At 40.8% G+C, this 60948-nt stretch overlaps 1 protein-coding gene across 4 annotated transcripts; it reads left to right on the top strand.

Annotated features, from left to right (window-relative positions):
- Positions 1 to 1707: 1707 nt before the first annotated feature.
- On the top strand, positions 1708 to 56380 carry ENPP2 (ectonucleotide pyrophosphatase/phosphodiesterase 2). 4 transcript variants are annotated; one of them, XM_065668857.1, is made up of 27 exons: positions 2005 to 2140; positions 2239 to 2341; positions 8089 to 8244; positions 10354 to 10479; positions 12408 to 12468; positions 13659 to 13756; positions 14586 to 14665; positions 15830 to 15949; positions 25074 to 25129; positions 27333 to 27398; positions 28129 to 28201; positions 31083 to 31092; positions 32820 to 32980; positions 36548 to 36659; positions 37800 to 37925; positions 39898 to 39929; positions 40735 to 40862; positions 42883 to 42970; positions 43096 to 43183; positions 44067 to 44239; positions 44541 to 44592; positions 45075 to 45211; positions 45705 to 45840; positions 47026 to 47103; positions 49609 to 49741; positions 50376 to 50532; positions 55770 to 56380. In XM_065668857.1, the coding sequence occupies exons 1-27, from the start codon at positions 2090 to 2092 to the stop codon at positions 55938 to 55940; spliced, it is 2772 nt and encodes a 923-aa protein (XP_065524929.1). In that variant the 5' UTR covers positions 2005 to 2089; the 3' UTR covers positions 55941 to 56380. The 4 variants fall into 4 exon arrangements, with proteins under 4 accessions (XP_065524927.1, XP_065524926.1, XP_065524929.1 ...); XM_065668855.1 differs by lacking the exons at positions 2005 to 2140; positions 31083 to 31092; positions 32820 to 32980 and adding an exon at positions 1708 to 1800; XM_065668854.1 differs by lacking the exons at positions 2005 to 2140; positions 31083 to 31092; positions 32820 to 32980 and adding an exon at positions 1735 to 1941 and having other exon boundaries at positions 44544 to 44592.
- The last annotated feature ends 4568 nt before the right edge of the window (positions 56381 to 60948 follow it).

The raw sequence follows: 60948 nt of genomic DNA, 5'->3' as shown, positions 1-60948 counted from the left end.
GTGTTTTGCCTGGGTCACTCAGTGACCTGAGCGTCCCAGGACAGAGAAGAGCCCGGGGTTGCTGATTCCCATGTTTTGCCTGTGGAATCAGGAATTTCATTAGCTATGTAGGCAACACCATTGAGTGATTCTATTTGTGACACCTTTGGTTTCCCTTCTGCTGCTCTTGCACACTGCTGTACTTACCTAGTGTTTAGGTGTGAAGTTGTTTTACCATAGGATATATGAGAGGCTAACAACAAAGAGTTTTATCAGAACAGCTAGTAAAAACTTTAGTGATTACTTTTCACTAGACCTCTATGCACATATTTTTTTACTAGAAAAATATTGCCTATTGCAACCTATTTAATTCCCAACCCAGCTAGTGATGAAGTGACCATTAGAAGATGGGTCTTGACTTCACAGCCCTGGTTTGTGCAAGGGAGAGGAGCATGATGTTCTTGTGTAGCTAAGATGTAGGTCTTTTCAGGCTAATTACATTTACCTGAGCCTTGCAGTGCAAAGATGCAGCTGCACAATGGAGCCACTTGAGTTAGAAACTGCATGAAAAAGGGTTAGCTCTCAGCAAGGGCTGGTGGGCTGGTAAGATGTTGGTAGGGCGATGGGGGTTTTTTAGCCTCTGCTCTGTAAAGCTATGCAGTGGGGAAGGAGGGATATTGCAGCAGGTAAAATGTGCCTCTAAACAAAGCTCACAGTTATATGTGTTTAATATTGCAAGATAGTTTAAAGAGGACAAAACTGTGTTTCTTCATGCGAGTATAGAATATGGAACAGGTCCCAAGGGAAGCTCAGACCACAGAATCATAAGATCATAGAGTCATAGAAAGGTTTGGGTTGAAAGGGACCTTAAAGGTCATCTGGTTCCAACCCCCGTACCATGGGGGGGATACCTTCTACTAGACCTTCTGAGGGCTTACGAATCTAAACTCTGTCCCTTTAAATGTGATTGTTAGTAAACACTTAAATGAAAGAAGCTTTCATCAGAGAAAAAAGTGGCAAACTACACTGGGAAGTAATTTGCCTTGTCAAATTATACATAAGTCGCTGATTCGAACCGCAGTTCTGCTCAGCGTTATCATTTGCTTTGCAAATAGAAGTGTTTATCCAAACAGCCGAGCTTTCTGTTGTTGTTGATGAAAATGGGAAAATGTGGAGCAGAAGGAACATGTCACTTCCCTTCCTTTCTGGAAGTCTGTGGTTTCCAGCTATTCAGATAAAGTTGCTTGTGCTTCCATCAGTCCAAGTCTTGCACTGCCACAGACGCGCGGGAGAACAGCATTGAAAAATACCCCCCTGCTCTGAAGGTGTCCCCTGTTTGGGGGAAACTTTGCTCTGCAACACAGTTGGAAACTTCAGGAGCACCCATGGAGAATGAAACGGGTGCCCAAGCTCCCCAAACCCACAGGGAGCACCGATCCCACCACCCTGCAACACCGGGTGACATTTGAGGGTGGCACCAGGGTATTTTAAGTTCTCAGCTCCGAGTGAGCTTCTCCCCCTCCACTTTTTCTTCTCTGAGCCAGATGGAGATGCATTTGGTTTCTCTTTTAGCCATGTTACTTTTGCGAGGAGAATAAAATGAGCAGGAACAGCTCTTGGCCGCAGCAACACAAGACAGCCCTGCTTTGCCAGAGGAAACCACATAAAAGCGTGTGTGTGTGTGTGCGTGCGTGTGTGTTTGGGGGAGGGCGCAGTGAGGGATGATGCCTGGAGCTTCTCGCACTCGGGGCTGCGATTTGTGAGTGAAACATGATGAAATCACCCCCTGGACAAATCACACGAGCCTGTCAACCTCACCAGGTGGGATTACTTGTAGCTAATAGCCCCAACTCCCCGAGCAAACAGAGCTCTGCGCTCCCCGTAACGAAAAGGCGAGGGTGCGCGCAGGCTCTTCAAGCAGGCTCTGGCATGGCTGGGGAGGGCTGCGTCCGCCCGCGCCAGGTAGGGAGGAGAGCAGCGTGTTTGCTTTCAGAGGAGGAGTAGCCCTGCTCTCCTGAATAAGTTCCTACAAAAAGGAGCGTTTCAGCCTCAGCAAGAGATGTTTTATTCATAAAGCCCTCCTGGTTCGTGTTACTCTCCAAGGGTGACGATGTCAGCTGCTGCTCCAGTGATGGGAACTGCAGTGCTGGGGAGCTCCAATGTACAGAGGACCATCTCTGCCCCTTTAACCGTAGTGCTCTTAGCGCGCAAGCACCGCGCTTTGCACTGTTTGCTTACGTTGCTGTTTTACTTTTGCAGGTTATATCTTTATTTGCTTTTGCCTTTGGAGTAAATGTCTGCATGGGATTTACAGCAAATCGTTTTAGGAGATCTGAAGAATGGGATGAGGGCCCGATCTCAGGTACAGTAACGGACATAAATTGTACATCGCAATACCCTTATGTTGTATAGTGTACTTAGAAACCACTCCTACTCCGAAACAGTAGTTTGCTTGTTCCTTTTCCCTCTAGGATATAGAGGAGAAGAAATAACTCGCCGAGCCTGAGTCAGTTGACCTTTGGGACTCACCTATAGGTCTCCTATTTACTTAAACTTTTGCTCTGTGTGCATGTGACTATGGAAAAGCTGCCTTATTTTAGGACTGAGTGCTGTCAGTCTCTCAGAGACTGCTCTCAGAGCATGTCCATAGCATTTGTCGTGTTTTGAGCTCCACACACTTTCCCTCAAGAGCTCGGAGAAGCTCCCCGGTGGGTTTAAGAGCCCTGGTTTTATTTTGGTAGCTATTGAAGCGGTTTCTAGAAACTTGATGAATGCTTTCGAGAGGCGCTGCTGAGAAACGCTGCTGGGATTTCTGCGGCTCCTGAGGTCATGCTGGTTTGCGAACAGCAGACGGCAGACATCTGACGGCGGGGAGGGCCGGGCAGAGGAGAGCAGGTGTTCACCCAGATGTGCTGTCACCCAGTCCTCTGGATTTGCTCTGCAGCCTCCTTTTTGATTTGGAGGAGAGCAAGAGCATGCCACAGGGGAGACTGTTGTTTGTGTTCTGGGGCAGAATAGGGGGTTGTGAGCTCGGGCAGAGTCCGAATGGAAAAATACATTAAATGGAAAACTAGTAATCTTTTTCTTTAAAGAAAAAGTGGGCTTGACTTGTGTGTCTGTTCCCTTTGGCAGGAAAAATGAAACCTGTTGTCGTTGACTTAGAGCTGGTTAATAGAACTGAAGTGAAAGGGTTTCATGTGCAATGCCTGTCTGTAAGGATAGCTTGTGAATTTTAATTACAAAATTGTTTACTGTGGTCAAAGTTTGTTGTGTTCCTGGTAATGTACCTGTGTCCTCTTTCACGGGAATTGGTGTTTAATGACAACCACAATCAGGGCTGCTGATCACTGAGCAAAGGCATTTTAGATAATCAGAAAGATAGCATCCGTTGCTTTTGATCTTTATGTAACAATAAAAAAAATGCTTGAAAACCAAATATATTTCTATTTTTATCTTCTGGTGTAGTTTCAGAGTGTGTGTAATAGTGATGTGAAAGATCTATATTTCATGTCTTCAATACCTGACTGCCAGTTGCTTTCTTTCACTGGTGACCATCTAGGCTTTAGTGCAGGGCTGCTCAGCTGATCTGTACTGAACTCCCAAAGGTCTGATATTGGGATCCCATCGCAGCTGGTCAGTGCCAACTCTGCTTAAGCCAACCAGCACCGTTCAGTGGTGTTCCTGCCCATGGCAGGGGGTTGGAACTAGATGATCTTAAAGGTAAGGTCCCTTCCAACCCAAACCATTCTGATTCTGTACCACCACCACTTCTGGGATCAGTAGCTGTGTGCTGTTTCCAATAGCAGGAGTTTTAGCTCAGAATTCCAGAAAAATAGGAAGCAATACAGAATCTCTTGCAAGAGGGCAGGAGATGGGGTACATTTGGTACTTTGTGGAGAATTTGCTGATAAGTGGGACTGGACCAGTACCTGGCACTGAAGCAGTGCAGTTGAGGGTGCAGAAGTGAGACGTGGAAAAGTGATGGAGGATTTTGTCCCTTCTGTGTTTATGCAACTTGATTACTTTTATTGCAGTAAAAAACCAGGATGTGATAGCAAAGAATAAAGTGTTACAGTGACATCCGGCTAAAGGAGAAAGTAAAAAGTAGCACTGGAGAGTTGGTTTTCTAACAAATGAAAAGCACAGTGATCAAAGAAGCTATTTAGGCTCTCCCAATTGTGTGACTTCCAGTTATATTTTCAGAAGTCCAGTGCAATGAAATATCCAGAAGAAAATATTGGTATCAGTTCTTTTGCAATATCACCCTGCCTTGGCTTATTTGTTCCAAGTTTCTTGGTGTTTGGAGTTAATTATTAGATTGACCAAACTCTCTTTACCAACCATTACTGTGTAGACCAGTTATTTCTCCAGGGGTATGCCCTGACTGTAAGCAAATTTCAGTTTTCATCTAGCATAGACCTCCTCTATGAGTCAAAACCAACACAGTTTTTTTCTTAGTGCCATGTCAAAGAAGTACCATGGTTCCTGAACACCCCTTCTTGTTCTGTTTTTGCTGTGTAGAGGTATATAAACCTTTATATGTTTTGAGATATTTAATATTTGTACCCAGCAAATCATGCCATTGAAATGGCTTTTTGACTTAAATTTTCTAAAAGACATTAAAGAACCAAAGCTCCCACTTTTTCATAACTTAGTTATTTGCTTTATGAGATTTCTAGGTATCTCTGTAAGAGCTTGCAGTGAAAATGGCCTTAGTGTCCTAAGACATGTTCCTTGTTCATGAGAGGATGATGGCTTAAAATTTGGAAGGAGAAACATTGAAGTTTTTTCTGCCCTTTCTCCCTGGACTTTTAAACATGCCATTGGAAACTGAGTTCTATCTTTCTTGAATTACAACAGTTAGGACTTTTGTTTTTTACTTTATGGGCCTTTCACTGAAATTTTACTCATTACAATGGTATTCTCAAAAGGAGAATTCGTAATATGAATATTATCAGGTAGTCTCCTTCCTGTAATGACTATGTAAGCATGTCTATGTTGTGTGGTTCTATGACCAAAATGCTACTGAAAGTAAATGGATTTGATTTTTTGGGGTTTTTTTAATATTGTAATTGGATAGAATCAGAGCAAGTAGTCGGGTATGGCACTTTACAATGGAAATGTAATAACCTCCATGGACTGAATCAGGAAGGCACTATGGCCCCAGGTAATGTCTCTTTCGAACCTATGACATGAGGCAACCCTTAGATGGTTGTTTTGACCTCAGCTGGCTGAAAAAAAACCCAACAAAAACAAAGAATGCATAGGAAAGGACATAAAGAGTTTTATGTACTAAATAAGGAGGGGAGGATCTTCATGTTGAGGTTGTGCTGCATGGTTTGATGGCAGGAGCTGTGGAGGGATGCTGGCATTTTGCAAAGGACTTTGAAATTGTGCAGGACTGTTCTGTACAGGGGTTTCTGTTAATTTGAAAATGCTCACCAGGGTTGGAACTCCTGATGATGTATTTTCAAACTATTCTGCCATAGCATTGTGCATGACCTGAAAACCATGGTCTGGCTGCAAAGGCAAGGTCAAGCACTATAAACAAAGGAATGATCTTAACGTGTTCAGAGATCACAGGAATTAAAACAAGTCCTTTTTCCTGTTGCTGTATGGAAAGTGTCCTACATTGGCTCAGGAGGTGTGACCTGAAATTGTTAAGCAATTTGGGATAATTTGTCACGTCAGTAATAATGTGATTGTAAAGGGATGTGAAAAAATAATACACAAGGTAGTTGGGCTAAACCATTCTTATGTGAAATGGAAACTCTACCTGCAGTTATAGAAAAATGGATCTAGAGGGGACCCTGAACAGATATGTAGACTGTCTCTATATCCCAAGATATGGTCAGTTATTACTGAAGTGCTCCTGACAGATCTTGGTTTAACCTGTTCTTCAAAATCTCCAAGATCAGAGATTGCACAGCCTTGGTGGGCAATTTGTTCCAGCTCCAGATAAATCAGCTGCTCTTTACAACAGCTAGGTATTCCTTGAGCTGCAGGTGACTCTGTCCCTTATGTAATCTGCAATCAGATTTAAACCTTCTCTTTCCTAAACGCATGTTGATGTGTTTTTAACCTTCTGAAATGATCTCTCTCATTCCTTTGAAACAAAGAGAGCAATGCCAGTATGCGTGATATATAGTGTGAGCTAGTATGTAATACCTTTGAGTCCCTAATATCTTTGATTTGCAGCTTACTGAATGTGTGATTGTATATTACCTAGCTTCCAAAAAGGAAAGTAATAGAAGAGGTTAAATAACGTGGAAATATTATTTAGTAACAGATTTTTGGAAGCATTTGTCAGGAAGCAGCCATCATTAAGAATAAGGAACAAGAGTTCGTATCTCTGAAAATATCCAAGTTTTGGCATGCTTTGAAACAATTCTTGCGTGATTGCTTTCTAATGTAGCTTTGTGGCCTATTTATGTGAGCGAAGAAAATACTGATCTGTGTGTTGCCAGCATAGATACACAACATTTAGCTTCTTGGAACTCCAGATGACCAAAATACTGATGGCTCAATAAGAACATGTTTGCATGGTATGTACCATAGAGTGAAACTTCACTCTGTGTGTGATGGTACTTGCTCTTGGCTTTACTGACTTTACTGAAAATCAAAACCCAACCCAAACCCAACAACAGAGAGACACAGTTGTCTACTACTACCTTTTCCAGCACTCATACAAATATACCTTGCGAGTGCCATGGTCCATGAATGCAACCGTGGTAGGTTTGAGTTTCTTACCCGTTATCCTGCTGTAGGGTTGATTTGTTTCCAGGTTTGCTCCCTGAAGTGGTTTGTGCTGGTGTCCAATTAGTGCCAGTGCCTCTCCGAGGAAAGTGGTGGAGCAATAGTGCTGGGGATGGGAGCTGATGGAACATCAGCCACTACAAGGTCACCTCAAACTCCCCTTTCATCATCTTTTCCATCCATTCTCATGGTATTGGGATAATGACATATTGTTTGGGAAGAGGTTTCCTCTCAGTTGATGTGGAGACTGAACTTTTAGCTATGTAAAAGAGTAGGAAAATACATAAGAAAAGATCAGAGCAGCTGTTTCCCAAAAGTGCCATTGCATCAGTCCTTTTAAAATCATACTGCTAATCATGGTGAGGTTTGCCAAAACCAAAACCAAACTGTGGTCTAAAAGACAGCAAATCCCAAGAAAATTTCAAAGACTTAATAGGTCTCTGAAGGAGCAAAAGGCATTGTGACATTTTCCTTGGAACACCTCTGTTTCTAAGGAATAACATAACATTTTTTTATTTTATTTCATAAAAAACGATTAACACTAAAAGTAGCACACAACCTGCCTGCTTCATGTAAGCTGCTATGTAGAATTCTCTCATAGGAAAAAAAGTATAAAATACATCAAGTGTATAAAATACTAAGTTCTGAGAAGAGAGCAGAGAAGTACATATCAGCTTTGACAGTAAAGGCCCTTACTAATAAACAGGTTATTGAAGTCTAATACATTATTCATGGTTTTCGGACTGGCAGTCCTTCATTTAGTTATACACATTAAATGCATTGGTTTTTTTACATAGTTCTGTATTTTGTTGAGGTTTTATGACTTAATGCTCTGCAGAAGCCTACCAAAAGATAGAGCATCTTAGTTTTCTTTCACACTTGACATTGATTTGGCACCTTCCAGTGTAGCAAACCAAGTCCTGCGGACTGCGTGTAGATTAATTGCAGTCCTTTCCTATGCAAACTGCCCAACCAGCCATGAAAATGTCACTAGGCTTCTGAAAACAAAGGCCTGCTTCTGAGGAATAGCTTCAGCTCCTGGAATAGGGCCTTGGAGACTTCAATACGTTTCTGCTAATGATCTCTTGATTGTTGCAGAGGTAAAGCCTGCTTCTTTGCAGGACGTTATCCCAGCATGCTGCTTCCTTCCTCTTTCTTTCCTCCCCAAAAAAGAGCAACCTTTTTGGAGTTTGTTCCTTTTTTTTTCCCCTTTCAAGCAATCCTTCTCCTCTCCCTGCTCCCTTCCCCAGAGCAGGCAGCCAAGGTTTTGCTCATCTGAGTGGCTCAGGGCTGAGCCACCCATAACACTGCTGCCAGCCTGACAGATGTTGCCCTGTTTCTTGTTCCACACAGTCCTGTCAGATTCCCCCTGGATCAGTACCTCTGGCTCCTGCAAAAACAGATGCTTTGAACTTCAAGAGGCAGAGCCTCCTGGCTGCCGCTGTGACAACCTCTGCAAGAGCTACAACAGCTGCTGCTTCGACTTTGATGAGCTGTGCTTAAAGACAGGTACGATGGGTCTCCTGTCCCGCACTACCAGGCGCTGCTGATATCTGGTTTCTGCCAGCAGTTGGGACCTGCCTGCTGAACCAGCATTCCCTGACATAACCTGCATCTCCTCCTTACCTCACCTTGCCTTGCTGGGCAGGCTCAGCTCAGCCCAAATTGAAGCCCATGTTTCCTTGCAAGAAGCAGTAGGGATGCGCACCTATTATTCCTCACTGTTGGGCTTCGGCCATGGTTTCCAGGGCAGAAAAAGCAGGGTACTGTTCACACTACTTGAAAAATAGATCTGGTATTCAATTAAAAGCAATACTCAGTGATCAGGCACCAGTCTGACCTCCAGGTTGCAATGAAAAGAGCCATGATAAACACTGGAGGTTGGTCATTCTGTGTCAGCCATCCTTTTTTTCTCCCAAGTGATAACTTCATATTGGAGCAATTCATGCCTGTGGGCCAACAGTTGCTTGTGAAGCAGCCTCAGAAGCTGGAAGCACTGAAGCAGCATGAGTTCTTTGGGAATAAGCTGCAGGTGACAGGCTGGGCTTGTTACCCTTGCTCCAGTCTCCGATTTCCAGATGTCAGGATGCATATAACACACTGGTAAAAATGTTTGACTTCAATTCATTGGACCCCGGAGGATAGAAATACAGCACTGGGTTCATTTTCATTTTGCTTTTTTCATGAGTCATAGGCAAGAAAATCTTCAAAGAGCACCAAAGAGTGCCGTGTTTCACTTCTTAGTATAGTTCGTTTAAATTATTAGCTGTACCCATCTCCTTGGGTGTTTGCACAGTGGTCAGAGTTGACACAGGTGCCTGATACTTCTGCCATTAAAATTTTGGTTGCTTTATCAAAGGATTACACTTATTAAACAGACAGAAGTCTAATGGTTTAAAATATCATTGCCCATGGATGCGCAATGCTTGAAAGTCCTGACTTCCTCAGTTCTGTTTGTAATGGTATCTTTTTAATAACTTGGTACCAAAAAAATGGTGAGCTAATCTGGTATGAAAAGACTTCTGATTTTTAGGCTGATGCTGTTTTGCTCTTGGTGTAAATGTCTGCAGAAAGAGAGTGTCTATTTGAAGACTTCCAGTGCAATATAAGGTGTTTGTTACCAAAGGACAGATATTAAGTTTCTCAGTCACCTGTCCACAGTGCCCCATGTCCACATGTGTATGGATACCTGCATGGGCCTTGGGACTGGTGTGTGAATTGTCATACACTCCCGTAGGCATTTATTAAGGCAATTATCACATGTAAATCTGTAAATACTACATAATTATAGAAAAAGGCCCCAGATGAAGGAGAAAAGGGGGTAAAAGACATTGCTCTTATGTGGTGTGTTTGTTGCTGGCTGCATGTTGTCTAAAGTGATTTCTAAAGTTTCTTCTTGGTTGAGCTAGGATGTGAAAAACAAGATGCTTACATCCTTAGGCCCTGTTCCAAAATGTATCAACGTACTGTCATTGAGAGATCACCCACATTTAGACAAATACTTAGATCCTAACTTCATTTACAAGATGAGAAGGTCTGGGGTGTTTTACAGGAGCTGTGCCATGCTTTTCCTTGAAGAACAGCTCTTGTACTCATACCTTTTTGTGGCTGATACTGAATCTCACCCTATGGGTGAGGAAATGATGGGAGGAAAGCATCAATTTGCACCCACATAGTCTCTCCTTTCAGTCTTCTCTTATTTCCTATAGATTGAATCAAGGACAGCAGTAGCTGGGAGAAAAAAATGGATTACCCAAGAAACATCAGAATCCTTAGCTTGTGGTTCAGGCCTCATCGCTTTTCTGTTGAGATCCTTTCTTTTCTTCTGCTTTCCACACTTTTTCTGGCATTCAGGTTGTATAAAGCATGGAGTACAAAACCTGAGGGCAGCAAAAGCACTTGTGGGTGAGTGGAGGAGCCCTCCTGCACTTGCAGGACACAAGGGTCCTTTTTGTTTCTGGTTGACATGCCAACTTCAGAGGTCTTGAAATCACTAAATTGGGGCCGTAAACTTTACCTCCCACTTTAACGACTAGAGTGTTGTCATTATGGATACAGTGAGTACTTTTTTATTTTCATTATAATCTCTCATTCTTTCTTACTTTATGAATATTTTAGCTCGGGGCTGGGAATGTACCAAAGATCGCTGTGGAGAAACCAGGAATGATGACAATGCTTGTCACTGCTCTGAAGACTGCTTAAGTAGAGGAGATTGTTGTACTAATTACCAAGTCGTTTGCAAAGGTACATCTTTGGTCTTTCTACTTCTTATCTTTCCAAACTCGATAGAAGGCAGCCCTGTGGGTAAAGAGTTTTCTTTTAAAGGAGGAATCTTCTGTTCTGATTTTTCGGAGGATGGGGTGAATAATGGAGAATTGCATGGGAATTAGCAGAGGTTAATGCTTCTAATTTATTGATGGTAGAAGGACATTGTCTTTACCTGTAGACAGAATTATAGAAAAAGGAGTAGGTGGATGAACAAGAATTTAAAGCAAAACACACAAGTGTTCATAGGCATTTGCCTGCATCACAGGGAAAGCAGGGATATCTGATGGTCTCAGAAGGAATGGAGCATTCCTAGATATGTTATCTCTGTTTCAAAGACCTCTCCCCACCCCCACCACAAAACCTCCTTCTTAAACTACTTGGCCTAACACCTGTAGGCTTTGTTTCTTGTGGGAGTGCAGGTGTGAGAATACAGAATGGCAGTAATTTGCAGCTCGTGGCGTGGGCTTTAGGTAAGTGCCACCTTTAGACACACCGTGCACTGGTAGGTGGGTAGGCTTTGAAGGCTTAATTTTGATCCTCTACCCTGACTTTTTGGAGCATGTCCTGCCTTGTGTAATGTGTCTCCCATTCAGAGCAGATCTTTATATCCTCAGTAATGTGCTCTACATGTTCTTATTTTTTTGCCTCAGCTGGTTCTTAGAATTTTACTCATTAACTTTACCGGTGGAAGGGTTACAGTTTGAAAGTCTTCCTTCCACACAATTTTGTCCAGCTGCATATGTTGAGAAAAGTATAATAATCCCGATCCAGACACTGAAAACTGCTGGGTTTTTTTTCTCTTGAGTTTAGAATCCGAATGAAACATGTACTTCCCAGCAAGCGCTGTAAATTATGTTCTTTACCTTCTCAAAGAAACCCAAGGCTGAGACCACTTAAACACTGGTATAGCTTTCAGTTCCTGCCCGTTTTGTGAGCTCCCTCTTACAAGGGTCAGGACAGAAGAATTTACATGTCTCCAGCTTTAATGTACATAATCTTTGTTGAACTGGCTAATAACAAATGATCTCAATGACCCTGGCACTCTAACAGGAGCAAGCCTTATGTGAGAACAGTGTTTCCTCTTTCTTGCCTTTGCCTATCTGAGGATAGTGTGTTTGGGGTTTTTTTGTTTGTTTTGTTTTTTTTCCTTCTTGGAAATAGTCCCTCCACCTCCTGTCATGGTCAGTTGGAATTGCTGCAGGACATATTTCCTGCAAGTCTTTTCTATGGTGCTTTTTGTTTTGTTCTGCTAATTGAACTGCAGTTCCTTTAATAGTGCCAGATTCAGGAAGCTAGGCTCATTAGCTAATAATTTGGTTTCCAATTGACCTGTGAAAGCGCAAGTCATGAGCCACTCTGTAGACAGCATTCAGTAGTGAAAATAAAGAAAATAGTTGATTACATAAGGTAATTTTAACTAATCTAGCTCTGAAAGAGTATTAATTTTTTTTTTAGCTGTGTCTGAGTCTCACCTGATCCATGAGCTGATCAGCTGGAAAGTATTTAGAGTTGTTTTTCTTCCCCAGAATGAATTTTGTTTTGTGTCTTTAGACAGCTGCATCAGCTCATGGAGACAGGGCAGGAGGGTGGGAATTCACAGCCGGAAGCAGCACTACATGATTTTGACAGATTGAATATAAAAAAATGAAATAGATGACCACTGAGCCTGAAGTGTAACCTCTGTTTCCTGCAGTCAAAAGGACACTCTCAGCTCCAGTTTTAAGAACTACTTCTAGGAGTGCTAGTTGGGATATTCTTGTTGAATAGAATGAAAACAGATAATTCATTCAGCTTTGTGAAGAAACCGGCTCGTCATTCATGGGAACTATGACAAGGGAGCCCGTTACCTGGAGTTAGACTTTATTTTCTGTGTTTTTCAAACTTCAATGTGACTTTTCTGGTAGGAGAAACCCACTGGGTGGATGATGACTGTGAAGAGATGAGGGCTCCTGAATGTCCAGCAGGGTAAGTATTTCCTATGCAGCTTCAAAACCCGGTGCAGCAAGGCCAGTGGTCCCCAGCTCTGCCCCAGACCTCCGAGTGCTGCATTTCTTCACTGCCCCGTCTCACAGGTTGAATGCCTGTGGTCTGGATGCTTTCCTGTGCTTCACCATTTGGACAATTAGGCGGATAATCTTGTAACACATATGCTTTGAGCTGCTAGATGAGGAATGGTGTGATATGTGGGCTTGAACTCTTGGTCTTTGATCACCTGCTGATGGATTTGCCTACTTCATTTCCCACATAAGGAAGGTAGCCAAACTCTGTTTGTTTTCTTCTAACCTAACCAAAAGGTTTGGGGTTTTTTGATTGAAATAAAATGCAGGTTGGTCCTTATGTGAACATAGTTCAGGCCATTTTTTAAATTGAATTTTGTATTAGTGTTCCTAAATGAAAGGATTTCTAAATTGCAATGAAGTACAGGCTTGACTGAGTGAGGTATTTGAGCACATGGCCAACACTGTGAAAGTAAGCACTTTAGGGACCAGTTGGCTCACTGTTAGACATAGAGGTAAGCATCTGGTCAGGTCCTGCAAAGTCTGTGCTATTAAGAAGATAGTTTGGAGGAGATGGGAGTGCCTGCTTCTCCTGGTGACAGTGATGACTGCTTACCCCAACAGCAGGTGTCCAGGACCCATTGCTGCCCTCTTAGGGTCAACTCCCAGTAGCAGTACTAAATAAAAATGTAATTAAATAACATGAAATACTGTTATCTTCATTATGTGAGAATGAGCTCTGCCTCAAGAGCTCAGTCAAAATGCCACATAGGCTTTTGTCTGTGAAGAGAGACCAGCTGTCACAAGCCATGTGGTTTTTAACTACAGATTGTATGCCTGGGTGGGTACTCATGCATACTATTTTTCTTTGTTCTCCTTGTCCTTCTATAAACACTTGCCTTTTTGGGCTAAATGCTTTTAGCTGCTCAGGGAAGTTGTCTTTTATGTTGGAGTTCAGCCCTTTCACTGACTGTCAGTGAACACTGGATGTTAGTAAGTGTGAAGATTACCAATTTGTGCTGGTCTGTTAAGTAAGCAAAATAATTATAGACATATATCATACGTAGTAGCTGTAGATTCTCTGGAGTCTCAGTGAGCAAGTGGAAATAAAAATCACTTTGTAATGCTGCCTTACACTCCTGCTGCTTTTGCTTTTAGCTTTGTTCGTCCCCCTTTGATCATCTTCTCTGTTGATGGTTTCCGTGCATCGTATATGAAGAAAGGGAACAAGGTCATGCCCAATATTGAAAAACTCAGTGAGTACATCTGTTTTCTTGCAATAACTGAAAGACAATCTCCTGCAGCCCAGTTGTTTCCATTGCTTATTGAGCAACATAAGTAAGTGTGAGCTGGTGGGTAGAAGGGCTGCGGCAAACGCAGGGCTCCTCTGACTGAAAGGTCTGACAAAGATTAAGTCTTTTCTTTTTTTTCATGAAACGGCAGAAGTCTGCTTTGGTTTAGATGGCATCAAGTGGTGACTTGAAAAGCACCCTGGCTAAAGGAGCACCCAGCAATCAGAGTGGGGAGAGAGCTGCTGCTTTCAGGAATGCTGGTCAGAATTGGTGGCTTTCACATGGTTTTGTCAGTGAACAAAGCAATCTTCAGTATGTTATATGTACTGTGCACTTCTAAGCTAGCTGGGAGGTACCAAAGGTATTTTCCACTTGATTCAGAAATATTGAAGATAGCCCATTGGGAAACTGCAGCTTTAGTGTATTTATCATTCAAAATTAGCCTGCATTTTCTCATGTTGTTTTACTTAGCCAGATACTCCCAATGACTCCGGATTCTGGAAGGAGGTAGCTCAGAAAGTAAAACAGTGTATGGAAATGCAGCTGGTTCTGTAGTCCTCTGTCTGCTTCATTTCAGTTGCTTATTGTGAAGTACAAAGTGTGCATGAGTGGATTTACTACTGTCCCATGGGGAGATCTGCCAAAGTTAAGCAGCCGAGTGTGCATTTAAATGGGTTATAATTTAACCAGTTTGTGCAGCATTTTGAGTCCTAGCAAATGACAATTTCTGTTCTTGTTTTCCAAGTCTGAGAGCTCCACATCCTAATGTTTGTATTTGCTATTGATTTTTCAGGATCTTGTGGAACACATTCTCCTTACATGAGACCTGTCTACCCTACAAAAACCTTCCCCAACTTGTACACCCTTGCTACTGTAAGTCCCTGTGAAAGACTTTTTGATGATCAAATGTTGCACTGCAACAGAAATGTAGATTGTGGGAAGCAAGGTTTTGTTTTATTTAATAAAACTGCTTCACTGTCCATCCTTTTCAGTCCTCAGTTAAGTATTTTCTTCATCATTTTGCTGTTCTGAGATAATGTATCTCACCATTACACACTGTGTTACAGCTTTTGTGTGCTTTCTAACGCCTGCTTTTGCAGTTATTTGTACTGCTGTGTAATTACAGGTTGAAGTTTTTCTAGGGGGGGTGGAAAAACCACCCTGAAACCCTACCCAGAATACAACCAGCAGTTGTTCCTTCACTGGGGTAGCTGAAGTCAGTGGGGCTGATTTAGCAGCTGACTTACAGTTTACAGTTGCTGAGTGTGTTGGATGCTGTGCTGGCCCTGCAGTGCAACAAACCATCACTTCTGCACTCTGGTGCCAGCCTGTCCCCATGCTGGCACGCAAACGCTCCCATGTGACAGGACTCCTAAAACTGGGATAAGGGACTCCCTACCTGCAGCTGCATTTTTTTCTCCTTCCTTTCTTTCCTGCAGCCTTTGCACAAATGTTAAATAGGAAAAGAGGAGATGGAGAAACAAATAGCTGGGAATGGGAGAGGGCCAGGAGAAAGGGAAAAGAGCAGAAATTTCTTACATTGCCTTTACTGATGGACAAATTGCATTGTGGCCTTGGTTGACTTGCCTCCTTTGCTTTTCTTTTTTCTTGGAAATAACTTATCTCACAGAGGCTCTGGTGAAGATAAAACATTATAAGATGGAAATGCAAACTGTTACTCTTGCAACCAGAGAATGAATTACTGTTTCCAGAGAGGGAACTGAAAGTCCAAATCAATCTTTTCATAAATTTTTGCTTACTTTAGATGGCCTCAAACTAACTTTTAACCAGTGTGAAAATACTTTAAAGTATCAAGTAACAGGAGTTTTTATGCTTTTTAGCACCATTCAATCATGTCCTACTGCTTTCGTTACTATAGCCAGTTTTAAATGTGCTTATCTTAAAGTTAAAACTTTTTCTGGTATACAGTTACAAGGATACCTATTTTACAATAATCCAGTGGTATGTGTGGATAGCTATGGAGAACTGGATTTGTGTGCATTAGGGTTTTGCTAATTAATGTACTTCTGCACAAAGGGACTCTATCCTGAATCACATGGAATCGTTGGCAATTCGATGTATGACCCAGTGTTTGATGCCAGCTTCAGTCTTCGAGGGCGAGAGAAATTCAATCACAGATGGTGGGGAGGTCAACCAGTAAGTGTCAGATTCCCCTCTCCTCCTTTCCTCCTCCCTCTCCTCCCCTCCCCCTGTGCCGTGGAACACAGCCAATAATAATAATTAAAAAAATACATCTGTGAACAATTTGTACCTAATCTCCCCCCCTGGCTGGCCCTGTGTCTGTTAATTTAACCTAATGTTTTGAGTTGGCTTTTGCTTTTCAGAATAATAAAGCCATTGATTATGGAAAGGTGCTTGCATTGATACGTATAAATTAGATGTGGCTAGGAAAAAAACCCTCACTTTGGGCAGGAGTTTAACACTGTATTTTCGTCACAGTGGCATAATGTTTCCTTTTCATTATGGGTTTCTCGGGTTTTCATCCTTGTAATGTCCTTGTGGCAGTTTTAGTATTAATGCTCTGTCAGCACAGCGTGGCACAACTTCATAATTAAGTCCACAAGCGATTGCTGTTACCTGACTTGCTGCAGAGGCTGTAGAACTTTGAATTAATTTCTGCCTTGAGCACAGCAGCAGTGGCTGAACCAGGTCCTCTTGGTGTTGGATCTGGTGTTTTCTCTAGCTCTGATTCCTTATTCTGGACATAGAAACATCCTCCTTCAAAATATTCCTTATTACTACAGCTAAGAGAGTCCCCTTGCTTCAGCTGCTCTTTTCCTCTATTAGTGCATGCTGTGGTGGTTTTGTTTTGCCAACAAAAGTGGGTTTAAATTAAACTAACAAGTTTTACTTGCAAGCAGCCGTGGTGCATGCACACATCATTGCACTGATTGCTTACCAAACTGTAGTTTAGCAGCTCCTTGGTCAGCTAACCCCACAAAAGAGTGAGGTGATAGAGGTGAGGAAATTGGAAGGGGTTTAGGAACACCATAATCTGTCATTGCTGTTTGCTGATGTGATCGGTGTCATCCCCCAAATCTCTTAAAACAGAAATATCCCAGGAGACTAAAGGAAGTTACTCAGATGGTTTTAGGCTTAACAAGTGTGTGTTATTTGTCTGCATGTGGTTTTAGTCCGCAACAAACATGAGGCAAGGCAATTTCAAGCTGCAGGCAGATGTGACAGGCAGATGTGCCTGGTTGTAGCTGAGCCAAAATGAGGTGTTTTTTTCTCTCATAAAATTTGTCAGCCTAACACTGAGCATAGGCACTCCCTTGCCCAGCTATGACCTGGGTTTGCTTTTAGCATTGCTTCTGTCAAGAGGAGTGGTCAAGGAACCTTACTAGCTATTATTCTCCTAGATGTGAGCAAAGAAACAGGATCAAAACTAGCAGCAGTGAAAAGACAGCAGTGGGTTGCCTCTTCCTTCACCTCAGCTGCAGCCGGAGCTGCAGAGCTAACAGATCATTCCTGCTGCATTCAGGCAGCAAGTTCACAGACAATCTTGTGGTTCAACTGCTGTGTGACAACTTGTTAAACAGCTCTAATTTAATTATACATCACATGTTTAATTGTGCATCTTAATCACAATTAGGTAAGAGCTCTAAGGGAAGTAACTGTTTGGGACTGTACAAATGTCTCTATTTTTAAACTGTGATATTTATACCAATCAAAGTCTATAAATACTTCACACCTGCTGTGTTGAGTGGGGAATATGGGTAATTCCCACACATGTCCATTAAAAAACTTATGCTGCTCCAGCAGAAAGAAATTTTTCTGGACTGTAAGCAAGGGTCATGAAAAATGACAGCTGGGAAGTGTTCAAGAAAGTTACACAACAGTGGATGACCATATGCTGGATGAAATCCTCAGAGGACAGGGAGTGTGTTGCTTAAACAAGTATGGACAATAAAATCAACCACCTGATCTGAGGAAGTGTTAAATATGAAAAATACGCAAGGAATAAACTGAAAATGCCTTTGGAAAACTGGAAATATGCATAGGGGAAGAGCTATGATTTAATCCTAAGCATTTAATATGAGGGAAACCAGTAAGTATGGCAAACCTGACTGAGTGGCCGCAGTGGTTAGGTGAGGAGCTGGTAGATCTCTTTGAGAAATCTGATACATATGGATCCTGCACATGGAAGAATTGCACATATGATGAGTGATTTCAGATTTTTAAAAGAGGAAAAAATTATCTCCATCTATACATGGATTAGATACAGTCTGTTCTAGCTAGCTATAATTTTCTCTAAATATCACATTGACATAGACTGCCAAAAATAGCTAGGTATTGAAAGGCAAGACAGTAAAACTAAGGGGAGAGGAAGGAAAACCTTGTCTGCATATCACAGAACTCTTAGAATCATAGAATAGTTAGGGTTAGAAAGGACCTTAAGGTCATCTAGTTCCAACCCCCTGCCATGGGCAGGGACACCTCACACTAAACCATGCCACACAAGGCTCTGCCTAACCTGGCCTTGAACACTGTCAGGGATGCAGCATTCACAGCTTCCCTGTGGGCAACCCATTCCAGTGCCTCACCACCCTAACAGGAAAGAATTTCCTCCTTATATCCAATCTAAACTTCCCCTGTTTAAGTTTTAACCCGTTACCCCTTGTCCTGTCACTACAGTCCCTAATGAAGAGTCCCTCCCCAGCATCCCTATAGGCCCCCTTCAGATACTGGAAGGCTGCTATGAGGTCTCCATGCCGCCTTCTCTTCTCCAGGCTGAACAGCCCCAACTTCCTCAGCCTGTCTTCATACGGGAGGTGCTCCAGTCCGCTGATCATCCTCGTGGCCCTCCTCTGGACTTGTTCCAGCAGTTCCATGTCCTTTTTATGTTGAGGACACCAGAACTGCACACAATTCTGAAATACTTCCTTGCTCCTGGAAACTGGTCTATTGTATCTGGCTTTACTAAAATGTGGAGGGTTCAGTGGGATTTGGAGGATGAGTAGCTGAATGTTTGTACACCAGGAATTATGTGAAATTAATTTTGAGAGCATTAGGAAAAGAAGGGGGAAGAAGGTAGTTTGGAAGTGTTTCAAGGTGCTGTAGCTGGCTGTGGGACTTCATGAAATCCAGTCTTTCTGATTCAGCGTACAACCTTGATTTATTATACAAGCTTAAAACCACCTTGTTTTCAAAACAAAAATGTTTGACAAGAAACAGCCGCAAAACCACTCCTTTCGCAGCATCTCACAGAAATGGTCAGCATCAGGGCCCATGCTCCCAAGGGGGAAACTAAGTTTACTTCTCATTTTTTATGACACTGAGGCTCTCTTTTTTCATCCCAAGTAAGTTCATGCACTAAATTAGGCCTCAGCTGCCTTTGGCTTCTGTTAAGCAGTACTTTTCCGTATCTTGGTTTGATGTTGCAAGCTTAAGCTTATACTACAGACAATATATTGATTTTCTTTAGTGATTTTTCATAATCCTTAGAAATCCATTGGCCTCCCCAAGGTCAGAAGATCACAGAATCATAGAACTGCAGGTCTGTGGTTAATGGGGACAGACTTTCATTCAGAAAGTAATCCAGCTTGGACCTGAGTTTGGCTCTGATGATGCCATTCTCTTCAGTAATATCTTAATTATAAACATATTGAAGCTTGTTTATGGCACCTTGTAGAAGGCTTTGTTTTCACTATGAACCTTTTAAAGAGAACACAACCTTCATCATTGTTACACAGCTTAACTGAGTATTCCTGATTTTATCTAAATTTCACATTCAACATATATCAGTTGTTGGGATAAAACCATTTTTCTCTCTTGTTGGTTTGAATTCTGCTGGTTTTTAACTATCAAAAGATTACAGAAAGAACTTCTTATTTTAATTTTCTTACTTATTCAGCCTGAGCATTGGCAGGATAGTTGCATCTGAGGAGACCAGATTTTGGGCTCAGCTTTGCAGAAAGCTGTCAGCTGTCTTTTTGTCTGGAACACATTTTGCAATCACTGGTGGAGACATAAAAAGAGGCATGTCTATAATTGTCTTTTTAGAAGTATTTCATTTTATACAGCTTGATCCATAAACAAGTGACAGGCTTCTCTGAGCCTGTCTGATTATTTTTGAATCACAAAATGGTCAGGGTTGGAAGTTCTAGTTCCAATTCTAATTTCATCTAGTTCTAATTCCATTTAGTTTCAACAATCATTTGTGTCTTGTTAAAGAGTAAAGAGTATTGAAGTTGCTACTCCATGTTTTACCTTGTTGGGAAGACAAATTGCAAATGGTGCAGGAGTGGGACAGTGGTGGCACCACCCTGGTATTAATTCTGTGTGTTTGCACCAGTGTTATAGATGTTTTTCTCCTGGAAAATGCTGTGATTTCCCCTGGATGTGGAAAGGATTTCCCGTTCATGGATTACTAACTCTTGTATGTGTTTCCCCTGCTTCTGACATGAGCCTCCTTCCCTGGTTGGCCAGCAGATTTATGTAACTTGGCCCAAGGGCCAGACTTCAGAGCTGTCCCTCCCATCAGCCTTGACCTGAGATGTGCTGCTGCCAGTCCTATCATAATGCAACAAATACAGGGCAGCCTTTGCAAAGTTATGGTCTCATTTATTCATGGAGGATTAAAAGTAGGGAGGTGCCCTACTTCCTATGCAGGCTTTCAAAGACAATTCATCAGCTATCTCAAATAATTTTGTATGTAGCATCTGTGAAAATGTGTCTAGCAGTCAGAAGAAGGGAAAACTTGGGGCTTCCATGTTCCATATGGCATTGCCTCTTAAACTATTGCTTAGCCTGTCTATTTTTATTCACAAATGAGGGAGAAAAACTGTAGTCATTCAACACATAGGATATAAAAATGACTAATTCAATGTATAGGATGTTTCATAGACATCTAGAAAAACATGCATATTATTTCTTGTAACATTTGCCAGTGTACTAGGTTTGAATCTGTAGTTCCATAATTTAACGGGTCTGTATTATAAAAGTTAGATATTCTCTAATTCCTATGGCAGGGGATGAAGACAGAATGGTTAATCTTTAAATATTTAGTCCCCTCCTCTCTGCTTAAGCAAATTAATTCAGAAATATGGCCTTTATATAGTTTGTAATACAATAAGGTTTGTCCCATATACAAACCAGGGGTGCACATCTGACATAGTTAAACAGCTGACTCTAAGATTCTAACATATGAACAGTTAAAACCAAGGTATTTACATACAGCAAATAAATTACATAAGCTCACAAATGGTACTGACCTCGCAACACCTAAGACAGCAAACTTTATAAGTGACCTGAACTGATGTGACCAGCCACATAGCATATGTAATGCATTGCAGTTACATGCTGAGTACTGGAACATCTAGAATTAATCAACTTTAAGACTGTGACTAACCAACAGAGAGGAAATGGAACAAGAACTCCTATTCACATCTTAATTTCAATTGGTTTGGATGGGCAAGGTTGAGTAAGCATTGGATAACTTCATTTTCTATACTACGTTGACTGACAGCATAGAGTCATTTTAGCCTGTGAGAGGCATAACTTGACTTGAAAGATAATGAATTTAATTTAAAGACAGTGAGAGATGTTCACTGGTGATTAGGCTGCAGTAATAGTTTTCCAGGCTCTTCTGGTGGAGTCACTATCCTATAGCTGAGGGTAATAAAGAAACTTATGTCCTCCTATGAGCTGCTCCAGTCTGTTGTCTAATTTTACCTAGCCAGTAAAGGGCCTGGCTGATCAAGGACACTTCTGGGAGATTGCTACCATTAGATTCATCAGCAGTAACTGTCACAACTATAAAACACACCCAAAACTTGATTTAAAGCTTGTTCAATGCTGATAGAAATTCTTCCATCTACAAGACTGCTGCTACTCTGTATGCTCAAAGACATCTCTGCAAATGTATTGCTATAAGTAAGAGCTTTAGGTAAGATGTTGAATACTGGTGAATTTTCTTACTTCAATTTCAAATAAATCAAAGGCTTCTCCCCTTTAAAAAAAAAAAGGAAGAGGGAGGTCCAGTAGTATTTTGTTATAACCTTGAGCTGATTCAGGCTCTGCCTGGCAGAGTCAGGATGGAGTCATTCAGACTCACTTCTCAGATGTTATGGTCAGGTAGTAGCCTTTTGATTTGCTGGCCTTTGACTTCAACAGATCATTGTCTTTGCTGTTGAGTTTTTTTCAAGTGCAACAAACATGTGTCCCTATCCAAATAGCTAATGCCAATGTAAATGCCTGCATTCCTGAAGTGAAATACTTCGGAGTAGGGAGGGTGCAGTTTTTCCTGTCTGAAGCCATCCCTGGATGCCTTTGGACTGTCCTTACTGCTTACTTAAGCTTGCACAACTAGGAATGATCTCCATTTACTTGTATTGCTCCTGCTTCAGAAAAGTATTCAGTGCTGTTTCCACATGGCATTCATAAAGCATGCTGTATGCTCAAAAGGAACAAAACCTACCTAATACCTTCTTGCGTGCATGCTGGGTACACCTTGCCAAGGTAGGCTGGGCCTAATTATTCATCTGTCAAGATGACTGGTGTTTTACTTGCTTGGCCAGAAGGAGGGTGTCTTTTGGTACATGTTTAAAATTGTTGCCTGAAATAGACAGAATCACATGTAATTTGAGCAGTGCTAACAGTGAGGAGCAGCACGGGACAGCTTCAGCTGCAAAGGGTGGAACTTGGCTGGTGTGATTTGGCCAAAGAGGCAGCCTGAACCACTTGGACCTGTGCAGACCAAAACAACAGAAAGTCAAACTAGAGTTAACAGATGGTAAAATCTAAATGCCGAATTCCCTGGACTCAGTTTGTTGGTACCTTCCCAAAGATATCTGCAAAATGATTCAAACTTTGCAAGAACACAAACACTTTCAAAGAAAAAGAAATCTGCTGCAGCTCAGTAGTAACAATGGTTTTCCAAGTAATGCAAGACCAAAGAGCATAACAGCAGTGGAGCTGACACTCCTCATGCTGAATTTGTATTTGACCTCTTTTCTCTGCTATGGTGGGGTTATGCTCTAGGAATAAATCAGCAATGCAAAGGAAAATGTAATTGATTAAAGTATAGGCCCTTTTTCACCTGGAAAGTCCATGAACTACTAAGTAATATGGAGTAACTCCTGCCCTAGTTAGACACAGGGTGCAGGCTGAAGGTATATAACCTGTGTTGATTTATATGACACAAATGAGCTTGTGGATGCAGTGTGCAGGCTCAGTGACATGATAAGTGGATTGTAGGCACACTTCCTCATCTCTCCTGTTCACCTGCTTCCTTCTGCCCTATCCTGTAAGGACTAATATTATGTGAGCACTTGAGGACAATATCCCTGTTATTCAACAATTCAAAACCAAATTCCAGTATAAATGCAAAGCCATCTTAAATTTTTTTACAGTAGATACTTTGCAGTCACATCATCTTGTTGTCATTGTCACCATGAAACCCCAGTGCTGGTAGAAAGCTGAGGCTGAAAAGGCTGGGGGAGGTACATGGGGGACTCCCCATTTAGTGGCAGATTGAGCATAGGTTAATATGAACCAACCTTGAAATCAGACTCTTGAGGAGAAGCACCTGAAAACAGAAGGATGGACTGCATATCTGTGGCCATTTTGCTCCTGTTGCATTTGGTAAACCAACATTTCTGTAGAGCTAACATGGATGTATTTTTCTCTGAAAAAAAGGGATATGTTACTAAAAAGTTAGAATACAATGAAAACAAAAGATCTTTTATAGCTGTGAATTTAATTTAACTGAATTGAGTCCAGTAAGAGTAAGAAGAGTTTGGAAGAGTAGAAGATGAGAGATCAGTTAAAGGGTGTGACCAGGGCACTGGAAAAGCCAAGATTACCAATTTTCCCATAAATAACATAATATCCAGTTTTAATTGCTGTTAACTATAGCTTCAGAGTGCAAATGATCTTTCATTAGACTGTGCCAAATTTATTTCAATTAAGACTGATGCATGAATAATTCAGGCATGACATTTGAGCAGTCCATGCCCAGATGACGGTTTATAAGTGTCTCTTTGAGCAAGGTAGAGGAATCTATTTTCAGAAAGTTGATGTAAAGTAAACCAAAGATTTTGCAGTTATGAAGTAAGGGAACTACATTTAGTTTAAATGCTCATGAAATGGATAAGTATGCATAAATAGTGGGAAGAAATAATCTAGTTGTACACATGATGCTGGCCTTTAAGCCATTATCACTTTTGAGATAATTTGGATAGTTCCTTGCAAGAGAAATTTAGTTCTGTAGGGTTATAAACTCATATTGTTTGCTTTCCTTAATGGTGAGTCTTTCTGACGTTTGGTCATTCTCATTCTCCTGCCTTGTATAGATATTCAAAGAATAGAAAAGAGAAAGTGGGTGAAGGACAGAGAGATAGAAAAGGATAATGAGGATAACAAATTATATGGTACAGCTTTTATTATGGAAAGATCAAACAAACTAAGGTTACTCGTGCTTGAAAAGTAATAAATAGAGGAGAGTATCATGACTGTTGTAGAGAAGTGGGAAGAGAAAGGATTAATAACCTGTTTTCAAAGTATGAGAACAGTACCCTAATCCCAGAGATACTGGCATGTTGAAAGCAAACAAAACCAAAAATGCACTGATGCAGTGTGTGACTACATTGTGGAACTTTCTGCTCCAAACTGACTTGTAGGCAGAAAAATACCTGGGATTTGAAGGACTGAAAAAAGGATTTGAAAAATTAGTGGAGACTGTTTCCGTCATTTCCATCAAGCACTTGGGATGAGCTCAAAATTAAACATCTATGGAGGAAGGTGTCCTTCATTGCTTTCTTTATAGCCTTGCTCACTCATCTGTTCCCTTTTTTTGTGTTCTCTTTTCTAGCACATTTTCTGTTGATGGCTGCTGGTGTTAGAATATTGGGAAAGAGGCACATTTATGCAAGCACTGCTCAGTGTTAAGCCGTATTCCTTCCTGCAGAGTATCCTCCAACACCTGAGCATTAAAAAGCTCAGGGGAGTAATGATTTACTTTTGAAAATCAAATAGAATACTGGAGAAATTCCTGGCCACAGATCTTAATGCTTTGTATTAAAAGCAACACAGAGTTTTAGGGGTGAAAGTCCACAGCACTGTAGCTGATCCACCAATACAGAACTTGCATAGGTTTGTCACTCCACGTGTTTGAACTGGGGACACAGGCTGAAAACTGCAATTTTCACTTCTAGGCTCAGGGTAGAAGAATGTGTGTTGAAAACATTTCCTTTTGATTTCAGAGGGTAATTAAAGATCTGAACGCATTCTAATCCTCTTATATTTTCCTCATTAGATTTGGATTACTGCAGCCAAGCAAGGGGTGAAAGCTGGCACGTTCTTCTGGTCTGTGTAAGTGCACCCTGTTTTCTGGAGATTTGTAACTAATAATTCAGAATTAATTTGGTGCAAGAGTTTATTAAGTCATTTTTCTTAATCTAAGCATTTGGCAGCTTGGAGACCATACCTGTAAGCTTCCCTTGTTTCATTTGTGCAACGTTTCTGGTGCTACAGTTTGCTGCTTGAAGTTCATCCACTGATTTTTAGCAGTTGTTTGAAGAAAAGATGTGTGAATATGTAATAAGTTACTTTCATTACATGGTGTGTTATTTCACATCCTTAGCATTGCTAGTAATGTTTCCTAGTCCTTTCAGTGTTTGTGGAAGGCTCTTTTATTGTCCTCTTATGTCATCTGACATCAACAGCCTAATTGACTCAAAGCCTGACTCATTCAGTTTACAATGCAGTCTGACCTTTGAGTAAGATATCCAAGTTTCCCTTTCCTAAAAGACAGCCTTGAGGATTTTTGCTGTCTATTCTTTTGTTTAATGGTTCCAAATTATTTTCCCTTGTCCCAGCTAACATATCTTTCCAACCAAAAAATTAATAAATTTTGATAATTTCTGAGTTCTGAGGAATTTGTGTGGGTCAATCTCTCTATTTCATTTTAATGGCAGGATTGCAGGAGCAATGAAAATGGGCAGACCGTCAAGGCTGAAGTACTAAAGGGGTTTGCCTGTTTTTTTGCGATTTCATTAGGAATAATACTCTTTGCTACTCTAAATATCATTTGGCATATGGAAGGAATAGAATAAAATATATTGTGTATGAACTTAATGATAGGTTTAGGCCTGCAGGATGGTTATCTGTCAGAGCTCCAGTCTGGTGCTCTACAAAACAAAGACATTAATGTGATTCCTAAGCTCTAGAACTACATAGTCACCATAAACACCCTGGCCAACGAATGCTTTGGGATACAAAATGTTACAGAAGGCAACCAAGGATATGTCATGTGAATGGCAATAATAAGAGAGCAAGACAGCCACTTCAGCTACAAATGAGATAGATAAATGTATACGTCTTAAAACTTTATTTTTTAATCTGGGACAGAGGATGATTTTTTGGAGAGTTTCAGGCAAACTGTTTTTGGAAAAGAAAAGCGTTAAAACCATCTTAGTACTAAATTAGTTAGTTGAAACAATGGCTTATTTCTTAGTACACAATTAATACAAATTTTAAAGCTGGGCAATACCCAAGATGATTGTTCTGCTTTATGATATTGCCTTGTTTGCAAATTTTAGCACAAATTCTCATTTTTATAGTGGTTTTACAACCAAAAGTTTTCTCTGTAGTTAGAGACTGAGGACCACTGCTGTTCTACATGGCATTAAAAATGAACTCATTTTAAAATGGCTGTTGGCATTTTTATTTCTCTGTCAGATGTTCCCAAAGAGTGCTGAATTCAATTCAGCATGGTGAATCCAAGACAGTTGTATTTGATTCCTGCCCTGGGATTCTGTAATTAATCTGATGGAATCTGGACTGACTATGCTATTGTATTAAAATAGCTGCATGGTTACTGACTAGCAGAGCTTTCCTAGGATGAGCTATTTAACTTTAACAGCTGTTTATAAGGTTAGTCCTTTGCATAGCATAAACTTGGACTCTGCAGCCAAGCGAGAAGTCTCGGGACACAAACAGTGAAATAGGATGAGCCTGTTCTGCAGAGTGAGAAGCTGTCAAAGTTGTGCCAGTCACCATGCTGATGGCCTGGTGTGTCAGATGGCTCTGTTTTCATTTACACCGGACTAGCCCTCAGTCTGATTACCATTAAATCTATGGGAACAGCCTTCAGGACTGCCAGAGCAGGATGATCGTTAAACCTGTACTGATGTGAGCAAATCAATGGTTTTTACTCATGCCAGCTGTCCAATGGTAGCACCATCGTACATAAAAAAGGTCCATCTGGGTTAAAGCTACCAGAATGTTACTCATTTCTATTTAGAACAGTTAGATTTACTGCCTTGAGTTCTGACTCCAGTCACAACCTTTGGTCATCTTTCTTTTGGCATATGTGGACATCCAGGAGATCTGAGGTAATTCTATTTGCAAAACAAGAATCAGGATCAAACAAGAAGCAAAACACAGCATACTAGAAGCAAATAATATTGTTATAATTGTTTTTAATCATGTTAGAATCAGTTCATAGCAAGACTGTGTTGATAGTTTTTGTATTCTATGATAACAAGGTATATTTTTGTATTTTGTGGTCCAGTGTCATCCCCCATGAGCGCAGAATATTAACAATACTGCAGTGGCTGACCCTTCCAGACAATGAAAGGTAATTCACTTATTGGCATCTGCTGTTGGATAACTGCTAGCTTGTCTTCTTCTTAAAGTAGCTGGAAGAGCAAGGGGAAATTTAGTTCTAAAAATAATTTTTGTCTGTTAAATGATATCCCTGATTTAAGGATTTGTTTGGGATTTGTGTTTAGTTTTAACCTTGTATTTTAGTCTCAGCTTCTAACCATCAGCATTTTCATTCTTGTCAATAAATGCGTAGCATGGTTTGGATTTATTTCTTACCAAGAAGCATGTAGTTACATGGATTAACTTGGATTGTCCTTATCCTACTGAGCCTAATATGGTTTAACAACCTTACAGGCAGTGGCAGTTGCAAGACTGGACCCTGAGCAGTGGGAAAATGTTAAGATTTTAATTATGAGTATTTTTTAGTGTGCAAGTTCCCACATGCTACTGGTTGCAAAGCTCAGGCAAGCTGCTGTTGTGATCTCTTCTACAAGACTTAGAAAGATCATGTGTCCTCAGATGGTACCCCATGTGCCTCCCTGCATGTGTTCCTGGATTTAATAAAACTGTAGAACAACTAATTGCTTAATCGTACCATGGGAACATATGACTGCTAAATGATTCTATGATTTTATGATTGAGAAACTGTTCTTTTTCCGTAAAGCCAGCTCTCATTGGAAGGTTGACTTGACCTAACAGATCTGTGGTTTTGTTGTTGAAGGAAAGCTATCCTGAACAAGACCTTTCTTTCTTTCTTTCAGGCCTTATGTTTATGCTTTCTATTCTGAGCAACCAGATGCTGCTGGTCATAGATACGGTCCTTTCAACTCGGAGGTTAGTACAGATTTTCTTCTGCAGATAAACCATGTATCTGAAATGCACTTACTTTTTTCCCCCAATAATTGCCACTGCTCAGAAGTAACATTTCTAGCAACCTTTTTTCACCCATTTCTGCAATATGCTTCCCCTCTGCCAGAGAGCAAAGTTATTATCTAAAGGATTTATCATGTGATATTCCCTACTGAGAGAAGGAACTGCCCATGCCTTTCAGAAGGCTGTTGCTCTGTGTGATACGATAATGCAAATGGAAATATTTACTTGGCAAAGACAAGAGTATATTTAGGTACAACAGCATAATTTAACTCTCCCCTAAGAATTTATCCTTCTTGAAAGTAATAAAAATATAATACAGAAAATATTAAGGAAAAATGCAGAGGAGAAAAAGCTTTCTTTGAAGCTGACAGCCTGCAGTAGCCAAAGTAATAATTCCAGTCTGTCATGAACTGTAAAAAGCTGCTATTTCCAGTTTCATATAGGCCTTACAGGGGTTCAGAAAGCTTTGCCAGTACTGTTCCCTCAGGACCATACTGTTGAGTTTGGAAAAAGTTTTGAAGCACTGTAAGGTATTTTAATGAGAAATGATGTGCAAAGCACTACAGTAGTTTAACCCCTTGGTTGAACTTTGGGTAGCTGGCTGGGACTGACGAGTACTGCTTCCTTGCCAACACTGTCCAGGTGACAAGATCATGCACTTGTTTGGGTTTTGTAGGGAGGGAAAGTAAATTCTGCATGTGAATATCTGCTACTTTGTGTGGCTGGGATCTGGCATCTCCGATGATCTCTGACACCTGGCAAAGGTCCTCTGCAAAGTTCTGGTGCAAATGTAGGCCTGCAGATTGCCATCACAAGACTTTAGGAGGTTTTATACATGCTTTTTAAAGGGTAAACAAATGTTTGCAAATCATGAAAAACAGAAGAGTGTGTCAGTTACCTACCCTTTGTAAGGTGATACAAATCTCCCTGAGCAGTCAGGTACACAGCAGTAGTTTCTTACTTATTTGGTATACATCTGAGAGCTGTTCTCTACTGGAGAAGAGGCAGGAATAGTATTTTTTATTTGCCAGAGTTAATTGGGCTCTTTAAATAAGTTTACAGTGGTTATGAACTTGCTGTGGGTAGCATTCCTGTTGGAGAACTTTGAGCCATGGTCCCAGAGCTGTGAGTGTGAGGAATTATTCCAAACCAGCATTGAAACACCTCACTGGATAGAAAGTAGTCCCTTCTCTGGATAAGTAACAGTCAAAATCTGCCAACACTCTTGCTAAATTGACAGGCATTGATTTGTCTTCATGATGTCATTTTGCTTAAACCAGGAGTGATGTCTGATTTGGTTAAGTGAGGTACTGGTAATGAGAGCTCTCTAAGTCAAGGATTTATTGTTCAGTGATGCTTTATAGTTCCTCTCATTGAAGTGCTACAAATATGTGTGACTTATGACTGACAACTCTAATTTTATGTAGCTGTAGACAGTCACTTCCTTCTGAATGGAGTTTTGGGACTCTTTCCAGGGACTTTGAGGAGAATAGGAACATGATGACATTGAATTTGTTCTTTAAATTGTTGTCTTTAACTAGTTTAGCATCCAATGTGGTAATCTAGTCTCAGGTTAATTATAAGTGTCTAAAAGTGAAGTGTAATGGTATCTTCATAGAAAAAGTCACTATAAAAGCAAAAACACCCCAAAGGATTTTAATATTTGGTGGCTCTTCTGGATGGTTATCTGAAGGTTGCCTCTAATTGCAAGGCAAAGCATAGGCTCTTAATAAGCATGAATTAATAGCTTATGAAAATTTTACAAATAGACTGATTTATGCCATTTGTGTTAAACACAAGAGCATGAAACTGATTGTTAGCAAATTGAGAACAGACAAGTTAGCAGATGAGCATGCATGGGTTTGCAGTTCTGACAGTGGACATGACTTTGTGAATGGAAATTTAAATAAATGAATACAGCTGTGTAAGTACACAGATGCTGAAATTTGCTGGGGGCCTGGTTTCAGGACAGATATTTTATATTGTTTTTCTTGACACTGTTTTCAATATAATTTTTAGGAGCTATGAATTTAAATAAATCAGCTGGAAAGAAAGTCCTCAAAGGGATCCCGTTCAGCTGCTTCCTTGATACCAACAGCACAACCTCTCTATGTAATCATTCTTTTCTTGTATGCAGCTGGCAGCAGTTAGACAGTTGGAGTAATACTTACTGACCACTTCATTTTCCCCAGGCAAAGGCAGACCAGCCAAACAATAATGTTTGAAAACAAGCTCTTGATAATTCTGAGTTATGGTTAAGATAGGCTTCTTACTTCTTTTGAAGAGTGAAGATTTTATGTTGAGTTTTCTTGCTGCTTTTAGTAGCTTGAAGAATATTTTTACACTTTGGAAACCTGAGAATTAAAGTGAGTATTTACTAGAGTTTATTATACCAAATAATGCTCTAAATGCATTTAAAACGTATAATCTAATTTCACCCATTACTGACAATCTTCATCTTCCAGACTTCATCAGATGACACTTAGAGCTTCACAGGACATGCACAACAGCGGAGTGTCATAAAAGCTAGAAATAAAGGGACTTAGATGCACTTTATGGGTGAATTGCCAGTGTTGTTGATGAAAATGGAATACAAATTATGGCCAGCGTCCAGTAGTGTAACACTGCATGTCCTCTAGCGTTATGAATTTCAGTGTAAATGAGTTGGCTGTCTAAGATTTGGGTTTTATTTTTGGGGGGGGGTGGACATGAATAAACATCACAGGAAGTATTTCAGTGAGTTCCATTATGTTTCCAGGAGTAGTTACGGGAGTTATCAAATATATGCTTGCTCTTGATTTACTTCTGCATTTTGTTTTTCTTTCCCTCTGTGCTTCTGCAGTTGAATTCTGGTAGGTTGTTCCGTCCGGGTCAAGAAGCAAAGCTTTGGCTGGCTAGTTACCCTTGTGATGTTACAGTTCCCTTCTGTAAGTGAGGAGGGATTCGTTTTCCTCCTCCATAACTCTGTTCTGACTCTTCTCAAGCAAGACTAAGATTTGGCTGGTTAATAAGAACTTGGCTTTTTTTTTTTCTCCTAGCTAACATTTTTTTTGAAAATAAAATATCTAGAAATATACTACCATAAGAGCTCTAAAACACATCGAAATCTGGCACTGCTAAGCCGTTCCTGCTGCTCCTCTAACATGCTGTCTTGAGACGGCCAATTTCAGTGTTCAGACGTGGGTCTCCTGCGCTCGCGTGTTTCTGGCATTGTGGAGCTCTGTCTGAGCTGATTCAGAGACAGTAAACCAAGAATCCTTCCTTTCCCTGCCGCTCCTCTCATCAGGACTGCACAAAGCTTGAAGCGTTTTAAAAACAGAAAACTCTGGTGCTGCTTTATTAAAATGCCTTTCTGGAGAGAGACGAATGAGACTGGACTAGAATCTCCTTTCCAGCTGCTTGCCTTGGAAGCAATGAAACAGCATGGCAGATGGTAACATCCCCTTCCTTCCCTTCCCTGTTTACATAGCTCTGTAACTGAACAACTGTGAGAAGCTGCCTAAGTACATAGAAGTTAAATATCATCATAAATCTCCGACTTTTCTCAAGCCCATTCAGCGTGCTCTGTTATATGCAGCATATTGTAGTTACTGCCTCCCTGTAGGTATCATCTATCAGCACTTCACATGCAGTCCTGAGCAACGCCAAGAGCCTGCAAGTTGTGTTAAAGTCAGTGAGAGTGGTACAGTTTGTTGTGGTTTAACCCCAGCCAGCAGTTTAAAATGATGTGCAAGCTGATTAATGCGACAGTAGTTTTTTCCAGTCATGTCTTCATTTTTTCCCCTTCTACAAGTCTATCCCAGGTATTTGTGCATTTACGAACAGTAACATTACCCAGTAAGATGCAACACCAAAAGTGCTAAGAAATTAAATTCTAAAATTGCCCATAAAGCTGGTAATAAGACAGGTAACAGTGCAGCTCCATGCTGAGTCTTGCCATTGTAGTTTTGTCCTGCAGACCTGCAGTCCCTGAGCAGTGCCTAGTGGGGTCCTGGTGATTTCGGTGGGGTGCATGGCTGGCACACAATGGTGGCACCTGTTAATCCTACTGGTTAGGGTACCTGATGTCACTGATTCAGCCAAAAAAAGTGGGTGTGGAAAACCTTTCAGAGGGCCATTTGAACTGGACAGGCTCTAGTACTCGTACCTGAACCATCATCCAAGTGAAATGTTACATTTCCACTAGCACTGTACCCCAGCCTTGCTAAATTGTATGTAATTAATTTTACTTAAACTGAAATTAAGTTTACTTAGATTTGCTAATATTAATAAGTTAACATTTGAAAAATAACTCCCCCCATATAACTATATATTTTCAAAACCAGAAGCATCACCTGTCTTCTGAAACACCAATTTAATTTGCTTGTATGCTGCCCACTCTTGTAACTGCTGTTCTGCTTTCAGTACAATTTGGTGGAGTCCTCTTTAAGAAAAGATAGACCCTAAATTGTCCAAAAGCCTAAATTTTTGAAAAGGCCACAGCATTTATGCTTCAGGATTATCTGGCACAGGTAGCTTTACTATATGTTGTGAGCTGAGACAGGCTTTTTTTCTGAGTCCAGACATCTCTCCCCGCCAGTACAGGAGAGTAGTTATGGCTCCCCTCTTACTGCGCCTAAGAGACCTAAGAGAAAGCTTCCTCCTAAGAGGAGACAGGAAAGACCAGTTGCAGCTCCAAAGAAAGGAAGAGGAAAAGTACATAGCGTGGATCAATATGCTGCGGAAGCTCGTCGGAAGAAAGTAAGTTTACATATGTTCCAAACTGTTATGATGGAAGCGCCACTTTTTAGGCACTATGCTAGCTTTATTTTTTTTCAACTTGAGAGTTCACTCCATGCTTCAGGTTGGGATTTTGAAGACACAGCCTCTATAAATGTACTGAAAGACCCAAAGAAAGTGGCCAAGCCAGGAGCTATGTTTCTCTTGTTCCAGACTCTGTACTAGGGAAAGTCTTTGTAATCTCCTTACAGTTTTAAATCCAGCCATCAGCTGAAGGCACTGTCAAACAAATCCCTGGGAAGATGCTACCAGTGCTGCTAACCCTTCTGAGCTATTACAAATTGTGCAATATATTGTAGCCTCCTTAACTCCCAGCTCATGGGAGCCTGGTGATTGTTTGAGCTTCCATGTGTAGTCATTGTGGTTGTGGAAAAGTCCTGAAAATGTGACTCATAAAATCTTAAAGGGAAAAAAAACTTCAAAAAGTTGTTTAAAGAACATGTATTTTAAAGTTGGTTTGTGACTTGGGAGGACATTCTTGATTGCATGATTTCTGATCTCTGCATTTGCAATAGAAGTGGTGCCTAAGTCTGCTTTCACGAGAAAAATGTTAAATGGAAATTTCTTACTACGAAAAGGTACAAGTGGAGGAAAAGGGTATTCCTTAGTGTATCATCTTTCTCCAGCTGGCGCTAACACACTGGGAGGGGTTATAGACAACTTCAGTATTATTTTTATTTCAAAAATTGAAATAATAATTAAAAAAATCTTCAAAAAAGCAACCTAATATTTCTCCTTTAGGCTTTAAACAAAAGCCTCGACACTCTACCCTCTCCTACAAGAGGCTATAAACACTTTTCTCAGCAGGTTTTTTTTGTGAGGGTGTTTTCTTGACTTGTTGCGTGATTCAATTTAAACCAGTTATTTTGAGACTGATTCTGTAAGTGTGAAGTCATGACAGACAGTGACACGCAAAAAATGATCAGGTATAAGAAAACAGAAATTTTCCAGAGAACTTGTGACACAGATTTACCTGAGAGGAGAACTGAGAACTGCTATGGATGATATTGCTATTACTGATCAATTTGCCATTCCAAGTTATACCCTTCTGTCATAAAGTATAGCTTATAACGTTCCTGCTGATGTGAGTTTATGTAACATTTCTATTTTAATTTCTTTCTTTCTCTGGATGAAAAGGTCACCCAAACTTAGCCCTAAAGAGCTCTTTCTGTTCTAAAATATGAAAATTTATCATTATTATTCCAGAAAAAAAATTCCTAATATTTTACAATAGTTCCCGTTGTATCCACAAGTTAATCTTTTGGTGCTGTTTGAGAGCAATGGAATATAGTACAGGCTGGATCCTACAAATTAAAAAAACCAAAACAAAATAAAAAATGATAAAGTTATAAATTCTTTCATCCTTCTAATCAAGCTTCTTCTAAGGAAAAACTCGGGAGAGAATCCAATGGTGTGTATCTCAGATCTCATACCCAGAGCTGTCACAGTAGTGAAACTTTTTATTGTAGCACCATCTTAGAGATCCATAAATCCTGAAAGAGAAAATGTTTCTGTACAGGCTTCCAAAGTCTTGATATCAACATACTAGGTGAAGAAAGGTATATGCAAGAGTTTTACTTGTTTCCCAATAACCCTTTGGAGGCTGCATCTGGGAAAGAACATGAACTGTAAGAGCAACATGTCCACACAAAAAATCCTTGCCTGAAGATGCCACCTGCAGCCAGCCTTAGGCTGCAAAGACTGTTTGTGGAAAAACTTGAGCACTGTGTAGAATAATAAAGGATAGCTGAATTTAAAATTGAAGAGAGACAGAATGCAATGAGATGAAGAAATATAAGTGAGGCCTTTCTAAGGGCTGCTTTGAACACAGTCAAGTAGTGAAGACAGCAGATTTGGGTTTTTTTTTTTTTGTGGTTTTCTGTGGTTTTTGTTTCTTTTAAAACCAAGATTTTTCATTTATATTGATCTTCTTACTTAGAAATGTGTCTGCAGGTTTACAGATTAATTTGGTGAAAAGGGTATCTAAACAAAATCACCATCACTTGAAATCCTTGAAATCTCTGGAAGTACTGTTGCTCTATTTTTTTATTCTGATTACTTTTTAAAAGAAGCCTCAAGCTTGCTGACAAATGTAAACATTAATGGGAAATCCATCTGGATTTCCAGGATCCTTGAATAAGCTTTGGATTCTGAGTAAAAGTTGTATTTCCTTATATGATTGATGTTATACAAATACAGCTTCATAAAAATGGAATTCCCATTTGTTGAAGAAATTCATTTCAGAGTGGAGGAATACTGAAACAGACAATTTCCTTTTCTTCTAAACTTGAAAGGTTTCAAAGTTTTAATTGAACTGACTTCTTGTGCTTTCCTGAATTAAAGTATTTCAAAATTTTACTCTTTGCCTGAACCACTTCCATATGTTGCAAAAACTGTTCTTCTTGTTCCCCACTGTGAATCCATCTCTCATGAGCCTCCTCTCTGTATTTATAGTGCCGCATGGGAGATGACATATCCTGTCTCATAACCTATCAGACTCGTTTAACATCCATCCCTTAATGACTCAGGCAGAAGGAGAATTTCTGAACCGTCTCTTTCTGGGTCAAACTAACATGATGTTTATTTTTTCTTCTCAGAAAATTCTGCCAAGGTCTAGGTTTTTCTGATTCAAAATTTGTTAGCATTCTGTTTGTCAACGGGAGGATGTTTTGTTGTGGAGACTTGGACCAGCCAAATCAAACAGAGAAGCAAAGAGGAAGTTGGCATATAATGACAAGAAATGTTTTCTTCTCAAAACCAAAACAAAATCTGAGTCTTCTGCCTAAAGTCTTACTTTAAAAGTTTCCCTTCTTTGTGCCATCTGGTAAAAAATCTTTCATTTCCATACAGCTGACAACAAAATCCTATGAACATGTCTTGGTGTTTTCTGTTTTGTTTCTTGATGAAAAGGAAACTTACATGAAGAAATTGCAGGACTGCTTCCATGTCTTCTGGGGCCTGTTGACAATTTTTCCAAAACTGCCATTTGAGATGTTGAAAACTCTTGGCTTTGAAGCTGAAGAACGCTCCCTCTGAGCCCCATGTGCTGCTCAAGTGACTTGCATATTGTCATCCTAGTATCAGATTGTTATTTGAAGCGAATTTCATTAAGTGACTTGGCATATGAATCCCAAGCCCAAAACTTCACTTCATCTTCAAGTTTTGACTAAGCTATTCACATAAAATAGCCTTTAAAAGTCCCACTCTTTATCTACAAGAAACAAACCATGCCCCAAAGTAACGTGTTTTTCTGATATCTATACTTTGTCTTACCAAATCTACATGTGTCCATGGGATCTTTTGCTGTCATGCGTCAGCATTTCACCAGGACTTTTTCATAATGAAATCACAGTGTGGATATAGGAAAGGAAATGGGACTACAGTTGTAGGTGTAACAGCTCAGCCAAGGCTTTGCCTCTTGACCTGGATGGTTTTCCTATCAGTGTTTTGCCAAAGGATCTCCATTTGTAAAATGGGAACATTGCAATGACAGCATTAACTTTTTTTCCTTTCTGCATGTTTATATAGATGATGGTGAATCCTCTGAGAGAGATTGACAAGACAGTAGGACAACTAATGGATGGACTGAAACAGTTGAAACTACATCGATGTGTCAATGTCATATTTGTTGGTGACCATGGTAAAGTAAACAATATTCTTTATCAGCATGACCCATCCCTGGCGGTGTTCAATGCCTGGTTGAATGGGGCTTTGAGCAACCTGGCCTAGTGGAAAGTACCCTGATGCATGGCAGGGGATTGGAACTGGATGACCTTAAAGTCCCTGTTCTCCTTTTCATGAGGAGAGAAGTAGGGCTTTAGAGTGAGACATTTCCATGGCCAAGTAAGTCAAGTTGTCCTACTAGGAGAAAGACTGGAATATCAGTAAGAGACTGTGTCCAGCTTGGATGGGAAATGTCATCAAAACAATGGGGGAAGGAGGAAAATGGTAAGAAGATATATTGGGTCAGGGTTAGATAAAGAGTCACCCAAAAGCAGAGGTATTCTTTAGTAGGTTTCATTCCTTCAGGCGTCAGAAGAAACTCTACAATAGACAGAATAGTAAATATTGGCAAAGAAGAAAAGAAAGCTTTATTAAAGAAAAATGTGACCACGTTTGAGATAAATCTGTTTCTGCATAACATTTTAGCAATGGTAGCAAAGGTCCTTTTCTGTTTAGATCTTTGTTTAAGAAAGTCTCACAATAACTACTACATTGACAATAAAATGGCATATGTCTCCTTTCTGGCTGTAGGGAGAGAGCATAAGGGTCAGGGAAGGTTTCCAGGGGAGGCAGTTTTGTGCTGACAACCGCCTGTGACTGGGAATACATTCCTCCTTGCCACAAACGGCTGTAGAAGAGAATTGTTTATCTGCGGCTGCCTTGGAACAGACCACCAACAGACAATACCTTTTGTGTGCAGTTTCTCTTAAAATCCTTTGTTTAAAAAAAACCCAAACATCTCCAAAGTAGTACACTAAACTAGAAACAGACTTCCATTTTTCCATGAGCTTAGTTTGGAGATATGTCAGTGCACACATGGTATATGTGGTGACTGTTTCTGTGGTGCTGAGACTGGTATTTCTCTTGTGAAGGCAAGTGCTAAAATCACCCGTAGTTTGATTCCTACCAGTGTCTGATGTAGGAATTAAAACACTGGAAGGAACAAGATTAGTCAAACAAAGGGAAGAATACATAGGCTGTTTGGCATCTCTTCTTGTGCTGTTTTGGAAAACATATTTATTCTCAAGCTGGATTAATTTTTCATTTCCTTCTGCAGGGATGGAAGACACTACATGTGAAAGAACTGAATTTTTAAGCAACTATCTGACTAATGTGGAAGATATAATTTTGCTGCCTGGATCTTTAGGGCGAATTCGCCCCAGGTCTAGCAATAACATAAAATGTAAGTTACTTGTACCCTTTATGTCCTGATAATTAGACTCCATCCCTTCCTTATGTTGCCCAAAAAGTGTTCATATTGGCTGGGCATTCAGAGGGAAGCCCACTGGAAACCAGCTGCTTGCTCCCTTCACAGTCTATAGTTAACAGACCCCACGGTGACACAGCTGTGTCAAGAGGATGGCTGAAATATTCGGAGTTAAAACCCACCTTTTTGTAGCAAGGAGGAGTGAGTACTCAAAGCGAGTTTCACACATCATCTTACATGTCACTGTGACTTTATGCATGCACTTCTCTCTGCCAACAAGCACGATTTGGGGTATCTCAGCCCTGCATGGATTTGATATATATAAAAAGCATCTGGTACCTTTTCTGAGCTAGTGGAAAAGAAATGAATTGTTAATTTTGAATCTAGGAGCTTCTTCATAGTTTTGGCACAGATGAGAACAGCATGGGTTGCTAAACAGCAACAGATTGGGGATGTTGGAGGATAAAAGAGCATGCATTCAGGGCCAATGTTGACAGTAAGACTTACTGCTTTTTTGTACTGTGCTGTTAGAAATTCATCCTGACGGCTTTTGAGATTAGCTGATCTTTGATGAGAGCACTCAGGGCTCAGGCAGGAGTCCTCTGGTGAAACTTACTCTGTGATTTAACGCAGCAGAGACCCAGCTGCATCACTACTGCTCCATTGAGGACTATCACTTACAGGGCAGCAGTACCTGGATGGGGCTTGTGCCAGCACTGTGGCTGCTCTGGTTCAGCATGCCACGGCGAACCTGGCTTTGTTAGCAGTATAAGTTACCATGCAAACTGTGAAACTCATAAATTAACCATAAGCACCTATGGTTTTTGCAACATTTGCTATGAGGGTGACAACTTTTGATAGAGGGGAAGGTCAGCCAACCGACTCATCCTAACGCTTCAGATATACTTTGGTTGAGGCCAGATTTGACAAAAAGATCTTTGAAGAGTAAATGTTTCAGAATAGTAGCAGGAATCATAAAAATGTGCTAAAACTTTCTTAGAATCTGATTTAGGTATGCGTTTGTGTTACTATAATTTAATTGGGTATTTATGCTCTAAGAATATGGAGTGAGTGTGTAAAGATCTGTTGAAAATATTGTGCATGTCGATAAAACTTACTAGACTAGCATAAAGACTGAATTCTTGTACTTTGCAGTCTACTGAAATCTTGTGTTGAGTTCCAGGCATTGGGGTGTTTTTTCCTTTGTGTGTGGTTTTGTTTGTTTGTTTGATGGTTTTTTTTTAAGATCTTTCAACCCTTGAATTCCCAAATTGCTGAGAAACTACTTGTTTTCCTGTAATACCATTTCCCCCTTTTTTCCTCTCCAGCTTCCTACTTGGAATATCTGCAAACAAACAAACAAAAAGATATTCCTTAGTCTTAGAGCTTGGGTTTGTCCCCTGAAATGGCAAATTATGAACTTTTATATTCCTTGTCCATTTTTCCATTCCATAATACTGCCTCAGTACTTCAGACACACCTTTGCAATGAATAAGCGTGTAGCTCATGTTTTGAGATTCAGTAGAGATCATTTCAAGCTCAGCAAGATAATGACTTAAGCAACCAAAGCAGTAATAATTAAGCAAGAGATTTTAATTTCCTAAGATCTTCTCTTAACCTATTTTTTTCTCTCAGGTCTGATAAATGCCACCCCAACCTTTTCACACACCCCTTCACCCTAGAAGAAAACAGAGTCAGTGTGGACTGTTGCTGGTTTTAGACCTTCTGCATCTTGCGTGTCCCTTTAATAGTCCAAAGACATATCCAGAATGTTTTATTGTGGCTTTTTGCATGATATATCCATTGTACTTGTACTAAAATTAGCCAACTTTTAGGAATGATTCTTCTGTAAAACTGTATTTTTACCCTGTGTTTTATTCTGCAAATTGTTCATCTTTTGTATTTTTGTCTTTCTTTTTTTTTTTCTCTTTTTTCTTTGCTTAAACAGATGACCCTAAAGTGATTGTTGCCAACCTTACAGTAAGTATTTAGGACTGGGAGGTATCTCTGTCTACACTGCACTGGTCACGTCACATATTAATTTGGGGCATTATTCAGGATTCTCTCCTCACTCTTTAGGCAGGAAAACCAAACATGAATAAGGAGTGTTAAATGGTGCCCTTCAAGAGTACAGATTAATGTTTGTCATAAATTCCACTGTTTGCTGCTGTAGGAGCTTTTATAACCTTTTTGGGTAGTGCAGAGCCAGAATCTCTCTGACCACCTTGACTCCCTGAACTGAGTCTATTTATTCATTCCTTCAGAAATGGAAACTAATATTTTAGGGTAAATATTTTACTAGTACTTTGAAGATGTTAAAAAAGTTCATTTGATAGCCTCCAACTATAACCTTGCTCTTAATGGGGAAAAAAGTGTTAAACTAAAAGATCATTAAAAAAAATAAATCTGATTTTGTAACCAGATGGCTTTAAATGTATCTGCAGATGAGAGATATTTTGAGCATTCAGCTTTCCTCGGAAACCGAAGTTTTGGTCCAGTTAGAATAAAATTCTTCATCCCTGAGCTAAATAAGTGTGATGTTTTGCATGATGATTTCAAAAAGTCTGTCATGAGAATGGAGCTTTCCAAATAGATCTTTGAATGACTCCCTGGGCCCTGATCTTACGTAAATACTGCACAGAAGGGGTGGACCACATACTTTAGATGTACACTTTGTTTTCAACACATCAATAATGACCTAAACAGCTTGATTTCTGTAGTTCAAGGCTTTATGTGCGTCTAAGCTAACTGTCAGCAGTGTGATTTGTAACTGTTAATTTTTTAGTGTAGAAAGCCAGACCAGCATTTCAAGCCTTACCTGAAACAGCACCTGCCTAAGCGCTTGCACTATGCTTACAACAGAAGAATTGAGGATGTCCATTTATTGGTAGATCGCAAATGGCATGTGGCAAGGTAAATTCTTGCTTTTGCTTCCGTCCTCATTTTCAGCCTTTTTCTCTAAGGAGTGAAACAACTGGGATTGCCCTGTCTTGAGTTTTGAACTCATGGTAAGGTTCAATGATGTTTGGCGCAGCCTATGTGTCTGAGGACACAAAAGCGGTTTAAGGTTTGGGAAAATCAGTAGCTGGACAGAGGGCAGAAACCTGGATTTGTTTCCTCAAGCAGCTGTGTGTTTTTTGACTGATTAGCTCAAATATAGAAGCTGATAAGCTTTTTTAATGCAAGCTTATTCAAACTGGAAAGCAGGGAATATGGAAGGAAGGGGAAGCTATATATGACTGACCAGGGATGTTAGGGGACAAGAGGCTGAGTGGATGCAATAGGCGAATGGAAAGGAAACAGAGATATTGGCAGAGTGGGTAAATGCCTGAGAACATGTGGAAGGATATGACAGCATGGCCATCAAAGTGCCAGCAGGGCACTGAGTTGCAAAACAAATTCATAGAAACCCAAGATGCTTTATCTCAACAAAAGCCCTGTTTTGGGTTGTTCTTCTCCATACGCCTCAAGATTTTCAATTATAAAATATGGGCAAATTTAAATATTCCCACTCGGCTAAAAATCGAGTAAGGAAAAATAAGTTGGCGCTTGTATGTATAGGGGGAACAGGAGAGGAGTAACCTTTCTTTATGAACTGTGCACCCCTTTCAGGTTTAGTATATATTCTGTTTCTCACTTAAAACTTTTGACACATGTTGTGTATTACAGTGTAAGAATGGCTGGGCTTTTATGCATAAAATTGACTCAGTGGTTCTTGGAAGATGACACAGCTTTTGGCTGATGGTAGACTGTTATGCGCTTTAAATTATAGTAGGGTTTTTTGCCCATATAGCTGCCAGGCAAACACACGATGTGTTGCAAGTGTCTTTTGACATCTGTACTTATCTTTCCATGAATTATGCAAAGATCACTCTGCTGAAGCAGTGAATGAGAAACCCCAATTGTTTTCTTGCATAACTTTACTAGCTGGCTGGCCAGCTGCCCTGTGCAGTTTCTGTGGCTAGGGTTCATGTATATTTCAAAGAATCATACTTAGGTCTATAAAAGTTTTAGTTTTACAGATTTTACTGGAACTGATGGGACAGCCAAAGTTGATTCACATTTAGTGATTTCTTATTAATTACATCAGGCTTTCTTTGCCTTATACATTAGTTCTTCTGAAATTACATTCACTGGTAATTCATTTGTTAATGTAACTGCAGTTTGTTGTATATTCACAGCCACGAAAATGGCAATTACAGAACTGATTGCTGTAACTCTAGTAATTTACCAGGCCAAAATGAGCATCATTTTATTGCAGATGAAGAAATTAACTTGTAAGATAATGTGGTCCACTGCCTGCACGTGGCGCTCATAAAAGAGTAAAAAAAAAAGTACTCCAGACAAGCTTGTGCTTACAATTCCTATGACACAATGCTTATTTTTCCACATATTAAAAAAGAAAAACGAAAACAACCAGTAACAAGCTGGTGATTAATATTCCTACGATACAGCACTTACTTCCTGAACTATTCGTTAGAGTCTTTCTGTTTTCCTTCCAGCTTTGTTTCTGCTCCCCATTCTTAGTCTATTGGATGCAAGGCAAACAGGTAAAAGCACTTTACAGCATTATAACATCACAAAAGTGCTTTTTTAGAAGCCTCTGTTGGTCTTTTGAGGATTGGAAGAGTATGGTCCAAAATACCTCCAGTCTGTAGGAAATGATGTGATAAGAGAAACTGAGAAGATAAGTAAACAGATGCTATCGTTGCTGTCAATGAGTAAGAGTTGAGTTAGGTTTGCACCCTTTTATAGTGGGAGCAGAGGGGGAAACCCTGGGGTTGTTGGATGAGCCTGCGGTCCTCACTACTGCTATTCAAGGAAGATAAGCAATGACCTGCCTTATAACCTTATCCCTCCTAGCTCTGTTGTACATTGTCAGGTCAACCACCTGCACCTTTGAGGAAATTTTCTAATACTTTTTTCAATTTAGGAAAGCTGTGGATGTTTACAAGAAACCAACAGGAAAATGTTTCTTCCATGGAGACCATGGCTACGACAACAAGATAAATAGCATGCAGGTATGAGTAATACAGTAACCTTTGTGGGAAGGTCATTAAAGGCAGAAGAAGTCGGAGGTCTCTAAAACATAAATATTCATTGAAAAACCCTACCTTTTAATGACTTTTTTTTTTTTTTTCCTAAGACTGTCTTTATAGGTTATGGCCCTACGTTCAAATATAAGACCAAAGTACCTCCTTTTGAAAATATTGAACTTTACAACGTCATGTGTGGTAAGCTACCTACTTGAGAAACATGCTAACTAACTAACTTAACTAACAGGGCTTCATTTAGCCACCTATGAGCGCATGCCCTGACTTCCTCTCGGTGTCCCTTCCCCAGTCCCAAACACTTGGCTTTTGGCAAGGAGGGTTGAAGGTTCTTCTCAGGGACCTCAGTCTGCTCTACTCTAGCAGCTGGCCAGTAAAGGGGGAGGTACCATAATTTTGCTGCATGCAGCTTGGCAAAGATCAAATACACACCACTACAGTGCGTGGTGTCCACACCTCAGCAGTCTAGCAAGAAGAACCTGCAGTTCTCATGGAGCAGCTAAGGAACATCACTTAGCTTTCTATGTCATCTCCTGGTATGATTGTGTTCCCTGAACTCATATTATAACAACGAAGAAGAATCCAATGATGTATTTTCATTAAGAACTTTAATACTGATTTTCCAGTGAAATAAAAGTTCCAAGCCAAAGGTGCACGTATGTCACTTATTTAAACTTTTTGTTTCAAATATGGAATACTAAGAAGATAATTAGCCCTTCTCTATAAAGCAAGTGACTAATAACGTTGTGTTCCAGATGGCTGGTGTAATGTAACCTACATTGACCGTAGGTTTACACTGGAAGCTGCAGGAGTAGTTAAAATAAATTGTTTTCCAGTCTTGATGTGAACAAACTGTCAAAAAGGCTACCATACTATTCAGCTAGCATCTGCAATTTTATGATGTGGACAAAATGTTAGTTTTTTTTTTTTTTTTTTTGCATTAAAAGCATTCATTTACTTGTTTTGGGTGTAAACAGTATTGCAAATAAATGCTTATATGTGGAGATGCTGCCGAATACATATTTACAACCTAACCATCACTCATTTATGTTTGGTGGTTTCATAGATCTGCTCGGATTAAAGCCTGCTCCCAATAATGGCACCCATGGAAGTTTAAATCACCTGCTGAGAGCCAATGTTTATAAACCAACTGTGCCAGATGAAGTTGCTAAACCACTCTACCCTGTTGCTCTACCTTCTGCATCAGATTTTGATATAGGATGTACATGTGATGATAAGGTAGGTGTTTAGGATCTGCTGAAGTTTCCACTATTTGCAACAGTTGCCTAGTAAAGTTGAGGCCATTTTACCTCTTTTGTGAGGATGTGATCTGTAAGAATTCCCCAGATCCTTCCTGTGAAGTGTTTGTGCCCTTTTGGAACAATTCTGGCTTTTTGTAAAACAGGAAACAAAAGAAATTATCAGTGTTTTATATCACTAGTTCTGTTTTGCTTAGATGTTTTGCTTAGCTGTCTAATAATACTAGAAGTCAGAGTGCTCCAGGGATCCTTATCTTGTTCCTTTTTTTTTTATGCTTGAGAAGAACAAGTTGGATGAACTCAACAAGCGCTTTCATGTTAAGGGAACAGAAGGTAAGTGATAAAAATACCCTTCTACTGAGTGACCACTTTTGCTTCCACTTTGAGAGAGACTTTAGAATAAACATAGGAAGGAAAGTCCGGAGAATAGTGGCAGGAGTGACAGGACAGGGGTTGACTTAAAGGTACAAAAAAAGTCCTTAGCACCTCATGAGTGACTGAAATGTGGACATGAAGATCCTTGTGGAGTCTCCTGTGTTTGGAGAAATACCCTTTTTCCATGCTATGACCACAACAAACTTTGAAGTGCAACATGGATTTTTAACCTCAAAGTGGGTTGTGATCCTGGAATGGGGATCCCAACCAAAACTATTGATGAATTGCTGCTCTCTCTGTTTCCTTAACTGTTATTCAGCAACAGTGTCCGATTAAGGATCACTGTAAATTCAGCATGAGTTGGAAAGAAACCCCTTTTTTCCTTTTGACATTTAAAGTTTTCAGTAGTAAATGTAAATGTAATTTCTTCCGATTTGTAGAGAAGCATCTTCTCTATGGGCGCCCTGCAGTACTGTACCGCACAAAATACAACATCTTGCATCACCATGACTTTGAAAGTGGCTACAGTGAAACATTCCTGATGCCTCTCTGGACATCCTACACTGTATCTAAACAGGTTAGTTCTGTCTTTGGTCTTGAAAAGTCCTTAAAAACTCCTGGGGAAATCTGCTCAGTACCTGTTTTCTTGAAGACCTAAAATATCCCTTCCCTGGGTAGATTTTTACCAGCAGAAATTCTGTTGTAAATTTCAGAAACACAGTTGTAAACAGTGCCAAAATCCTTCTTTTCCTTCAGGAGAAAGGAGTTTTAAGGCAGAAGGGCTGTATATTTCTTTCCTGTTTCATTTTCTTTCTAAGTTTTGCTTGATGTGGGTTTGTTTTACTGTGATGGAATAATCAGCAATTTCATTTGGATTATTTCCTATGGTGACTTAATACCTGAAAGAAGGGCTCTGCAGCAGATACAGGAGCACGATTTGGTCGCACAGCTAAGTGGTTTACTCCACACAAGGTCTTCCATGTGATGTTGACTATATGAAATAGTTTTACTTTATCTATAAACGCTGGAATTGCTTTCTTTGTCATTTCTGTCTATATTCCTCAATGCAGGCAGAGGTATCTGGTGTCCCGGAGCACTTGGCCAGCTGTGTGAGGCCCGACCTCCGCATTTCTCCGGGGAACAGCCAGAGCTGTGCAGCCTACAGAGGAGACAAACAGCTCTCCTATGGCTTCCTCTTCCCTCCTCGTAAGTTCAGAGAGATTTTTAATACCTAGAGGTTTTGTAATGGTCTTTTTTGTTAAGAAAACTTTAGGTATGACACAGCTTCCTCCAGATATAATCAGACTAAGGAGTATTTGAGATTGTTGGGAAAGAAGAGGTAGGAACGGTTTAATTCCCCCCTGCTCCAGGGTGATTCCTTCCTCTGTGATGTCTCCACCTCAAGAGTTGCTGCTCCTTCACCTGCATCAAGTATGGGCCCCAGTGGAATGGATACATTGTTCTTGCTGCACTTGCAGAAGACCAAGGACACAATACCACATTTGCCATCACGGCTGCGGTCCCTCATCTCCATGAGAGATGCTCCAGACTGATGCCCAGCTTCATAAAGAGTGTAGTGTCCCAGTTTCGTTAATAAAAATAAAGGTGAACAAAGAAGTGCATGGAGTAGGAGTACAAGTTAGAAGATAGTCTGCAAAAGCTGACCCTTTAAAGTCAGTGGGTAGAAACCAGCTTATATGAACTAGGAATCTAGTCAGAGTTTTTAATTTTTGGTTCAAACAGCAATAAGATAAATGTATATTTAATTTATAAATCCAAAGTAGGTTGTTCCATACTGTAAAAATTTTGACCATGCCACAGGGATAATGCTGGTAGAACACCTGTGTAAATGAGTGTCCTGGATTCTCCTGGTGCAGTCACACTGGTTCAGTCTTGGAGCAACAATCTTCCGGAACTAGTTAATGTTCAAGGCACACAACTGTCTCACAGCTGTGAACTTCATTGCTCTGCTTCCTCACTCAGTGGCTGAAATATTTTATGGTGGGTTTCTGATATGGAATTACTGGTGCAAAGGCTTGCTTAGAATTAGAAGATAATCCTGCACTCCTCTCCTTGAAAACCGCCTCTTTTGTAAAATCCTGCAGCGCAGCTCCCTGCTTTTGAAAACTGCAAAAATAGATGAGCTATAAAAATATTTGAACTTGTTGACGGTTGAAGCAAAGATAAAATCCTCACTTTCCATGTCCAGTTGTCACACTGAAGACAAATTGTATGCATATAATGCACACTTCTGAATATAGCATCCAGATTGCTGTTTAGATGACAGTATTTCCTTTGGTTAGTCTCCAAAGCCATTCCTAAAAACATTTTTATATTCTTTGAATTTCTGACATTTCATCTTGTTACTATTTTCTGTTTTATTATTTTCAGAATTAAGTTCCTCTGCAGAAGCCAAATATGATGCTTTTCTAATAACAAATATCATTCCAATGTATCCTGCCTTCAAAAGTAAGTACCCTTTTCATGGCTGTATTTCTCTTTCCCAACTTATTTATTGCCTAATATGTGTGTTGGACTATGGAATAAATTGATGGGACAAGTTTAGAACACAAAGTTCCCTGTAGCCAGGAGATAAAGCATGTGGGCACCTGTATAGTTCTAGGTATGGGTAGGCACAATACCACAAGAAAGACTTAAATTGTAAGTAAGGTTTATTTTCCTTGGAGCTGGGCTAAGAGAAGAGCACAGACGTGATGTAGTTCAGCAACTTCATGACACAATAATTCAATTTGTGCAAGACAATTCACACTTTCTTATCTGTAGCCCAAGGTAGTGCAGAACATACTCCAGCAACATGCTTTTACTTCTCAAGCCTGGAAATGTGCACTTAGCATGTTGATGTAGTTCAGGGACGTGTGGCTACTTTTGATTCCTTCTTTCCATGCCCTTAGAGGGAGACCTAACATATTTATTACCTATGAAGAAAAGGCAAAAGGAAAATAAATGAGGAATGACTTTAACCTGGCTGCAATTTTCAGCACTGTAGGGGTATCTTATTAACATTTCTTTTGTCTGCACATCCTTTTTCTCTCTAGTTTTGCCAAGAGGTAGGAAAACCATCAGACTATTCTGGTGGCATTTTTGGCTTGGCAGGAATTGGGAAGTCTTGGAAGAATCTCAAAAGCCTGTTCTTGTGAGATTTCCAATTCAGATTTTAGGCCAGAGAGGTTTGGCTAAACATCAAAGCCTATGGGAAGCTTTTTCTTTTTAACCAGAAAAGAGTGTTTTAACTGAAAAACCTCTGAGTAGGAACAAGTGGTGATGTTTGCTGGAAATCTAAGCAAAGGCACTTAACTGATTACAGAGTGCAAAATTATTGGGGATTTCCCACTCAAATCACTTCATAAAAATGCTGTTTATGCTAATGTTAGTCTAAATTAGCCATGATTCTAATCACAGGAGAACAACTTACCACTAGCAGCTCATTTTGTCTAGTGGCCTTCCTTTTTATCACAAGTGGGTGAAGGACTCCCTAAGAAAAAATGCTGGAACTAATACTGTTCTGTTATGAACCATTGCACGTGTGCAGGTTGCAATGCTGAGAGCTGATTATAAGCTTATTATAATATTATATTATGGAGCTTTTTCCACACCAGGGAAAATAGAAGGTGGCAGTTTTATGCTATGCTGGCTTTGGTGGCAGTACTGGCTGCAGAGGCCCACTACTCTTCTTTGGGTTTTTTAATTCACTGTCCCATCACATCCCTCCCAGGCAATAATTCTGTGTCCATGTTTTCTGTAGTGAGTATGCCTTAAGCACCTCCTGCTGTGCTCCAGGAGCTCCAAGATGATGCCCTTGGGCTGGCCCCCTGTTGCACTGGCATTGCTGTCTATGCGGCTGCAGTAGATACCTATGTTGGGCACTGATTCAGCTGGAAAACTGAGGAGGGAAAGCTTTCCTTTTGGGCTATTTTTGTTCTTAAGGCTGATGCATTGGAGGAGCAAGCAGCTGGAGGAGGGGTACTGCCAAGTGCTTACCGCAGCTGAGGTTCTTGTTAGACTATTGCTTGTGGGGCCCTCTGCGTCAGCTCCAGCAGGGAGTTATGTGGCTCTGAGCACTCTCAGGACAAGGCGTACTGGGGAACTTGCTGGCATTGCCATCACTACCAGGGAATCATGGACTTAATGGACTGTGCTGGCAAGACAAAAGTTAAACTTTTGCAAGTCTGAGATGTTTTGTTTACACACACTTCTATTAGTGTTGGAAAAAAGATGGAAAAGAATGATGTAACGGGAGACTCCAGTGTGTTTCTGCAAGCATGATAACTTGTAAAGTTGATGGGGGTGTGGTAGGATAAAGTGTCATGCTCTTCCCAAAAGCTGCTGTAATGAGATGCCATGCCATAATTTGGTCATCCTTGACGGCACCTCGTTTAAAAATTAGTCATTTTGTATCCAAGGAGAGTTTAACTCCTTTGTAAATACCTTTGTATTTCCCGTTCCTTTAAAATATTTGGTTTTTACTTTTAATCATGGTGCTGTTTCCTTTCTAGAATTAAACAAACAAACAAAAAAAGCCACAGCACCGTTCCCTATAACTAGATAAAAAAGAGAAAAGAAGTGTTTGCAGGGACATCAAAAGCATGTGAATAGCTGTTTCTGCTGTTTGGTGAAGGAACAGCAGGCTCTCTGTGCAATGACTATGGTAATGCCAGCCTGGGAGTGGTACCATGCATTTCCTTTTCACTGGTTGGGGAGAAAAATAGTCAACAGAGAACAAAGAAGCCTGAATAGGCTTTATTGACCTAACTGAATGAAACTGCAGTAAATCTATAATCCTTAGTCTTTGATTTTCCCTACCAATGTGTGAATGATGTCCACCGGATTTTTACTTCCAGGAGAAAAGAAGAATTGTTTAAAATCTTGACTTGTTTTGACATCTAAAAATTGTGGTGGATTTTATTTTCAGTTGTTTGTTGTTTTTTGTTTGGTTTTGGTTTATTTTTCTTACAGAGGTATGGAACTATTTCCAAAGGGTTTTGGTGAAGAGATATGCCACTGAACGAAATGGAGTCAATGTTATAAGTGGACCAATCTTTGATTATGACTACGATGGTTTACATGACACTCCTGACAAAATAAAACAGTAAGAGTTTGTCTTTAAAATGGTTTCCTGTTGCTTGTCTAAATGATGGCTTTGTCTTAAACAATTCATTAGCTGTACATTATTAGATTTTTGGGAGGAGATGTAATTTTTTAGCTCTTTCTAAAATTATTGTCCATCAAGACTGAATGCCCCTGTAGGTAGGACAGTGGTTAAAATAAGTGTTTGACAGTTCTGTAGGTAACTGTTCACTTTGACTTTGAAATTAAGTGTTCATTCATCCTTGAGATGAAGCTGAAATATGTTCCAAATAATCTTTCCATAAAATCAGTCAGAATTTAAGAGCTAACGACTGGATACCAGAGAAAGCCATAGCAGCAAACCATAGCAGTGCTATTGAGTTAGATACTCAAGTCTTTCCTTAATTCAGTAATGCTTTTTCTCTCTGTCCCTGAACTGAAGAAACCTATCAGCACTGGTGTGTAGTATTTCTATAGCACAGTTTCAAAACATGAGCTAACTGAATACTCATTTTCAGATAGTGTTTAGGAATCAAACACATCTCAACAGTGTACATGTGTCCTCTCATGTAGGGGAGAAAAGACCATATCGTTTGTGTAACCTTCTTCCGAACAAGTCTGTGTTTTGTGGATAAATGTTTGCTTTATTTCCTCAGGTTTGTGGAAGGCAGCGCCATCCCCATTCCTACTCATTACTATGCCATCATAACCAGCTGCTTGGATTTCACTCAGCCAGCCGACAAGTGTGATGGACCGCTCTCCGTTCTCTCATACATCCTTCCCCACCGGCCTGACAACGATGAGAGCTGCAATGTAAGTTCTGCTGTAGCCCTGTAGTAATACAATCCTAGGACATGTGAAAGCCCATTACTATTAGATGCTAGTGCTCACTAATATCTTGAACTGTTACTTCACCTAAAATTGTCTGGAACAACTGACATACAGCAGGTTGGCAGTAAGCAACCTGTAGGCTTCTACATTATGGCAGAGACTGTCATTGTAACTTCAGAGCAGACTAGGGGGGAGGTTGTGTGTGTAGGCGTATTGTGCTGGCAGCGGCCTGATGTTTTTACTGAGGTCTGTTTCCATGTGTAGGTTCAATATAGTCTCTCTGCTATGGCAGTCTGGGTGCATCAGACAGCATAATTACATTCAACCCACACAGTCTTAAAACTGTATGTTAAAACCTGACAAGGGTAGAGTGTCAATTCTTGCTGTTTCCAGAACATGTCTTGATTCAAGGGAAAATTTGTGTTTCTTACCAACAGAGATGAGCAGACACCCTCCAGGTTCCCTTCCTATCTTCCTTTAGGTTGCAAGATCCTATAGTGTAAGAATCTTTGTGAAATACAAAGGCTTTGGTCTGGTCAGCACTACAGAAAGTAACATGCACTCAGCAGCTGACCATGCAGCAGGAGAGCAGTCGGGTCCCCATGAGCTCTGATGCTCTGCAAGGACATCAGTTCTCCCAGGCAGCTGTATTTAGACTTGTCCTTCCGCCTGAACTTGTTCTCCCATTACACGGCTGTGCGGATTCCTGCACACAGACACTTCACTATAGGCTGCCAGGAGGCCGTTTCCTGAATGAACACATTAATGTTATGAATTTTGTATTGGCACAAAAAAGTGAAGACTCCTATTCCAGCTACAGGCAGAAATAGTCATTCCAACTCTGTACACAATTCACCTGGAACACTGTCTCTTTCTCATTCATCAAACATCGCCTGCTTTCAGGTCCCTCTTTTTAAAACCATGCTTTTGGAGCAGTATCCCTCTCTCTCGGGCAGATCTGGCTTCCTCTTGTTTAGACTCTTAACTGCTTTGGGCGGAGATGTCTTCCACCAGAAGTCTCAGAAAGTCCTACATATATTTGATTGTGGTTATTCTCTGGACTCCTCTTCTGAATCAAGATTGGTGATCCTGAAGTTACTAATCTGGCCGTTATTTGTGCCTCTGTTCTTGTATCTCTGCCCATGTGTAATTTTATGACAGTCAATTATTCCTTTCTCCTATATTGCGTGACACAGTCCTCTTAAAATGCTGGAATCTTTTTTATGAGCTGTTTAGAGTAATGGCCTCTTTTAGTTTTTGGTTTCTTGTATTCCAACCCAGGCTTCTTTTTCCTATAGGTCATACTACTTACGGTATTTACAGTTCTGGGAGGAACTTCAGTGCTACTACAAGGTTATTAGCAGATACTGGTCTATGCTCTTTACATAGCAAAGAAACACTCCAAAACTGTTTAAATGTAGCTCTCGAATGAAAATATGGTCAGGCAAAATTTTGCCTTTCAAATACGACATCAGTCTTACTTCTGCCCATGGTGTTCCATTTTATTTGTTCAAAGAAGTGATTTTGTAAAACCTCACATAGTTAATGGGTGAAATGCATGGGGTAATATAAGAATTTTTCCTTAACCTCTCCACAGGCTTCTTATAAGATCTGAAGAAATATTAGCTTTCCCCCCACTCTGCCCTTGTTGCACACACTTTCTCTCTTTTTACATGGCTGTTGGAGAACACCGCTACTCTTCTTATTTGAATTTGTTCCATTTCCAAGCTGTGTTTATTCATGGTGAGCTTATACCCATTTATTCTTGTGTCAACATTTTTCTATGGCTTAAATAGCCCTTCACCGGGCTTCTTTGGGATTTACTCTAGTGATGATTTATGATGATTCTCAAGGCATATACTTCTCTCTGTTCATGGGAGACCCAGGATCTTTTTTGCCCTGTTTGTAAGAAAGGATGAGCATTTTAGTAGCCTTCCTACGCATCTGTTCCAGGCTGGTTTTTTAATTCTTCCCCCTGCCCCCCCCCCCCGCCCCCCCGGAACATGAAGGAGATAAGCACTGCAGCTGAGATCTCAAAATGAAAGTGGTTTTCTTTCCACTGAACACAGCTCCTTTGATAGTATCTAGGATTTGCTTTTTCCATAGCTGTGTTTATAATGGTGGCTCAGAGTCACACACAACCAATACATCCAGGTCCTTCCCTTCTGCCTGCCTTTTCACGTGAGAAAATCCCAGCTTAGCAGAAATTTTTGCTGTCATTGTGGATAAGCCAGTTTCATTCTGTACCGCATCTGCATAGAATCATAGAAACAACCAGGCTGGAAAAGACCTTTAAGATCATGAACTCCAACTTTTATCCCAGCACTGCCAAGACCACCAGTAACCCATGACACTGAAGGCCTCATCTACACGGTGTGTGAACACTTGCAGGGACAGTGACTCCAGCACTGCCCTGGAGAGCCTGTTCCAGTGCCTGAGCACCCTTTGAGGAAGGAATTGTTCCTCATCTCCATCTAAACCTCCCCTGGTGCACCTTGAGAAGGCCATTTCCTCTTGTCCTATAGCAATCTTAAATTTAAATCTTAAATTAATCTTAATTTCTATCAGAAGTCTGGGTTCATTGATGCCACTTCTCAGCCAGCATGTTATTACATGGTTATTACATGGTTATTACAGAAGGGTATCTTCCTGCAGTGCTCATTCATTAAGCAATAGTGTTTCAGACTGGGTTGCATCCTCCAGTACAATGTTAGAATTGTAGAATCATAGAACAGTTAGGGTTGGAAAGGACCTTAAGATCATCCAGTTCCAACCCCCCTGCCATGGGCAGGGACACCTCACACTGGATCATGTCACCCAAGGCTCTGCCCAACCTGGCCTTGAACACTGCCAGGGACGGAGCACTCACAACTTCCTTATAGTCTTCCATTGCATTGACAGGAGCTCCCAGTTGTTGTTTTTCGGTTTGTTTTTACTAGCACGCCAATGACCTTGGCACAAAAAGCATGTATGAAAACATTACACAAACCCCTTTCCAATATCAAAGCTGAAGGAACCCTACTAGAAACTTCCTCCAGGCCATGATTTTCCCTTTCAAATTTCTCTTTTTAGTAGGCGAGCTTCTCATCCACCTTATCTACATTCTGAGCATGTTCAATTTTCCCAACTAATAATCTGACATCCAGAAAAACTCTTTTGTCCAGAATATGGAGTATCTTTTCTAGTGAATTTTAGGCTAGCCTCCTAATTGATTGCCTATTTATGTTTACCTCCATGTTTTCAATTGTTAGTTTTTCCTTCTAAGACTCTACTATTGAGGTGCTACTATCCGGCACTGATGGAGAAAACTATCATTTTAAATATATATACTTCATTCATTGTTTTGCAGTAATATAATACCAATTTAGCTGATCACTGTGTTTAAAATTCTTCCTGCTGGACCTGAGGTTTCATGGGCCAGTTGTGGAGAGGAAAAACTACAATCAGGATCAGTTGATTGATTTTGTGGAGATGTCCTGCTGGACTTGGTTTAAACCAACCTCACAGTCCTGTGATTTATTCATGTTCGTATTACAGACCTTTCACAAACACTCAGAGGAGTCCTCTTTATATTCAAAAAAAGTGAGCTTTGCAGCAATGGGACTTCCCTCAGAGCTCTGTAAAATGCAGATTTCCTGCTCAGAAGGAAGGCTTGAAGATGACAAAAAGTCACAGTGATTGCATTTGCAGTAATAACGCTATTGAGGCTCATTTGTACAGTAGCAACCTGATTGTTAGAAGAATGGCTGAGTAGGGGGCTTCTTGCAGCCAAAGCCTGCTAGGCAGTGGCATTCCTGTAGCACGGCACTGCGGGGTGTGAGCAGGGCACTCTCCCTTCTCTTCACTCTTAGTCTGCATGCATCTTCTTATGCTCCAAGACCTGGTTTTGAGCTGCAGGTTGCTAATCCTCAGGTTGAGAAGAAAGTCTGTTCTGAGCCAAGAAGCTTCAAACCAGACAAGCACTAACTGGGTCATGGCCATTTGCTTTAGAGCAGCCATCAGTGACCTAGCTGGTATTTGGTGTCCTCCCTGTGCAAATGATTGTGCTCGCCCTCCTGGCCCTTGCAGGGCAACCCACTGCCTTGTCTGTGGCTCATCTACTGCTTCGGGTAGGCTGTGGCATTGAAGAAGCTTAGCTTTGATCAGCGAGAGGACCACTCTGCAGGGAGACCTTGTGGAGACAGGCAGAAAAGGGCTCATTTTCAGGAGTCAGCCCAGAAATAGATTTTTATCAGCAAGATTTCCAAACCACACATGGAGTCCAAATGGCCAGAGGCACAACCCTCCATTCCTAACTTGCTTCCCCAGCAGTGGTGTCGATGTACCAGCCAGAGAGGCCAAAGGGGGAAAAGTCCTGTTTGCTCTGTCCTTTTCCCACGTCTGCTCCCTGCTGTGCAGGGCTGACTGCAGTGCTCATGGGACTTTTCACTGGGCTTGTTAACGCACTCAAAAGAGCCAGGAACTGCAGCGTATTGCAGGGCTGGTTTTCTGATGTATGAGTTACATTAAGTTGGTGGATGGCTCCAACATGTGCTGGAGCTGGCACAAGGTATGCAGCAGGAGCAGTCTCCTAAGAAAGATTACACCCACACAACCCTACCCAAATCACACACTCTGGCAGCATCACCTTCCTTTTCATATTGGGAAATGCTTAGTGAAAGTCTTCTTTTCTATCAGTGTATAATACGTATGTTCCAATAACAGGATTTTACAGGTACAACAGAAACCATAGTTCCAACTGTTTAATGAATCATAACCCTAACGTTAAAGTCGAAAGTTTAAAAGAATATTGTGCTAGAGGTGCTGGTCAGATAAGAATAATGCGTACAGGCAGGGTTCAAAGCTAAACAGCCTGGTGTTTGGGCTTTAGTAATACACAATTGATGAATATGGAGCTCTTCTGTGGGAGAAAAAAAGACATACGGACGAATAGATATTCTAAAAGCATATGGCTGTTCTTCTGCAATGCCTGCAGCATCAGTCCAGCTTTTCCTAGATGACTATGGTCGTTGTCTCCATCCCATCATAAAATGGGTCCCAAAATAAAATAGGAATCATCTTGCATGTTTCAAATCTGTTTTCTTGGAACTTGTTTATCTCAGTCATTCTTGAACAGGGCGAGAGATTCTTCAGATGGACCCAATGTTTAGAGAAGTTTCATTTGCTTTCAGAGCTGATTTTTGACATGGCATGTGATAAAACTTTATTGTACTTTTCAGAGCTTGGAGGATGAATCGAAGTGGGTTGAAGAGCTCCTTAAGATGCACACTGCACGAGTGCGTGACATCGAACAGCTCACAAGCTTGGACTTCTTCCGAAAGACCAGTCGCAGCTACACAGAAATCCTCTCCCTAAAGACATACCTGCATACATTTGAAAGTGAAATTTAGCTTTCTAACCTTACTCAGTGCATCCTTTTATCAACTGGTGTATATTTTTATATTGTTTTTATATTTATTAATTTGAAACCAGGACATTAAAAATATTAGTATTTTAATCCTGTATCAAATCTTAAATATTAAACCCTTGTGTCATTTGTTTGTTTCTCTAATGTTTAATATAGGTATGTCTCTTGGTTTATTTAGTAGCGCTTGTAATACTGCAGCTTGAGGCCCTACTCCAAGCTTTTAAGTGGTGCTGCAGGGTTTGATACATGCATCATGGAAATATTAATTTCCCATGTTCCTTTACCACACTTGTAGTCCTGTACTGTGTATCAAAATACTGAACATGTAAAATTACATTCATTTACTGTTAACTATATGACAGACATATTTAAACCCTATAGACAAATAGCATCTTAAATATAATAAACCACACATTCAGTTTTTTTAATGTGTTTTGATTTGCTTTCACAGGGACATTCAGAGGGACTTGTGGGCAGCTGAGTGCTGCTACATCTCTCTTATTCACCAGGCAGAGCTCAGGTTTGCTGCTAAGAGGACTGCCAGGACTACAGATGTCCTGCCTTAATACTCAGCAGTGAGTCCATAAACCAGACACCCACGGAATGTCATTACTAGTTAGGTTTTGCCATAGTAGCAAAGCTGGGAGAGGAGTTTGGTTGGTGTCATAAGCTACTGGGGTACCCCCTACATGGCCCTGCTCTGGAGCTGTGTGGAGGCTGTGACACGGCAATATCTGCTGTCACTGGTAAACTGTGTCACATTCTTCTGCACTGCCTCTGCTCTTGGCTGGTTCCTGGGAATGTCTGCTCCATTACCTGCCCCACCAACAATACCTGCTTTGACCTAGAGACGACAGTCTCGTAATCCTGGCAAGCCCCTCCAAGTGACAATGATGACACAGTCCTAAACCAATGGAAGAGACACTGTTGCATGCTGGCCTTATTTGGCATGGACAGCTTCTATAGAAGGCATATGGTATGAAGCATTAGTGTTAGTGTAGTTAGCTGATGTAAAAGTTAAATTATTGTTTAGAATTCTTCTCAAGACTCATACCACCAGTGGCACTATTACAAAGCCATCATTTGGGGTTACAGGTTTCCCTCTCTACCAAAGTGCTTTGCATCTATTTTCAAGGGTTGAAATGCTGGAGAGAAGTGGAAAGGGCTGGAAAGCATCTCAGCCATGTACACAGACAAGTAGCCAGGTCTCCTAAGTAAAAAATCTGGCACAATTTTAGCAACTTGCATCCCTGTAACATCTATCTAAGAGAAAGCAGCAAACAGGAATTAATCATGTTAACACCAATGATAGAATCATAGAATCATAGAATAGTTAGGGTTAGAAAGGACCTCAAGATAATCTAGCTCCAACCCCCCTGCCATGGACAGGGACACCTCACACTAAACCATCCCACACAAGGCTTCACCCAGCCTGGCCTTGAACACTGCCAGGGATGGAGCACTCACAACCTCCCTGGGCAGCCCATTTCAGTGTCTCACCACCCTAACAGGAAAGAATTTCCTCCTTATATCCAATCTAAACTTCCCCTGTTTAAGTTTTAACCCGTTACCCCTTGTCCTGTCACTACGGTCCCTGACAAAGAGTCCCTCCCCAGCATCCCTATAGGCCCCCTTCAGATACTGGAAGGCTGCTACGAGGTCCCCACGCAGCCTTCTCTTCTCCAGGCTGAACAGCCCCAACTTCCTCAGCCTGTCTTCATGCGGGAGGTGCTCCAGTCCCCTGATCATCCTTGTGGCCCTCCTCTGGACTTGTTCCAGCAGTTCCATGTCCTTTTTATGTTGAGGACACCAGAACTGCACACAATACTCCAGGTGAGGTCTCACAAGAGCAGACTAGAGGGGCAGGATCACCTCCTTCGACCTGCTGGTCACGCACCTTTTGATGCAGCCCAGGATACGGTTGGCTTTCTGGGCTGCGAGCGCACACTGAAGCCAGCTCATGTTCATTTTCTCATTGACCAGCACCCCCAAGTCCTTCTCTGCAGGGCCGCTCTGAATCTCTTCTTTGCCCAGCCTGTATCTGTGCCTGGGATTGCTCCGGCCCAGGTGTAGGACCTTGCACTTGGCATGGTTGAACTTCATCAGGTTGACATCAGCCAACCTCACAAGTGTGTCAAGGTCCCTCTGGATGGCATCCCTTCCCTCCAGCGTATCAACCGGACCACACAGCTTGGTGTCATCAGCAAACTTGCTGAGGGTGCACTCAATCCCACTGTCCATGTCAGCGATGAAGATGTTAAACAAGACCGGTCCCAACACCGATCCCTGAGGGGCACCACTCGTTACCGGTCTCCAGCCGGACATTGGGCCATTGACCACAACTCTTTGTGTGCGGCCATCCGGCCAGTTCTTTATCCACCGAGTGTTCCATCCATCAAATTGATGTCTCTCCAATTTAGAGAGAAGGATGTCATGCGGGACAGTGTCAAACGCTTTGCACAAGTCCAGGTAGATGACATCAACTGCTTTACCCTTATCCATCAGTTCTGTAGCCCAATCATAGAAGGCCACCAAATTGGTCAGGCAGGATTTCCCCTTAGTGAAGCCATGCTGGCTGTCACCAAGCACCTTGTTGTTTTTCATGTGCCTTAGCATGCCTTCCAGGAGAATGTGCTCCAAGATTTCACCAGGCACAGAGGTGAGACTGACTGGTCTGTAATTCCCCGGGTCTTCCATTTTCCCCTTCTTGAATGATAAAGTTCTTGTGACCAGGAGACAAAATTTTATTATTCTAGATTAAATTAGAAAAGCACAAAACTTGAAGGCTTTAAAATCTCTCTCTCTCCCCCCACCCCCCCCCACCCCCCCCCCCCCAAACGTTAGGATAGGAATTCTAATAACTGCATAAAGCTCTGGGAAACATCTGATTCCTGCAATTTAAAAATTGTCTCTTGTGGTTGTCTGGTAGCACAGAAGTATTTTCCTGTAAGCTTTTGGCAGGGCTTCTTGCCATGATAAACTTTATGTTCTTACATGTGCTACAAAGGGTATTTCCTCTGGATTTAAAACCATTTTCAGTTAAGACCTAATTCCTTCAACACCAACTTTAGTGATTATATAATGTGGTTGTTCAGAAACTAAACTCAAGACCTTCACTACTGTTTTGCTTTGACATTAATCTGTTGCTTTGGTTTTGGTGTTGTTTTTTTTATTTCTAATTTAATCTAACAAATGATGTAATTCTTTTATTTTCTCCCAAAATATTTATACCAAAGGAACATTTAAGCTCTGAAAGATATTCTCAGAGAAGCTGGCTTTTGAAATAGTTAGTGATGTTGGATGATGGTTGGGAGAGAGTGTTTACCTCAGTTTCACTAAAGAATGATGATTGGTGTGTAGGAAATGTGATTTTTCTTACTCAGATGTTTGCTGTGAGAATAAATACTGGTAGTTTATTTCTATTCTGCTTAGTTCTCTTCAGCCCTTGCCCCGTGCTGTTGTATGGCACTGCTGATTTATTTGACTATGCTGGCAGAAGTAGCTATGCTGGTGACTTCTGTGAATTGCATGAGGTTTTTTCCTGTTGAAAGATACCTTATCAACACAAAAGTTCCAGTGCAAAGCTAAAGCTTTGTAAATCCCTCTAAACAGCATGGGCTCTGCAGGAACAACAGACATTTTAAAGGAAACTTGTAGTTTCCCTTTGGTATTCATCAGGGTGAATGTTAGCTTAGGGCAATGTGTAGGAAGGAACCCTTCTGCTTTCTATTCCTCTTAAACCATTTTTGAAAATATGAGATACCATTTGCTTCTGTTACTTGTTTCCTTTCCTTGATATTACTCTGGCTTCTGCAAGAGGTCTGCTGAGGAGAACAAGCTCTGAATTTTTCTGTCAAGCAGCCACTAGTTTTGAGGGTTTGGGTAATCACTGTTTGCAATGGGTGATGTAAATTTGAGGCATGTTTAATGAGCTGGAGGCAGTTCAGTTGACCAATTGTCAAGGCAACAAAAGCCGTAGGTGTCCTGCACACCTAACAAAGTCCTTTTGCTCTGGGGAAACCCTCCAGAGGCAGTTACACAACTGGAATATCCCTGCAACAGGAAACTGTTACCTTTTTTAACCCCTTTTTCATAGTCACATATTCTCAACAGATAAACACTGAAAGCAGGTCAAGCAACCTGACCAACAACATTACCATGATGACGAGTCAGCAAAAGTCACCATCCTATACTGGCAGTACTGGCATACTTAATTACTACTGATTATATTCTATCCTGGCCAGCTAACAGCTTGGATAGTTTGATACTTTCTGCTTGCTGCTACTTCGTTGTTCTTGATTTCCAGCCTTTATTCCCTTCATGTTGTTAGGTGCAAGGTCCAACAGTTTCTGCATTCACTTGGACACTGGCACTGTTTTGGCAACAGAGTTTGTATTGTGTTGTAAAGTAGTTTACAACACAATACAGATGAACAAGATAGATAATTAAAAAATGTGATTGTCAGGTCTGTGCCAGCTCATGGAGTTTTCCCAGTGTTCACAGGGAGCAAATTTACACGCTCATCTTTAAGTAGGCCAATCTTGCTGTGTCTCTGGATGCTGCTCTGAAACAACCCTGCTATAGTTCCCAGCTTCTCAGTGCTGTGTATGTAACGGTTAGCCAGCCGATGGTGCGAAGATATTTTAACAAATGAAAACACACAGTTCTTGTAGGAAAGGCCAGAAAGCAAAAGCTGTCACAAGGAGATAAGAGAGGAAGCTCCCCACTTCAAGAAACAGAAGAGACTGAACAGGTTGAAGGTCCAGGAGATACTGCTAGAAGCAAGCCAGGGCTGGAGAAGATTTATTTGGCAGGTTTATGAAGTCCCTGTTTCCCCTGCATCCAGCCTCTTCGAATAGATCAGTCCTTTACATCCAGCAGATGAAATAACTCCCTACTTTCTGAGCACAGCCAGGAAACAGAAAACTTCTCAGGAAAGTTGAAGGAGCTCCCCGCTGAAGGTGTTGCTTGTGGCAGGAGCAGAACATGGA

Source organism: Lathamus discolor, chromosome 2 (assembly GCF_037157495.1).
Source record: "Lathamus discolor isolate bLatDis1 chromosome 2, bLatDis1.hap1, whole genome shotgun sequence".
Classification (NCBI taxonomy): Eukaryota; Metazoa; Chordata; class Aves; order Psittaciformes; family Psittacidae; genus Lathamus; species Lathamus discolor.
Note: the sequence above shows the minus strand (reverse complement) of the source record. Positions and strands in the feature narration are given on the sequence as shown.

Excerpts from the sequence above, each read along its gene's own strand:
- ENPP2 (XM_065668857.1), top strand. The coding sequence starts at position 2,090 with ATGTCAGCTGCTGCTCCAGTGATGGGAACTGCAGTGCTGGGGAGCTCC. Across the intron at positions 13,757-14,585 it reads GCCCAATATTGAAAAACTCA|GATCTTGTGGAACACATTCT; the intron begins GTGAGTACATCT and ends TTGATTTTTCAG. Across the intron at positions 32,981-36,547 it reads CGGAAGCTCGTCGGAAGAAA|ATGATGGTGAATCCTCTGAG; the intron begins GTAAGTTTACAT and ends ATGTTTATATAG.